A 54,218-nucleotide genomic window follows, 5' to 3' on the forward strand; every position below is an offset into this window, starting at 1 on the left:
AGAGCATTGGCTGCGACGATCGACCGACACGAGATTTCGAAAAGAGAAAGTGTGAAAATTAACATGAATAATAATAATAATAATAATAATAATAATTCATAAAAAGAAAGAGAAAGAAAAAGAAGGAAAAATTTCGAGCAAGGCGATCAGCATCAAACCTATCCGCGCATCTAGCTAGCTTCGCTAAAATATACATGAAGCTAACATAAAACACTCATTTTAAGTGGTATATACAAATTTAAGAAAAAACCCAAAAAATTATAAACAAAAAAAAAAAGTATTATACAATTTCAAATAAAACAATAATGTATGTTATGCGCATTGTATCCGATGGTGGATGTAAACGTACTGATGTATATCACATGGAAATATAATATATATTATATATGTATATGAATTATTTGTATTCGAAACAACACACGTATCTCATTTTTTATATTATGTTTTACTATTTTTCTCCTTATATATATATATATATTTTTTTTTACAATAGAATGATATAAGATTAGATGATATATGAGTTTTGATAAAATAGGACACGAATCTTATTGTTAGAATCTAGCACGTTCGTGCACTTTATTGGTCCAGACTTATGGCAATTGTTTTTTCAGGTCATCTTATGCGTGCACGTTTTTCACTATCTCTATCTCTCTTCTTTTTTCTTGTTTTCTTTTTCTCTCTTTCTGTACGGTTATTATCAGCACGTACTAACGTTCTAATCTAATTTAGGATAGTAAGTAAGTAAGTATCTCGAGGACACACTTGCACATAATCATAATATATATATATATACATATGTATATATAATATTATATATATATATAATATTAATATATATATATATATAATTATATTTTATATTATTATATTATTATATTATTATATATTAATAATATATAATAATTATATATATAATGGTAATAATATATATATATGGTATATTATTATGTATAATCATATATATATATAAGGAAAGCTTAGTGAGTCATTTTTCTATTCTTCTTATTTCCTTCAAACTTTTTCCTTATTCTTTCACGTTTTATACGAGATGGAATTTTATTTTCATTTTCACGAGCATACTTTATTCTCATTTTTATGAGAAATAAAATGAAGTGTTAAATGGGTTCGTTAAGATTTCACCTCGCAAATTCACTTATATACCTTTTCTTTTCTTTTTATATAAATGATGATTAAATAACTTCAGATAAATATTACAATAAGAAAGAGAGAGAGAGAGAGGAAGACTTGAATCTACCAAAATAAAATCCATACTAACATAAGTTGTACGAGTAGTATGCTAGAAGAATGTCTCTGTCGACGATTACGAAATCTACCTATACCTATACCTACTTTCTTACGTATGTCAAGACTAAAAGACTAGAAAAAGAAAAGAAATCGTGGTAGAGGAGAGTTTAGAACGGGAAAAGGAAAAAAGAGGACGCGTTGGTGTAACCCATGGAATCAACTGTTAGAGAGTTCGACGACATGAAACGAAGAGAAGGAACCATGATCCACGGATCACGTACTGCACGAGCCGGTTCGATCAGATTTACAGATAGAAATATATACTCTTACATCGTCTGCTGTTGTATTTTTTACAGTATGTACTTTCTTTTTTTTTTTTTATATAGAAATCCAATAATTTTCAAGGTCAACAATAATCAAAATTCTCCGTAATAATTCTTAACTCTCCTTCTCCAATTTTGATTCGATCGTTAACGACCATTACGATTATTTTTAATAAAATATTATTCATTATTTCTTCAAAGTTAAATAATTTAGTTTTTCTTCTTATTCATATAAGAATAAATAATTATTTTGAATAAAATATACGCAGGTTTAGAAGTCCCACCTTCTGTTTAGAGTAGGTATATATTATATGTTAATTAAACTTAATAAGATAAAAGGATAATGAGAAAATATTAATTAACTGCATGCTAATTATTCTTTTATTGGAGACCGTTATCTATTATATTTTAAGTAGCATACCTTTCCACTACGTCTCCTATGCAAAACACTAAAGTATAATACATATATATAGTATAACGAGGCATCCTGTGTGTTCTCTCTATCGAATTATTCTCTTCGATGATGATTATTATTCTATTAATTACCGATGCGTTAAAAAATTCGTTATTTCGTGCATTAGTTACTCGTTAATATTCTATAAAATACGTATTTATAATTTTAAACGTAATTACAGACCGCAATTTCCGTTAAGACGATGCAACATCACTCGCGATTCTCTTTTTCTACGTTAAAACAGTGACGATGTGAACTTACAAAAACAACTTAAAATTACAAACATTTGCGAAAGAGTTACGTAAATATTTGATCTTTAACGAAGAGAGAAAGAGAAAGAGAGAGAGAGAAAGAGAGAGTGAGAAATCGATTTCGACGAGAAAATCAAACACAAATTTAATGGTTAAACCGAATAAAAGTAGATTAGAAACGAATATTTTGAAAGTAGAACAATTTAATTGAGTTTTCTTTTGTCTCGAGACAAACCGTACTTCCTTGATCGTGCACGAATAATCCCCCGACCTTTGGAGTTCGTTGACTCCAAAGAAGAATCGGACCACAATGGCGTTCACCATGAAACTAACAACCAACTAGTAAAATGTTATAACGATAATTTCGAACGATCAATATCGTTTCTTAAACTTGTATCGAAGATCGAGTGAAATATAATAAATAAAAAATAAAATGAGTGACACGGAGTGTGCAGTAGAGAAGCGCGGGAAATGGAAGAGCTTGTCGATAGAGAGGTTAACTTTCTACTTCGTTTAACGGCTCTTCGTGTGGACGTGATCTCCGAGATAATAAATACGCTTTCCATCTGCCAGCGTGAAACGCGTTGTCTTTCGAGGATAATGGACGACATTAAAAGTACGATCGAGTTTCGATTCGCCATGGAAAAAAAAAAACACTTTCCGTTCGCTCGATATCCTTTATTTTTTATTTTCCGTCTCTTTATCGCTGTCCTTGAACATACCGAACGACATTTTCCTTGGAAATCTTTTGCTTCTAACTATTTTTCATCAATTTTGAGATTCTTTATTATTATTATTATTATTATTATAATTAAAATAAAATTCCTATAACCTTTTTTATAACAATTATTTTTAACTCGTCGATCCTAACCAATAATAAATAATGTATGTTAAATTAATACTCGTTTTCTATCCACACTGCAATGGTTTCTCTCTCTCTCTCTCTCTCTTCCTCTCTCTTTCTTTCTAATGCTTGTAACTCAGTTTGATATACCGGGTGTTCAGTATGAACTCGCAAACAATGTGCATTATTGACCGATCAAATATGGCGATTAACGATCGATCATATCGATCAACTATTTTTTTTCTTTTTCTCTTTTTATCTCACGTAAAAAATAGCGAAACGGTAGAACGATTTTATTAGACTCGTAAAGTGGCTCGTAAAGAAGCTCGTTTCTTCAGATAAAACCGACACCTAACGTTTTCTCTACGTGCTACACGAAAGTACGATATTCACGCGTAGAACATGCTCGTTTCGCTAGATCCTAGATCGTTGCTCGTACCGAGTTACCTACCTTTGCAATGCCGACTACGACTACGACTACGACTACGACGACTACGACGACTACGACGATGCGTAAAACGTCTGCTACTATCGCAATAGTATGTAATATATATTCGTTGCGTAAGCATGATCACTAATGCGATGCTATGCAATGAGTAACCTTGAGGAACGAGTCATAAAAACGACCAATGGTATGCTTCCTACGATACGATGACGTCATAAATGCACCGAACATTCTATTTTATTAGTCAATTTTTTTACCTAACTATCTTTAAAATAGTACGTCATTGTAATCGCGATTACAAATAATGAGATACATTTTTGATAGACAATTTTGATAATTCTGACAAAATTTCATTTGATATAAGTGCGATTTAAAGTTTATATATAACTTTGATCCATAAATTACGTGACCCCGACCATGACCTCTGCATTGCATCGAACAAATGCACCGAAACTTGTCTGTTAAGTAAGACTTTGAAAGTTTCTACGCATTTAAAGCACAAAATATATATATTTTAATATGAAAATAATCATTATTTTGTTCGTAAACGTTGAATGATCGGATCGATTAACCGATCTGCTTCATTTTTTTCTTTTTCTTTTTTATAACCGACGATTATTAAGAATGTTCTTCGAAAAATTTAACTTAGAAACACAGGTGTCCAAATCAAACAGACGAAACTTTTACGACGAGATAAGGAATTTTTCAGAAAAATTCTTTTCGATCGACGCTATCGGAATACAAAACGAATTTATGTTAGTCCTTCGCGTTGGCTCACCAACCGAATTTGCATTTGCATACTATGGTAATTTCGATCATCGTTTGAAAGAGACACAAAGGAAATTCCATCGTGCGAATATGGGGAGGTGTACTGATGGATCGGAAAGACGAGTAGAAGGGGGAATAAAAAAAAAAAAGAGAAAGAATGAGAGAGAGAGAGAGAGAGTTGATATCGCTGACGCGAGAAAATATTTAAGTATGTTAAATAGTGACGATGACTAACACGTTAATAAGGTCAGCAAAGAAATCATTTTAATTATCGACACGAACGACCGCGAGCAACCTTCGAATATTTTTTATTCGGTTTGATGATCTCTCTCTCTCTCTCTCTCTCTTTCTATTTTTTTTTCTTTTCGCGCATCCATTTTTTATGTACAGTCTCGTTATTACTTACATAAGAGTATTTATGTAAAAGATCGTCTCTCTCTACTCTCGCTAATTTATCTTACTCTCAACACGTCAGCTCGATTTCTTTTTGCGTTATTTTTTTTCTTGACAAATTCCACAGAATTTATTATTTTTCCTCAAACTGTTTTCCTCTCCTTGTTATCAGAAATAAAACGAGCAATGAAACGAGCAATGCTTTGCATCGATATTATTGATAATTCTTCTGACATATGATCGAAGTTGAACAATATTATCGATTGTATATTATGTTGTAAATAGAAAATGTACTAATTGTTTTTTAAATTAAATTATTTAAACTATGCGATTCAAAAAGTTTGGAATAGTATTACTATTTTTATATGTTCTTTAATTATTAATACAAAATTATTCAGAAAATGTAATCACAAACTATATACGTATTAGTTTTTATATTATAAAAATATATTAGGTTTATATTGATTATTCGATTTGAATTATTGAGAAAAAATTATTAAATATATCTCAAATTTTCGATAAACCTAACAACAATACATATACATATACATATTTACATATTAAAAAACATCATTGAGAAATCATAATATTTATTATTTTTTTATAGTAATTAAATAAATTATATTTTACTTGTGAAAAAAAAATACGCCAAAGCAAATAATTTGTAAAGTAATTATTTATTAGCAATATAAAATGTGCATTCGCGATATCCCATAAAAATGATTGCAGAAATAAGGTTCAATCATAAAAATCACGCGATCAATTTTGATGTTTATTTTATTTGGGTTTTATATTCCGTTAAATTCGATTCTCTTATTATTATGCTTGTAAAACAGTTTTTCAATCATTCTTATCAATAACATTATTGCACGTTTCGTGTCGCATTTTAAAACCCGCCAATCAAATAACGTAAAATTGTCGGTATCCTCCTCCCTTCAAAAATAAATCCCATGTCAAAAAACGGGAACTCGATTCTTGAAAAATCGAATATCAAATAAGATCAGTATATAAACGTATTAAAAACGGTAAAAAAAAAAAAAAAAAAGTAAATTATTTCTGAAGAGTTTTGCGACGAAGGATGCGCGAGATATGCAAGGAGTATGACATGGCCAGTAAGTTTGTTCGGCAGCGATGCAAATCCGATGTGAAGGAGAAAAAAAGAGAACGAGAAAAGAAAAAGAGAATTATAAAGAAACTCTGAAACATATATATATATATATATATATAGAAAGAGAGAGAGAGAGAGAGAGAGAAATAAAGAGAGAAATAAATAGTCGGTGAATGAGGAAAACGTTGTACGTAAAGATAGAGAAAGAGCTATTGAATAAAATAAAAGTTATAAGTAAGAGAGAAAGAGAAAGAAAGAAAGAGAGAGAGAGAGAGAGAGAAGAGAACAATAGTAAGTTTATAAGAGAAAGAAAGAGAGAGAAATATATAGGAGCGAAAGGAGTGTCCATAAGTGCGAGCGTAAGTGTAGTACGCGAACGAAGGAAAGAGAGAGAGAGAGTGAGAGAGTGAGAGAGAGAGAGAGATAGAAGGAGAAAGAACGCAAAGGAAAAGGGTGGGGGAAGCATTCGAAACGGCTCGTTCGCGGAGGTAAGCGCAGTATGCCGCGCAACGCGCAGGCTCGCGTACGCGTATCGTCTCTTTTGTTTCATTCCTTTGGATGTCGTGGAAAATCCTCGCGTGATATACGCAGGTACAAACACGAAGAGTTTTCAAAAGATAGGGAAAGAGAGAGAAAGAGATAGGACGAGTAAGAAGTTCGTAACTCGTTCGGATATCATTCGGCTATTTCCGCGTATAAACGTGAAATCCTCCTCCTTGACCGATGTGATACTTGCCAAAGGATCGACGCTACTGAGTGGATTATTCGACTGAAAAATGTTTGCATGTATTTGAATAAAACTCGAATATCGCACAATAGGGGCTGGTGATATAGTGTATACGTGCGTGGATGTGTATGTGTACGCGCGTGCCTGTGTATGTGTGTTCGTGCGGGTGAATGCGAAGAAGAGAGAAAAAAAAAGAAAGAAAAATAAAAAAGGTGTATTTTTTAGTGGGAAGGAAAAAGGAATGGGAGGGCGGCAAATTTGAATTCGAAGACAAAAATTAATCGATCGCATCCAAACGAGGAAATAGTAATAATAATAATCGATAGAAATTATATACGTAGGAGTTTAAATTGAAACGACGACGATGGTTTTGAAGAGAATAACGAAGAGAAATGTTAGTGGAATGAAAGGAAACAACAACGTTGGGAGACCGTCGTGCGACCGCGTTCCCTTGCGATCGATGAGGAATACTAACACCAATATCAACACCAACACCAACACTAACGCGTTTAATAGCGTTGTACCTCGGTGAAGCGCGAGTACCTGACAACGTATACGCGTACGTTTTCTTGTACCTTTTGCCCGTGGATAGACATTCAAGAATATAAAAAGAAAATAATTAAGTATATTAAAAAAAAAAAGAAGAAAAAAAAACAACACGAAAAAGAAGAAAAAGAAAGATGTCAGCGATCAATAGAGGGAGTAATGATCGAGATCGATCTTGTCCAATCGAGAGGCGACTTGGACGATGAGGAAAAATCGACGAACATTCATTAAAATTATTCACCTAACTACTACTACTCCTACTTCCATAACTACTATTACTATTACTAAGAGAAGAAGGACGAATAGGAGGAAGATAACAAGAAGAAGGACGAGGTGGGAGCTCGAGGGAAGTTTGCGAGCGCCATCTTGACGAAATAGAGAAGAGAGGCGAGGCGCGATGGCGGTACTCGATCGTTGATCGACGAGAGCCGCGGGCGATTCGATCTTCCTTCTCGTCGATCGAACGTCCCCCGTCCTCTCTCTCTCTCTTTCTTTTTTTCTTTTTTAATCATCATCCCGGAAGAGAAGAAGAGAGTCAAAGATTATATCTGCAACAACAATCCATACTACAACGACAATAAAGAAGACAACGGCGTACCAACATATTTTAACCGGATACGTCGATCTCGCTTTATTTTTTCTTTCCTACCTTCATTTTATATTTTTATTTTATTTTTTTTACTTCGAGAGAGAGAGAGAGAGAGAGAGAGAGAAAGAACCTCGAGGAGTGGGCACTTTTATTTTTAGCAGTTCGCCGGTTCTCTCTCAAGCATCGTCGCAAAAACCGGTTCCTCTCGGGCACCACTGCTCTCCGAGAAAGCACGAGGAACTGCAAGTAAGAGGGAGAGAGAAAGAGAGATACGAGTCCAGTATATTTCAAGAGTCTAAAGAAAAAGAGAGAGAGAGAGAGAGAGAACGTGGAATTTGCTCGTGTCCCAATACACATAGTCGCCAACATCGTTTTCACGTTGCTTCGTGCGAATATATATATATATATAAATATATGTGCACACGATTGTGCGACTATCAGTCTTTCTCTCTTTGTAGCTTCTATTATCACTTATCAATCGTTTCTCTCTCTCTCTGTTGCATACACACATGCGCGCATACACCTCTAATCTTCTACGTTATCGATCGCTTATGCACATGACGGATTTATAATCTACCAGGTTATGTCTATGTAGACGCACAATTAATTTTGATTATTTAAAATAAGAAATAAATAAGAGAGGGAGAGAGATCGGATAAAGGAAAAAGGATGATATGAAGAATGGCAACCGATTCGAGCAACAACGAGAACAACAATCGTCATCAAGGGGTCAGAGCTGTCGCCACGACGACGACCGATCCAAGACGTAGCGAAAAGCGCGCCGTGGCTGCTCGAGGTGCTGCTGGAGCACTTGCTCTCAGTGTATTGGCTGTCGTACTCCAATCAGCTGCCACTGCCACCCCCCATTGGGGATACTTCAACAATCCGGATGGTACGTAATTTTCAAATTTCAATCTACAAACGAAATATAATATGAGAAGAGAATTGACAAAAGTTCGGTTAAACTTCTTGGAAATTCACAAATCGCATGAAATTCTCCGGCAATCGTGAATTCGGCGTTGCCGATGTATACCTGCGTATTTGGAAAATGGCGTGTGGGATAGAATGAACGATGCGTTGTGCATTCGCGACTCACCGTTAGCGTTCCAAGTTATATGGTGCGTTCACTGCAATTTCCCACATCGCGGAACGAACAATTTCGTCTCAACTCAACCCACGCGAAAAATCGTACTTATGCGACCTGCCTCCTCCGAGGTCAAGGTTAACTTCTTTCTGTCTCTCTATCTCCTTGTCTATCGTGCCAGTCCGTACAATATCATTTCGTTCATTATGAAAGAGAACACGCAAGAATCGCGATTTCGATAGCTATGTTGACATTGATTAGTCGACAGTCATTCCAATTTATAATCATCCAATATCCCGTCCACAACGTTGATTCTAATTTCAATTAGAAATTGAAAGCGTGATAAAGAAAATAAAAATAGATTTTATTTTCATGAAAATTTTAACTTTAAACTCTACTTTCCTATCAGTTATCAAACTATTATCTGCACGAATGCTTACCTGCCAGCATTATTTTTTTGAATACTTTGGACGTAGAAAGAACATTGAGTTCATGTATTCGAATGGTGAATTTTTTAAAGAGCATTTCTCGACCTCAATAGGGTTAATGACCGCAGCACGGCCAAGGACACTGTTCGATAAAACATTTGAGGCATTCTCCGAGCTTTATTATCGATCTCATGCTTGCAAAAACATATATATATATATATATGTTTATACGAGTTGCATAAAATGGCCAAGCACGCATGTGTATTAAAAGTGTGGTTCATTCATATATCGCAATAGAGAGAAGATTAGAATCAAAACCACAAGTGTCCCCCTATATTCTTGCTCCCCTTCATGAAAGCTTTGACCTAATTTTGAACACGGCTTCCCGTATATGTCCAGTCAATTAATTCCACTGACTTGTTTTTACAGCTGTTGCGCATATGTACGTACGTGTACTTATATACATGAATGCACATAGGTATCTACGACGTGTAGCCACGTGTTTATGAGCTGATTATTACAACATTTTCATTCTTCGTCATTTCTCATCCTTCTTTCATTAATTTTATAAAACAAAATATAATGCTAAAATAAAATAAATATAATTACATATAGATCATTTTTCAATGGTCTCTCTTCCTCTTCTTTTTTTTCATGTTTAGAATTTTCAATCGCAGCAGGAATCTAGTTACACGTTTCTAACGTAAGCTCTCGATCGTTTTTTACTTTCACTCGAGCGTACGCTCTCAGTGAACCTTGATTTTACATATATGTATACATAAGATACATGAATACGTTCTCATAGATATGTATTATACAAATTTTTAAAATGAAGTAATCCTTTTCGGAAAAGAGTAATCGATTTTTAAAAATATCTGTCAATTTGTATATAATATTTGCATAATGAATAATTAAATAATAAAAAACTAGGTAGAATATTTAAATGTTTACAAATGTAAACATTATTCATAGCTATAACAACTCGTTTTCGCGTAATATTTATTATAATACTTCACATGCTTCTATATTTTCCGTTTGGTTATTATGCAACGCGTAGATGTTCACCATACGTATATACACATGCATATTTACGCATACATTAAAAGAAAATTGCCTAATCACGTAATTCTAACTTGTTTGCTCGAACTCTACCTGAACATATAAACTCGTACGCATGTACATGCATTCACACGCATCTTCGTGTAAACGTTCTTTTCTAAATAAAAAAAAAAAAAAACAACAAAATAGAAAGAGATAGAAATGATTAATATAATTGATCTTATTAATACTTACAGTGTTCTACGAGTATTTTCCCGTGTAATTTTATTTTTTTTCAATCCTTGTACGAGCAAAGAAGAGAAAAACAAAGAAAAAGGAAGGAGAGACGAAAAGGTAAATAAAGGAAAAATAAAGGAAAAATAAACACGTGTGTATGTATGTATGTGTATGCACGTGTACGTGTATATGTATTCAAGGAAATAAGAATAAAGGTAGTATTCTTATCATCGGTGGTATCACACATTGAACATTTTTAGCGACACGCAGCATACATTTCTCAGACCGTAATTAACATTTCTACTTTCTCACTCATTCATTCTTTAATTATCTATACGTGTGAAACCTAACTGTATACATATATTACATATGAATAAAAGCTGTATCTACAATATATTCAGAAGCTTCTCGAACTTTCAAAGATATCAAAAAGGAGGGGTATTAAAAATTCAATGGAATAAAACTTCTTGAAGGATTCAAACTATCTTTCTTGAATGTTGTTTGAAACTCTTTTGAAGGTATATATGTATACAGTGTACCTACGCATCGATCGATCGAAAGAAAGAGAAAGAGAGAGAGAGAGAGAGAGAGAAAGAGAGAGAGAGAGAGAGAAAGAGAGAGATGCTGCAGCTAACGGACTGCTGGAAGTTCTTTTAAAAAAAAAAAAAAGTAAAAGAAAAAGTATACCACAGAGGAACGTGTCTCCTCTCCATATAAAGTATCTACTCCGAGAGATTTAAAGTGTAGGTACACTACTACTAATACTTCTACGTGATACTTTACATTGTTACGCCTTGTAACTTTGTTATTTCTTCGTAATACTTTCGCGATTTAATAAAATTTCCATTGCCCATATTTTTAAGGGAAAATTAATATTCATTTTTTTTTCTTCTTTTTTTTTTTTATGGCAATATTATAATCAAATTACTTGAAATCTTTCATAACGATTATGCTTAATCGAGTAGTCAAATAATATTATTTATTTCGTGTTTCTGCACAAAAACTGCACAAAAAATTATTAGGGTAACAAATATTATCTATTTTTTGTTGTAACTTTGTTGTAATTTCCATTGACAATATTTTTAAAGGAAAATTAATATTCATTTCTTTTTTTTTTTTAATGGTAACATTATAATCAAAATACTTGAAATCTTTCATAACGATTATGCTTAATTGAGTAGTCAAATAATATTATTTTATTTCGTGTTTCTGCACAAAAACTGCACAAAAAATTATTAGGGTAACAAATATTTATCTATTTTTTGTTGTAATTTCCATTGACCATATTTTTAAAGGAAAATTAATATTCATTTTTGTTTTCTTTGTTTTCAATGGCAACAATATAATAAAATTACTTGAAATCTTTCATAACGATTATGCTTAATCGAGTAATCAAATAATATTATTTCATTTCAACGTGTTTCATTTCACTGCACAATAAATTATAAAGGGAACAAATATTTATCTATTTTTTATTGTAACTTTGTTGTAATTTCCATTGACCATATTTTTAAAGGAAAATTAATATTCATTTTTGTTTTCTTTGTTTTCAATGGCAACAATATAATCAAATTACTTGAAATCTTTCATAACGATTATGCTTAATCGAGTAATCCAATAATATTATTTCATTTCAACTGCACAATAAATTATTATGGTAACAAATATTTATCTATTTTTGTTGTAACTTTGTTGTAATTTCCATTGACCATATTTTTAAAGGAAAATTAATATTCATTTTTGTTTTCTTTGTTTTCAATGGCAACAATATAATCAAATTACTTAAAATCTTTCATAACTTTCGTTACGCTTAATTCAGTAATCAAATAATATTATTTCATTTCAACTGCACAATAAATTATTATGGGTAACAAATATTTATCTATTTTTTGTTGTAATTTTGTTATAATTTCCATTGACCATATTTTTAAAGGAAAATTAATATTCATTTTGGTTTCCTTTCTTTTCAATGGCAAGAATATAATCAAATTACTTGAAACCTTTCATAACGATTATGCTTAATCGAGTAATCCAATAATATTATTTCATTTCAACGTGTTTCATTTCAACTGCACGATAAATTATTAAGGGAAACAAATATTTATCTATTTTTTGTTGTAACTTGAAGAAAATAAAAATAAATTAACAGAAAGGTTCTTGACTTTGTAACACCATATCTTGTTCCGTTACAAGTAGCAGTCCTTCTCTTCACGCTCGTAAACGAGACTTTCGAGTAGAAAGAGATAGAGATTAACCAACAGAGAGAAAGAGAGAGACGGATAGAGAGATTGTAAGTTTTAGCGAGTATATAAAGTATAGTTCAACCAAGCCACGTTGCATTCACTAACCAAGAGAGGAAAAGAGAGAGAGAGAGAGAGAAATTTTCTGGCCCTGCGTAACGGTACTTCTACTCCTCTTTCCCCATACCATAAACACACACATGCATATACATAAACGTATATACGTGAGTTTTTTGATAGTATCAAAAGGTATGCGAATCGTTATCTCTGTATTCAACATTCAGAATATGTCAGAGATCAAAGTTCATTCTTGCAGACCAACTTTTATACAAAAGAAGCTTTTTCCAATTTGTAATTTGTACAAAATGAAATTTATACAATTTCTGAATACTTATTAACTATTACCATTATCAAATAAACGATGTTAAATATATACAATTATTTTTATCTATCTTAAAAAAGAGTTTGATTTGTAATCATGACTGATACTATGTTCACCACTCAATAGACTAAACAAGAAGGAAACTTAAAAACAACTTTTATCTATTGCGACATACAATAATAATAGCGGAAGTGAGTTTCGTGTTACCAGTTATACGTCAAATATGTATATACATAGTAAATACATTCGCATGCTCGCTGTACACGCATATGTACACGCATATGTACACGCAAACAGATATACACACGCAATATATCTATTCGAGATTATGGTCTTAACAGCAGGTGACTAGGAAAGTAATATATGTAAGATTACATACGTTTGGTATATATGTGTGTGTGTGTACATATGTACTCACATATATATTAAGCTAAACGCAGTTCATAGTGATTCCCTTCGCATGCATGCTTTCCGTACCAATTACAGATTGTTGTTGTTTCCTTCTCTAATAACCCTTGGGATTTAATAGAAATGACGAGAGGTTAGCGGAACAACGTTAGACGACGTCCCACGAGCTTCACGGGCTAAATAAGGGTTGGATTTCGTGAGAAAATTCATCTATCAACGATATATTAATAAAATCCAATCAGATATAATTTAATCATTCGGTGGTCAATGTGTCTTTTTTGAAGTTTTTGTCATTTGTAAAATATTGCATAAAAAAAACAAACAAAGAAAACACGAATTCATATAAAAAGGGATATGAAGATTTGAAAATGAAGAAGAAAAGATGATTGGAAAATGGAGAAGAATTCGAAGTGAAAATTAATGGTAATTCAAGGTAATTTCAAGGAGAAAAGATACTTGTTACTTTGAAATGTAGATCGATTGATATTAAATTCTTATGAAGTAAGAATTTTATAGGTTAGGTACGTATTATAATTTGTACTTTTAACGATAATTATGATATCATTTAAATAAGAAACTTAGATTGCTTTTTAGCGCACAATTTAATACATTATTATTAAGAAATTATTCATAAGGCTTTAATTTCAATTTGTAAATGAAAATTGTTCGAAAGTGAAGAAAAATTGTTGGATATTGAAATGATTTTGAAACGAGATATTTGTTATATCTCACGAATCACAGTCAGACTGGTATTTCTTGAAAAAAAATAAGAAAGAAGAGACACAGGACTATGACTCTTCGTTATCCCAATTACCTTCTTTGTCTCTCACGCTTTCCCTTGTGGTCTTTAAAACTTTTACGAGCCTTAACTCAAATTACCACGAGCCGTATATTTCTAAGTAAATGTTCATTTGCACTATTTCTTTTTTTATCGATTCCTATTTCATTGGCAACAAAAAAAGAAGAAAAAACTAAATGAAAATGCAATTGGAGAAGAATATTCGATTGATTTCATATTCCATATTATGTTTGTTCATTTAAACGATCATTCAATAATAAAAAAAGAAAAACATTTTTAAAAGATTAACTTGTTTTTGTTTCTAATGAAATTAATGACGTCACATAATCGTAATATATAGCGTGGGGTCAACATTTCTTTATAAAAAGAAATTTGATTGAGGAAGTCGTCCATGTTTTTCTTACGTCTACGTGAAAATAATGCAATAGTTTTTATGAGTGAATTGTAAAGAGCGTTCTTCTCGTATAAACACACACAGACACATTCTCGCATATTGTTCGTTCAAGGTTCCGCAGCTAGTTAATTCAAATTACGTAAAAGCTAGAATATACGTATATCCATAGAAACTTTCCCATCCGTCTGGATGCATTGCCTTCTCTCTGAATGGATAGAAATGGTGCGATACTATGGAAACCTGTTTTTACCATTCATGCAATCTACCTAACGGTCATCGACTCGGTCATTAAATGGACTCTACTGTAGTACTTGACTTTCGATCATCGAAATTCATTTATCTAATTCTTTAGTACTATTTTAATCTAGTTTATACGTTCAATGTGATTAGGACATATATATATAGTATATTATTATTATTACTATATATATATTACTTATTATTATTACTACTATATATATTATGTATGTATTACTTGTAGTATGTGTTACTACTAGTATTAGTATTTACTCTATTACTACTATGTATATAGTATATTATTATTATTACTATATATATAGTAATATATAAATTGTAATGTACAGGTCTTCGTGGCTCAAGTGGTAGAGCGTTCTTTTGGTATGCAAAAGATCCTGGGTTCGAATCCCGGGCCCTCTCGAATTGTTAAACAATTGAAGCTCGAATTTATTGGGGAGAGTTCTTCGAACGAATAAAATGCATCAGGGTTGTGTCACTAAATAATATATATATAGTAATAATTATAATATAGTATATATATATTACTTATTCTATTACTACTATATATATTATGTATGTATTAATTGTAGTATGTATTACTACTAGTATTAGTATTTACTTTATTACTACTATATATATATTTATTTTAGAATAAGTAATGCAATTAAGTGAATGAGAAAAATTATATTTAGAGATATTATAATGATTAATAATTTTATATACTAAATAATGAAGAATAATATAATAAAAAGAAACTTTTTCTTTGTATTGTATATATTGAATATTTTTCTCTATTATTTAAATAATATTTTCATTGAATATTACTTGAATTTATTTTGCAAGAGAGACACAGTCATGGCTCTCGTGTTCGATTAGAATGTAAGTACTTATGTAGGATGTCATGTAGATAATGGTTAGTGTTTAGCATAGTTCGGTACCATTAGGTTGGTTAATCGTTAGAACGGTTCATCGTGAAGTTAATGTCCTCTCGAGTTACTTCGAATCTAGCTTTGAAGTTACTAAGCCCTGTGTCCATGTTCGATAAAGAAAAATGTTAAAAGATAATGATTATGAAAAAAAATCAAAGATTACTTAAATATTTTCTACATCGTTTTTTGATGATAAAGTATACAAGAAAAATGTATATAAGAACGATTAGATTAAATCGAAGAACTTTTTATTGATTCTCAAAAATAATTATTATATCAATATCTAATACGCATTAAGCGTTACTATAATTTTCTACGGACACGATAATCACTTCGGAGAGAATATAGGAAGCATTTTAAAAGCCGATCGATACGCGATAAGTCATGACTTTATAAACACGTTGCATTCAACAGAAATACATGAATAACTTCGTTGTTAGGTGAACGTTAAATTATAATTAGTAGAATATTACTATTGTAATAAATCATTAATTAAATAGGTAATTATCTTTTTATTATTTAGTATCATAAAATATGTATAATAATATATTGTTTAGCTTATATATTAAATGTATATGAGATTAAATATAAAACAGATAAAACATGGGGTTGAGTGTACCTGAAAAATATAATGTGGGACGTTCGAAGTTCTTTTCCATACTTCTGTCTATTATTTCTAATGCAAAACCGGATCGATGAGAGACGAGACAGAGGAGTAGAAAGTGGATCGACTTAAAATGGAGTAGAATGATTAAAAGGAAGAAGATCGTGAGAATTGGATTACGACATACTAAAATAATTTAAATAGAAATTAATTTGAATTATTGTTTAATAGTAAAATATATTTTCTATAAATATATATTCATATTTTGTGTGCTATAGGAATACATTTGTGTGGAATGAAAGAGATAAAACTTACAGGTAGATACTATTTCAAACAAAATGGTGGTTAACATGCGAACGAACCACAACCGTTATAAGTCTCTTCAAAACGTTGAGGATTTCATCTTCTTTCCTTTCTTTTCTTTTTTCTTTTTTTTTTATTTTATTTTATTTCATTTCATTTCATTTCGCTAAGAGCGTATAAAAGAGTTGACGCGCAAAAGCTTTCATAAAAATATGTTGAAAAAAGTTTCAAGTGCCAAACGATCGAGAGAAGTCAGTATTTCTTATTTCGTAAACGTCTTTCACAGGCACGAGGACAATGACAGAGATTTTTCTATCATTTCTTTCAAGAGTTTTACAAATTTCTTTATTATTGATTTAACAAATAGATTGACCACTTTATATACTGAATATAAATATATATATATATTTATAAAATCTTTTTGTTCTATCATTCAACAATTGATTAATATACAAATTATATATAAATATATATAAAATCCTTTTGTTCTATTATTCAACAATTAATTAATATATAAATTATATATAATTTTATAAAATCCTATTGTTCTATCATTCAACAATTGATTAATATATAAATTATATATAATTATAATATATATAAATACATTTATATATATTTATAAAATCCTTTTATTCTATCATTCAACAATTGATTAATATATAATTATATATAATTATAATATATATAAATACATTTATATATTTATAAAATCTTTTTGTTCTATCATTCAACAATTGGTTTACATATAAATTATATATAAATATATATAAAATCCTTCTGTTCTATTATTCAACAATTAATTAATATATAAATTATATATAATTTTATTAAATCCTTTTGTTCCATCATTCAACAATTGATTAATATATAAATTATATATATAATTATAATATATATAAATACATTTATATATATTTATAAAATCCTATTGTTCTATCATTCAACAATTGATTAATATATAAATTATATATATAATTATAATATATATAAATACATTTATATATATTTATAAAATCCTTTTGTTCTATCATTCAACAATAGATTAATATATAAATTATATATATATTATAATATATATAAATACATTTATATATTTATAAAATCCTATTGTTCTATCATTCAACAATTGATTAATATATTAATTTATCATATATTATTTAATATGATTTATATTAATATATATATAAATATATTAATATATATCATATATATTATATATATTTATATCAAATTCTTTTGTTCTATCACATTCTCTTTTGAAATTGACAAAGATTGAAGGTTTTCTTTCTTTCTCACTCCTATTCTCGGTCGAGTGAATTTCGTGTTCCGGGTGGTGGCCACCGGAAGTTCTTTCGACTCAAGCCCTCTCTTCTTCTTCTTCTTCTTCTTTTCTTCTTGCACGCCCCCCCCCTTGCCTCACCCTTGCCTTGTTTTTCTTTCTACCCTCCAATTGGTCGTTCGTTTCTTCGCACTTCCTTACGCACGCGTGATTTCTTGCGTCAGGATTTTAATCTCTGGAGAAGGTAATTCGATTTTATGGACCGTCGCTTGATATCAAGAAAACCCATTAGGAAAGTCTTCAAGGGAATATGTACTAGCTTTTTTTTTTTATTAATTTTCTTTTCAATATTTATATATCTTCAAGATTAGAATTCGTCTTGTTTATAAGAGTCAGCTTGTGACAATGATCATAATACTTCTTCAAATCTATTTATCTTTCTGTCTTTCTGAAGAGGATGCTTTCTGAATATTCCATTACGTTACAGAGAAAAGAAAAATATTCCAACCTATCTAGTGTTCTTATATTTTCATTTATCTTCTATTAATCTTCTAATTTTCTTTCCTCCAATTATTTCTGAAAATTGGCTTCAAACGTTAAGATAAAAAAACTAACTTAAGATGATATGTACATTCGAGATGATTTATTTAATACATAATAATTTATCTATAGTAAGTGTTACGTTATAAAACGTACAGTCAATGTAAATTATTATTTAGTGTCTCTTTAGAAAAATTATTTCGTATTATTCGGATTATAAATAAATCAATATAGCAGATGAAGAATAAGGTTAGTTATATTTGATATAAATATTAATATGTGTTAGTATTAGTAAAAAAAATTCAGAAATACGTGAGAATATATATTGATTTGTAATAAAAATTGAAACAAAAATAAATGATAATCCGATAAATAATCAATTTAGTATTTAACACCAGAGCAACGTATGATCTACGACACATGCGGTTTAATATCGTTATCACGAGGGTAGGTAACATCGTTTTCTTCTCTGTGTGCGTGTATATACACATATACATCCTAATATATACTAATGCAGAAGCTATGAGCGCACATGTACACGTTAAAAAGAGATTACTATGTATCTGGGTCGCTCGGTCGTAGTCGAGTTAACGTGAGAAAATCTTGATATAACATTAATACAGTATTCGAAAAATACAATCTAATTTTTGTTTTGTTTTATTTTGAACAATTCTATATTTAAGAATGAACAAGAATATATCATTGAAAAAAAAATAGCATAATTATAATATTATTAAATCAAATAAACGATTACGGACACTTAAATTCAACGAGATTGTTCTACGAACATAATGGATATTATAAAAAGTAGGAAATAAAGTAGAGAAAGCAAATGACATAAAAGAATTATTACTGGACCAAATGAAATATATTAAACCGTAACTATCTCTTATCTCCGACAATTTAAAAGCCGTTTCACCGGCTAAGGCCATTGTTCTCAATCGTTCTACTATAACTACAGGTGCATTGCGTAATGCTATTGCAAGTTAATCTAGACTATTACTAAGCGATGCAATTCTAAAGAAAATCGTTGCCACATTCCAACGATGATTGAACGATTATCTGGGATGCAATCAAATCTTATCTTTAATTAGGATTCTTAATAATCTTTTGGAAAGTTAAGCGACAAGTCGAGTAGTCAAAGTTTGATCGGACAGGGGTGACACCACCGTCTAACTGGGTGTGTTTTTTTTTTATAAATTCGAACAGGAGGTTGAAAAGTGTAAGCTTGAATATAAATAATAAATATCGATAGTTGATACTGTAGGATTCGTGAAAAAAATTGGGCCGTTGAGAACCGACTGGACCGGGACTCGAACCCAGATTTTCATTTTCCGCTTTTTCCAAGCGACTGCTCTTTAACCATTGAGCTATCCAGGGCCCACCGTTCAATCTCCTCACGAATGCCTATTTAAGTGTTTGACTTGGAGGTGCTCGCATCTCACAATACTTGTGATTAATTTCTTAATTCTATTCTACTTTTGTATTTCATGTCATTTTCGTAAAATCCGTTCTTCTTTCTCTTTTCGACGAATAGAACAGTAGTATTAGATTAGATCGTACGTGTCCACCCACGCGCAACGCACGTTCTAGGCAAATTCTCAGTGGCAAAGGTCAAGCTCGTTATCGTACTTCAGATTCGTCATAACTGACGTCACATTCCTGTACCCGTTATTACGCTCGTCATAAAAAAGCTGATTTCGTTGAATCTTTACGAAAGAAAGATAACGTATGATACATATTCCTGTCACGTTTCCATCGTTGAAAGAATCCTAATCAAAAACAAAACCTAATTACGTGCTACTTGTTAAGACGAGGAGAGAGAAACAAATACTTACTTATATTTTCTGAATTATTTAGAAAACTGGTAGACGTTTTCTTTTTGTTTTTTTTTTTTTTTCAAATCATAAGAATCATCGGATAAAACGAAATAAGGAAAAATAGTTCAGATTAATCAAACACAAATTGGATTATATCATTAATTAGTTGTAAATTAACCGGAAGAATTTATTAACCGTAAAAAATGGTTAATCCTACCAACAAGAAACTCGGCAAACTAATTTTCTCGGCTCGAATGTGAAAACGAGCTACGGAACAATGCGTTTTAACGTAATTAATGATGAATACTGAGTTCGCCTAAGCAAGTAAAAAAGATTAAATGCTCATTTCGAATAACGTTACTCGCTACTTTTTTATCGTTTCATTTTGAATCTTGTTTAAACAAGCAGTAAAAATCGTTAGTCTATCAATATTTTGCAATTAATAATTTTATCTAATTAAAAATAGTATTTTAACAAGAAAAAAGATTCTCTCTCTCTCTCTTTCTTTTTCACTCTTTTAAATTCTTGTAGTTTATTTAATAGCCAATATTTCTGTGAATTAAAAAGTCTGTACATTTCGTCGAGAAATACGAAATGTAATTAAACAATAATTGCATCCCGGTCGTAGAAAATTTGCAGATACGCAAATAATACGAATAAAATGAACAAAAAAAAAAAGAAAAAAAGAAAGGAAACTTCCCTACGATAATTAAATTAATAATAACAATGATTCTCGCAATGTTTATAATCATAAACTAAGATATCTTATCGCGATAGTAAAGAATGGAAAACACTGATAATAGAAACCGTCACTAACACGAGTGAAACTTTAACGCAACCGAGTCAATTCGAGATATCGGTCTATACTCACGAACGTGTATTATAATAACCGAGATATCAGCCATGAGAAAACCATTGTTAGAATTTCATTTGTACTACTACTACGTAGATTAAAATAATTTTCTCTTTTTATGATTCTTTATACTTGACCGAATATACGGGTCACTTAGATAATATCTATAATTATATAATAATATCTATAATTATAAACATTTTTATATAAAAAGGTATATATATATTATAATTATATATATAATTTATATATTAATCAATTGTTGAATGATAGAACAAAAGGATTTTATAAATATATATAAATGTATTTATATAATTACTTATATAACATTATAATTTATAATATTAAAATTTATAATATTATAATTATATAATATTATTAATATATATTATATAATATATTACTTTATATAATTAAAATAATATATATTATTTTATAAATATATATATAATTTATATATTAATCAATTGTTGAATGATAGAACAATAGGATTTTATAAATATATATAAATGTATTTATAATTACTTATATAACATTATAATTTATAATATTAAAATTTATAATATTATAATTATATATATATTAATCAATTGTTTAATGATAGAACAAAAGAATTTTATAAATATATATATAAATGTATTTATATATATTATAATTATATATATGTATAATAATTATCCAATAAGATAATTATTTATTATACATATCAGATAGTATAAGAAACCGGCAAGTTGATGAATCATTTTCTTACATGCATACGTATACCTTCCGTTCATTTTTATCGACACACCTGCGCCTTTCGATCTCCTCCTCTTAATTAAGTAAACAGTCGTCCCTTCTCGGTACGAGTCGCAAAGGAACCGGAAGTACAGTAGCGAAGAATTAATCCTTGCTATTTAATATTCCTTCGACGTTACGAGTGAGTGTGGTATTTTACAACATATCCTATTCCCTTACAATACATACTTATGATCTATTATTCGTATATTTATATGCAATTCTCTATCAAACAAACAAATTTTTCTAGTTTTGTTAACAATTAAACCCTTTGACTTCTATTAACGCATATATGCGTTTAATAAAAGTTGCCAACGTGTTCTATCGACGCATATAGGTGTTCGTCAATATTAATATTGGTTTGCGTATTGATTATTGTTTCAATTCTTGTCGCATGAAAATAATATATAAAAAACAAAAAGTTTAATTATTAAAAATACAATCTATTATTTCAAATGTAATATGATTACATTAATGGTGATATGTATCACCATTATTAATAAGTATTTAATTTATTAAACTATTATATATGTATTATTAAATAATATATATTATTATAATAGTAATGTAGTAATACATATGTATTATAATTAATAATATATTTATATTGCAATATCACCATTATTAATAAGTATTTAATTAATTAAACTATTATATATGTATTATTAAATAATATATATTATTATAATAGTAATGTAGTAATACATATGTATTATAATATATGTATTTATAATGTAGTAATACATATGTATTATAATTAATAATATATTTATATTGTAATATAAATATATTATTAAACTATTTGTATACTTTAACACCATTATATGTAATTATGTAATATGATTACTGGTGATAGTTGATTAATAACTATCAATCAACGTAAACATTCGTGCTAATAATAAACTATTCCATTCGTACAAAACACTTCAGTTGAAACTATTCAACGAGTAAAGTGTTAAAGACGTGCGAGTCAAATGATTGAATAAAAATTGTATAATTGATATTTTATTTTGTTTTTTTATTTACAGCTGGTTCAGCTGCGGAGAGTGGTTATTTCGGACCTTGGCGGCAATGCAAGATTCTTTTATATCAACGAGAAAGATGTGGCCAAGGTGTATCGAGGTTTCAACCAGTCCGTAAGTTTTTCTACGAAAATAAATCCCCAATTATCCACAGCTATGGATAAATATATTTAATATAGAATATTATACTATTGTTTTGATCAGTGGCTGTGTGGGTAGCTGGATTGGCTGCCGCTGCTGCCTCCACGTTACTCGCTCTATTGGTTGGCCTTGCCGTACTTCAACTCGCCATGGCCTCATCAGCGAAGAAGGTTGTCATTTCGTATAGCACTGCCCTTATCGGCAAGGTCGCCTTAGCAACCTTGGCAAGTGAGTATAAAAAAAGACAACACTAAACCTACCACGCACGATCAAAACGGACCGCGCCCTGTAATTTCTAAAGAATAAACTAATTTTGTGTAAATTCTCTAATTTGTCTCCAAAAATATGATCAAAATGTCTAAAAGGTACATTATTTATTACTAAGTAAAAGAAAATATTTTCTTCGCGATATATCCAATTAAGCTAAAATCTCATATATGTTTTTTTTTTTATTTAAAAACGATCATTTGACCGTTCACGATAGGAATAGATATATGTGAAAGGTATCGGTACGTTTAAAATGTTAAATAAATAAATAAATTTAGATATAATATCATTTATAATTTTATTTGAAAAAATGTGTTTAAATTTTGAAAATAAATAAAACAGTATACTTAGAGTAACGGTATAGGTATGTACTTTGTACTTTTTTATACGAGATACAAGATTTATAACAATAGATTAGACGAGATATATTTCCGGTGTTTAAGATAGAGATGAAATGTAAATTTATCGTTTAAGAAGATTTAAGAAGCGAGAACCTTGATAGTAGAATAAAGGAAGAGGAACATCATGAATTCCAGAATGCGCATTCGAGTAGAGAAATCCCTTTTTCCGTTCTTACTTCTTCGAGAATCGTTTCATAATCCACCGGATACGCTAGAATTACTAGTCGCTTGTGCTGCTTAGTGGCCTACTTACCCGTACTCCAAGAATCGAATGTCTATGATAGATCTTATTACGGTAATATGATATTTTCTAATGTCATAGAATCAACTACGTTCTTGCTATTATATTTTAGATCTTCTCAACTATCAATGATTAATCATTGAAATATCCAAAATATGGATAGACTTAATTGGTAATTGTTTTCTTTTCCAGCTTCATTGGCCATCGTAGCTGCGAGTTTATTTGCATTGCAAACGGATGACACGGCAAACAGTTTTGTTATTACGAGAGGAGAGGCTTTTTATATGCAGGTAAGATATTATTCGGTAAAGCCCTTTTTCTTTTTTTCTTCAAACAAACGAGACAACAATTTTTCATCAAGAAAAACAAATGTTTCAAAGTGATTGAAAGCAAAAGAAAAATCGAAGTGTCCAAGTACTGTTTTTTTTGTTTTCTTTTATCGAACCCACATACCCACACGTATACTTAGATAGGTAGACATAGGAATTACCGTTATTTCGAAGTCGTTTGCTCATAACACGCAACAAGGAAGAGAGAACGCGAGTAGTAATGCAACGAGTAGTAATGTAGTAGTCCCGCATAGGAGCTTCTCGTTTTGTCATTTCTCTCGGCTTTAATAGAACCTGTTGCGCCTATCGGACGGAAGAAAACCGTTCGTTGATCTATCCTCTCCTCGTCCCGTCGATCTCTCTTTCTCTTCCTTCTACAGGTGTAACGAAAAGAGAAAAAGAGAATGAATAAAATGTGGGATGTGCTCCTGCTGCTGCTGCTGCATCGTTTGTATCTATCGTATATACCTGTTGCAAGACTGATGCTTCCGCTAGGATATGCTAAATCATTCGTCACAACTATTTCTTCAACGTTACCACCTGTTAATACATAATAAGATTCTTCCTTTTCACTGTTCAATCAATCCTTTGTTCTATTTTCGACAATTAAAAAGTACGTTCCTTGATTAGATACTTATATTAATAGATTATATATATATTCGATTAGTCAAAGATTAGGAAAGGAAAACATCGATTTTAAATCGTTTACACTTTATCGACCGCTAGCCTATTAATCGGCTTTTCGATTGCCAGCACTTCTCGACCGCTAGCCTATTAATCGGCTTTTCGATTGCCAGCGCTTCTCGACCGCTAGCCTATTAATCGGCTTTTAGGCTATAGACGGTTTTCGTACAGTGGGAAAATTAGCCGTACTGGGAATAAATGCGCGCGCGACTAAAACGGTACTTGGTGAGTGGCAACCTCAACCACGAGCGGTCGATAAAGTGTTTATAGTCAAAAATCATACTCCGTGTCAGTGAAACGAATTTCTTATGAATTATATCGATAAGAATAGGAATATCCCACGAAATGCGTTATCGCACGAGTTAGGATTTTGAAAAGTGTGTTAAAGTTAGGCTTGTATACACAATCGAAACATTAAATACTTAAAAGCCACCTAATCGTGACCGAGACAACGAAGATTGCAACGAAGACGACGACGACGACGACGACGATTCGTTCGCAGGTGTTTCTTTAAGCCTGTCCTCGAAGGGGGCAGCAGGAGGATTGGGGGATAGGGGGGAGGTAGCAAAGAACGTTTAGTATGTGTGAGAGCACCCACGAGTCGTGAACACTTTAAAAACAATGAGACGACATTGGCGGACCGGCAGTGAACGTTTCGATTTCGAACAGTCGACAAGCTTCTCCTTAATTTTTTCTTTCATTTCGATATTATTAATTGCGAGGTGTGAAATTTCTTTGCTTTTTTTCTTTTTTTTTTTTCTTTTTTCACGAAAAGTGCAGCGATTTTGCGTCGTCGATTAACAAATCTACAGAAAACCGAGGGGAAGGAAGAAGAAATTAAGTGAGAAATCAATTATTTTTTCGTTTTTTTTTTGTTTACATTTTGTTGTTAAAACTTTGTTTCTGATTATGAGATTAATATAGAAAAAAGATTTGATAATTAATTTTGCGAAGGGGATAAAATAGGAGAGGAAAACTCGTTTGAAAAATCATACGTAACTATCTTTAAACATCAAACTTATGATCGTGATGTTGGAGTTACATCACGGTGTTGGTGTTGGTAGTGGCGGTGGTGGTGGTGGTGGTGGTGGTTTTGTCAGTATGACGGGAAGGAGAAGACGTAGTCTTTTGAAAGGTGCCAAGGACGAGATCGAATTGGATAGAAGGAACAAGCAAAAACAGGGCAAGGTAAAGGTCATTTTGTACATCTCGTGCTTGAAACGTGAACCAAACGAAGAGTATGAAAATTGGTCATGGCCTTGAACGTAGTCTCGACGAGATATCACAAGAGACGTAGAAATCAACTAAAGAGAAAGACAGTACGTCGTCTATAGTTTTATTTCAAGCAAATAGAAGGATTGTTCATGCACGATGAATCACTGTAGAGATTCGTGTCTTCGTCTTTAGAAATAAAATGGTGTTTTTTCGAATTTGAACACGCGTCTGTGCGTTCCGTGAGAAAACATTTTTTTTTCTTCTCGAGTATAATATATACGCGTATACATCTACTAGAATATTTATATTTTTCAAATATTTTCCGAAACAATATCCATCGAATATATTTCAATTGCTTTTCTAGAGGGAAAAAAACAACAAAATCTTTTATTCCTTTTCCCTGTCCTTTATATTTTTTCTTCTTCCTTTTATTCTTTTTTTTTTATTATTTTCTCGTTATATTTCTCGAAAACCTCGTCAAGATCATCCATTCGGTTTTTATCGCGCTATACCCGGAGTTGTGTAAAAAGTTAGGTAAAAAGGAATGTGGTAATTGTTTCCCTTGGTTTCTTTATTATTTACGCAAAGATGATTTTAATATAAAGGAGAAAGTATAACATTGAATTATTAATTATTACGTAAATGCAACAATAGTTAAACATTTTCTTTGTTAATAGTTAATTAAATTTCATCATCTCATTCCTGGCCTCTCCGTCACTCGTTCTATCCTTTTCTCATTCAAGACTATTTATTGTATATGCGCGTATATATGTCATATCAAATTATTCGTTCGATCAGTTAGGAAATTTAAACGTGCAAACGATGCGTTTGAGCAATACCTAACAAACGGAGAATCAGATTTTGTATTTGACACGCGAGAGATATGTGAAAAGAACGTTTCAATGGAAACTTTAACGCGAGAATAAATTCGAACGAGTTAAATAATTATTCGTTAAATCAATTTTTTTTCTATACATTTTCTTTTTTTTTTTTATATAACATTATACACGTATATATATTTTTTTTTTACAATATATTTTCAATAGGAAAACTTCTTGTATAGAGATGAGAGAGAGAGAGAGATAACAGATATTTTATAGAAAACAGACAAAAATAATGATTAAAAAAATAAAAATCGATTGATGTCAGAAAAATGATTTCACGTTATAGTTAGCTGCCATTGCCTTGAACTTTGGCGTACTCGTCTCTGCCGTTTACGAGGGAATTTACGCCAGAAGGGGTGGCGACCCTACAAAGATAAGGACCATCCCTGATCCTCGGGCAGCTACCATAAATAATCCAGGATATCGAGAACACCATCGACCGACAAATGGTATGTGTTTTATTTAACCATTCTCATAACTTTATATACGAGATATATCCTACACAACTTTGACTGTCATTTTTATTATTATTATTATTATTATTACATTTAAATATACTTTTCGGAATACAAAAATATATGGACCTTATAACGTTGCTTACTTTTTTTTTTTAAATTAAAAATTAAGTAATTACGTAACTAAAAAGAATGTGGAAAAGGAAAGACACATTTTCCGAATACCAATTAAGAATAACAAAAAGAAAAAGAGTTCTTGAAGCTTATGAAAGTAAAAAAAAAAAAAAAACGGAAAGAAAATTCTCCGATGGAAAGTAATAAAGATGACGAGAAAAAGAGAGAGAGAGAGAAAAAATTAGGAAAATGCCCCTACGGCAGGCAACCCTTCGTACGCAACTGCGCGAACCTTCAGCATATGCACCTACGTATGTTATACTCGTGGAATACAAAAAAATAGGGAGAAAAAGAAAGAAACTCTGAAAATACCCTTGCAGCATGGCAACCCTTCGTACAGTACGAAAATTGAACACATGTACCGTACACTTACATGCATGTACATGCTCGTATAATAAATTACGATGTCTCTAGAAATTTACGTGTGTGTAAAGAGAAACGTCGAGTTACGGGTACTCTTAACCACACAACTACAACTGTTGTTTTGTGGAAACAAAACATCACCCACAGAGTAAACAAGGAATATATTCATTTATCTCTTAGGAAATGCAGCATATTTTGTAATGATTCAACAATGCACTTTTTATTTCTTATCTCTCTTTCTCTCTCTCTCTCTCTTTTAATTTGTTTACAGGATTGCAATTACATAGAAATAAAATAAAGTTAAAATTATAAAGAAATTTGGAATGTACGACTATGAAAATTATTTTAACGATATACCGATGATAATAATTGAATCGCATAATGAATTAACCAATCAATTTTTCGTAGACGATCTTGTTTAAAATCAATGAACGATTATTCCAAATATATTTACGATTTTCGTAGGTGGAAGTATTTCAATGACGGATGCAAGTGGCAAACCGTATGTTGGTGATGCCGGAAATGGTTCAATGGCATCAGTCGCAACGTCGGGAAGCGCAACTAGTGCTGCATCTCCTTTGAGAAGTTCATTGAAGAAGCCAAAACCTCTTGGAATTCACAATCCAGGATTTTCAGCGCATAGTCCGACATTGTCGAGGAATGGCTCGCAAAAGAAGGTTCGTATTCAAACGCATTCAACGGAAGTCTAAATAAAGAAGAAAACATCACATTTAGTTTTCTTCTTAATAAGAACAAAATAATTCGTCCATGAAAAAGAAAATGAAATAAAAAGAAAAACAAAAACAAAAAGAAATAAAAAAAAATAAATAAAACTGTGATGGACTAAGAAAAAAAATCATGGAAATTATTTTTTATTTTATTTACATAACCGAACGTGTAAAATAATATATTTAACGATATTATTGCATTTTAATTGTTAATGTAAATGTAGATTCGTCCAAAATTTCCGATCAAACGTCGGTAAGGTAGGTTTCTTTTGCTTTGGTTGTGAAAATGAACGCGTGGTGATATAAAACGAATACATTCATATATATATATATACATAATTCTATATTATTCCGAATTAAATTAGTTCATTAAGAAAAATAGTAATTATTGTAATTTAATTACGTAGAAATACGAAATTTGTTTCTCCGTTAATTGCACGCGAGTCGTAAAAATACATTAATGTATTTAGCACGAAAACAATTATTATTTGTTAATTAAATTGGTTAAACTATTAAGAGTAAAATTGATCGTTAATTCTATTTACATATATACATGTATATGTATATACTCATATATGTATATATGTGTATAGCTTTATTATTTTTTATTTACAAATAGGAACGAAAATGATACAGACAAAAGGGAAAAAAAAGAGATCGTAGAAAAAAAATTAGAAAATTATTTTAAAAGCGATTTTAATGAAGAAACGTAGTCTTTCGATTGAATTATTTTTAAATGTAATTATATTCAATGAATTAGCACGACTTTTAAGGTTCATTAAAAATGACTTATTGTATCACATCCGTCCAGCCCTAAAAAGGCAGCTAAGTACACGCAGCGAGATATGTAGTATATTGTATACACACATAACAATATAAATATATATATACTTATATTGTTTAGTGATTGTTTGAATACAGAATGGGTCAAAAGTTCCTGACGTGACCCAAAAGTTTTTTGGTAATCTTTCAAATCAATTACTATTTTTTCGAGACATTTCGGACTTGTAATTTGACTTGTAGTTTAAAATAAACTAGACTGGTATTTTTACGGTTCGTAAAAAAAATGATTAGTTAAACAATTTCTGGAAAAAGAGAAATTGATTTTCAAATTTACCGATCAACTTTTGACTTAGCTAGGAATTTTTTGTCTACCTTCTATATATACACATGTAGATATATATAGATACGTATGTACTCAGTTGGATTTTTATGAAAATATCCTCCAGAGTTTATTATTATTATTATTATTATTATTAACAGAGATATATCATAGATGATGATGATGATGATTTTAAGTTACCCTTCTCCCTTCATCTCTTTAAAAACATTAAATATAAGTATTATGACTTATTATTCTTTATTATATTTTTTTTAGTCGTCATTATAGATATATATGATATACTATTATAATTATTATTATAATATAATTATTGTTATTATTTTTGTTCTGTTTTCTTTCGAGCATGTACCTTCAATTAAAAAAATTAATTTTTCTTTTTTTAAGTCTTTTTCGTTTGTATTAATTTTAAATTCTTTTATTCGAAAATTAAATATCAAATAAAAGAGAGAGAGAGAAAGAGAGAGCAGGTCTCACGAAAAATATCCTCATCGCAAAAACGTTCGATTATTATTATTATTATTATTATTATTATTATTATTATTATTATTATTACTAATATTATTTTTTATTATTTTAAGAGTATTATTATTATTATTATTATTATTATTATTATTATTATTGTCACGTTTTCTTCGAAACTACAATTTTTCTTCACTTTTGTTTACGCTCTTCCACGACATACTCTCGCGTCGTATTTATCGACGTAGATATTTAAAAAATGGAAGAAAAATTAGAAATAAATTAAATTAGAAATGAAGTCGATTGTATGAAAGTAAAAGAAAAAAAAAAGAAAAATCAAATTTTGCCGCACACACTTTGCTAATTATTATTAACCCGAATAATGAGCATCCTTTTTCAAATAATTGATATTAATTCGATGTATACTTATACATATACATACGTATAATATTTTTACATTTGCACACTAAAAACTGTGGCAAATAACAAAGAGAAAGGACCAGAGAAGAGAATTAAATAAATAAATGAATTTCAGACAAAATTTGTTGGTTTAAAAAGTTTCTTTAAAAAAAAAAAATGTATAATTCCTCTTTTTTCCTTTCCAAATATAATATGTAGTATAATTAATATATTCGTATAATTAATTATAATTATTATTATAATTATTATTATTATAATTATTATAATTATTATATTATATTTATTATATTATATTATATTATATTTATATAATTATAAATTATTATTATTATTATTATAATTATTATAATAATTAATTATACGAATATATTAATTATACTACACGCCTGACGATATGTGATACTCCATACGTCTTGTGCGAAAATGTTAGCCTATATACAGGGGTTGCTGAAAATTTCTTACCTTCCCGACATTTCCAAACTGTATTACCGACGTATAAAGAGTTGCCTATCCGAAGGTGCATTCTGATAATTTATAATTCTTACCATATATTTTTCTTTCATAAAAAATAACTATGAAACACATAAACGCTTGAAAATGATGAGAAAATCATTAAGTGTTGTTCATTTACTTATTTTTCTTTTGTTAACTCCAAAAAATATTATATATATATATATATATATATATAAATTTATTAGATGTAATAATTAAACTATATTTAAAGAAATAGATTATATATATGTTTAGAAAAAAGAAACAAAAAAAAATATATATATATACAACATATAAAAAATAACGTAATTATCTTAAAAGATAAAAAAAATCTAAAAAAAATAATTGTTTAAATATTATCTTTAATCCGTAAACAAATTTCCCTTATCTTAATCGGACAGGATTTATATATATATTCTCATGGATTATTATTATTATTAATTTATAGACAATGTAGTAAAAAAATTAATCTTCATTTATTAGCTTAAAGATTGAAAAAAGAAAAAAAGAGAAGAGAAAGATATATATATATATATAAAGAAAAGCTACCAGACGTCGACATCGTCGATCGAAGAACATTTCGATTAAATCAACGTTCAGAGAATTTCTCGATTTGTTTCATGCCTCGGCCACGCTTAAACCAGAGACATTATATTTATTATTTTGCTATTTTCCACAATTCCATGATAATTATCTAAGACGAATCTATTCAATATCTTAATAAATAAATAAAAATAACGAAAAAGTAAAATAGAGAGGAAGAGAAGATAATAATCCTTTTCGTTAATCTCATACGTCTCAATCAAAATCACGCGACGACGATCGATTGAAACAAAATTAAAACAAAAGGACAATTCTTATATCTTTTTACAAATGATTAATTCAAGTAAAAAGCAAGGAAATAAGAAATAGACATAGAGAAAGAAAGAAAGAAAGAGAGAAGAAAGAGAGAGAGACAGACAGAGAATTTGAGCATAGTCAACATAGTTGCGGAGATCTTTGTTTAGGAACCAGCTGACACCTCATTGTCCATATACATCATATTTCATAAAAAAAAAAAAAGAATGAATTAATGAGACATAACATTAGGGGATTCGAGGAACACTTAGCCAGGCCAGACCTGATATAGGCAGTAAAACAGAGTCTTAGCGTGTATCTACTTAATCGAATAAAAGACGATAAGAAATCTAATTATTAACATATTTTTCATTCCTCCTCCCCGCAGCTTCCTCCTATAATCGTTCGTATCAAAAGTATCGACTTTGATAAAAGATTAGGATCGCGATTATAAAATGAGGACGAGGATGAGAATTTCAAAAGTAATTTTCACGTCCCTTGGGTGCACTCGAGATCAATTCTCGTCGTTTCCAAACAGGTTGGACGACACCTGTCGAGCCACGTGGATTTTGCGTCGTCGCGATGACCGAACTCGATGCCGCCGTAGATGACATCGTCATCGATGACGTAACCGTCATAGTCGTTGTCTTCCCAGCAAGCGTGTCCAAATCCGGTATGTGACGAGTTTGATGCCTAGAGTCGGTGTAACGTCTTTTGGTATATTTCTTGCTCTCGGACGAACTGGTCGTAGACATTGAAGTGGTTACCACGCTCGATTTACTATGTTGAAGGTTTGCCGAACCTGAATCCGACCTATTAATGTGTAGCATCCTTTCGATATCTGCCGTTTTAGACCTGCAATACGTGGTATGATTTGAAATGTAATCTATTTTATGATTGATTTTAGTTTGAGGTTATGTTGATAAGTTTACCTCAAAACAGCACCACCTATACTCGTGATGCTAGGCGTGTAAGGGGTAGCGCTACTTCTACTAACTTCTTGATTGCTACCCCTAGAAACTTGCCTAACCTCGCTCGACGTGGTAAAGGAGACCCTCTGCAAGACAGCTTGTTGATCAGGAATATACGAGACAGCCGTGACAGCACTGTCAGGGCTAGCAGGAGGGGTAGAAGCCCAAGAGGGTGGGGAACTCGGTACTTGATCGCCCGACAAGGTTGCCGATGAACCAACCGCGCTATCGCTACCATGTCGACCACCTGGTTAGCGTGAGAGAACATTATGGAATATGAAACAGCTTCTACATATTATAGCAATTTGATATACAGATACGAAGAAGAATTTGTAAGTGTTTTGAACGAACCTTCGCTACAACCAGATATCGAACGTTGTCTTTGTCTTCTCGGTGGTGCACTAGGTTGTTTAGGTGTTTCCTCGATATAAGGAATGTCTGGATCATCGAGGTTCAACGTGAACGCTCCAGACATCGGTATAGTTAAGCTAGCTGTGATCACCATCGGAGAGGATCTTCTACGAGGATCGGTTGGATCCTCGCTAGATCCGCTGTCGACGCTGTTACTTCTTCCTTCTTCTTTTCTACGAGTTCCTGGCCTTTTCGGACGACGCGGCCTTGGACCGATATCACCACCCACGCCAGCCGTTTGATGCAAACATTCTTCTCGCGTCCAAACCTTTTAAGAAAAACATATGAAAAATGATTTTCTTATCGTTATAGACATTACAATTTTTCAATTCGAAATCAATTTGTACTTTTCTCGTTGTCGTTGTAGCCGGCATTGACGTATTCCCAGATGTCGCAACGGTTTCTTCGACTGAAAAATTTTCTGCTTCGCTACATGGATCAACCTCGTCTCCGCATTGTCTGGGAAAAAGAACACGATACACATATACATATATATAAAATGATAATTGAAAGAAGCAGACACATTGATATCAAATTAAGGGAATAAGAGTATAAGATCCATCATAATAATTGATAACTTACTCCTCGGCACGTCGAGAAAGAGCCAAATCTAATTCGGCTGGATGAGTATCCATCATGTGCAGGTACAATTCGTCTAACAATGCTGCTGGCACTGTGAACAACGTCGAAGCGTGTTCAAGGAGAGCTCGTACCACGTTTATCACGTCTATTCTCTCTTCGGCTCTCTCTGCCGAAACTTCTGGTCGAGTTTGGCCAGGTTTCACGCAGTGAAGTATATTAGGTGCAAAAACCTACAGCAACATATATATTGTATATTTTATACATATGTATGTATGTGTGTAATAATAATTATTATTATCTAACTGATATTATCAAAAATGTCTGTCTAATAATTACAAAAATAATGATACTAACAGTAGCTAGATTATTAGTATCCATTTTGTTTCCCGGTATCCATTCGCCAGTTTCATTCTTTTGATCCTCGCTATTGGATGCAACGATACTAAGGAAATGGAGTAATGCCCAAAGTGTCTCTCGATTTGGCGTTGGCAGTAATTGAATAAGATGCTGAAGGGCTTCTTGTTGCAATCGCCTGTTCCTAATCTCTGGAAAAAATTATCAGTGCTCGAATGTTACCTCGAATGATTGATGAAATACATCATCGTGGAAGCGGGAGAGATTTTTCGTTTTCTTTTCAATCACATGTCACGGATTTATCCAGAAATAAAGGAGAGAAAAGCAAATGAACAAAAATGAACAAAAAATTGTTTTCTTTCTCTCTATGTAGAGACAGGGTTCTATTAACATATTTTTCATAATTTTACAATTATTTCTTGATGTTCTTTTTCTTGCATTCTATATTATTAAAAACAGTTGAAATGATGGATGACTTTCTTACTTTGAGTATGCACGAAAGCTTGATAGAGATCCCTGCAAAGCAGAGGATCGGGCAGGTCTCGAAAAAACTCCTTTAGTAAGGCAGCCACATCGTGAGGACACTGATCGGGACCGATTTTCGTCTCACGACCACAATCGAAGTCTTCTCTCAACTGCAATTTTGATAATTCGTCGATTTATCTCTCATTTCTGCTAACATTTGTCGTTTTAATGTTTCGATCGCAATATTTAATATATTCAATAAATAAATTTTTTGTAATATATAATATAAATAATAATAAAAATAATAAAAAATAATAAAAATTTTATTTAATATATTCATAAATATACAATGAATGTAACAATTTTCCATAGAAGGATAAAATAAGGGGCGGAGGTACGTGGTTACGCATAAGTGTTATACAAACGAGAACTAACCTGTCTAACTCTTTTTTTCGAAGGTGAAACTCGAAAAATACCCAAGGTACGAAGCCCAGTAGCTTCGAGATGTCTAATGCATTGTCTAACTACCCCTGGTACTGCATCCCATTCGCCTGTTGTTCCTCCCCCGCCACTATCGCTCAATTCGAGGACACCAGAATCACTTCCAGTTAATACTCCTCCACCTTTCGACGGTAATGATTCACAGGAACCACCCTATTGTTGACAAAAATAAAACAAAAGAGACAATCAATCTTTGTATCTCTTCTATAATCAAATTATAGAATAAATAATATGTATTTGTTATAACGTAACTTATCGGAGGATAAGAATAAATGTTGAAGACGAAAACAATGGAAGATATTCAAAGATAGAACAGAAATAATATGCTATTTGCAGGAAAATGGTTGGATTCTAATTAATTCATTGGTTAAAATTAGCGATCTTCGATGATCTTGTGTGTGTGTGTGTGTGTGTTCTATTTACATCGTCGATCTCTGTGACGTCACGGCACCGGTTCGAGACACACGTAACGTCTTTGTCGACACAATAATTGCATTTATTCATTCTTCTATTTTCTTGTAGCCTATTCATTACGTAGCCCTATTTTAAAGATGACAAGACAGAATACAGAATGGACTAGCCATAACCAAAGAATAGTCATCTCCTTTTGATTATTATACCCGTCAAGTACAGTAACCAGGTTAAACATTTACGAGAATTTCTTTGATAGAAGAACATTCCAGTTAATACATACTAATTAATTAATTTTAATCATTAAAAAAAGAATCGATAAGATTTTCTATAGATACAAATTTGTCATTATAATCTAAATAATCGATGAAAGTAACGTTTTATTCAAATTATCAATGGTAATATTAATTTTATTAAATGCGACGCCTGTGGATATGCAATCTTCCATACATCGTCGATAATGTTGCATGCGAGCGCCATCTATCAGGATGAAAATTCCTCTCGGAATATGTAACCACGATTTTCAGACGCGTAAGATGGAGTTGCATACTCCGAGGGGCAGTTTCATACTGACAGATGACGCTGGCAAGCAACAATACGACATTGTATGGAGTGTTGCATGCATTCAGGCGTATTAATTAATATCACAATTTAATTATTATATATTATATGATAATAAAACAAATGAAATATTACTCTTATGAAACATAAGGGACACGCGCTTGTGTAAAATATTTTTCAATTATTAAATATAATCATCGTTCGAATGTCACACAATTTTTGGCAAAATATATTATGATCGCTCGTTCATGTTGATCTCGTCATCGTTTTTCTTTCTCTCTCTCGTTTTCTCTTCGAAAATTTGGTGAATGCATTAGAACGAAACAAAATATAGATTAAATGTCGACGCGATGCAGAATTGAACGTGACGTATTTGATCGAAAAATAGATCCCTAGTCGAAGAGCTAGCTCGGCAAGTAGCCATCCGATAATCGTCGGACGATTCGTCGAACGATTCGTCGTCGATTGATTCGATGACGAGGAGACGACGATGACGATAAGAATACGATGACGAGATCATTTGGGCGGAGTCGAGACGACTTTGACCGTGGCACTTTACATCGTCAATTGCGACCGATCGATTTCGAACATTTCTCTCCCGTGTAATTCTTTTTTTATCATTACTACGAATCTTTCTTTAAATAGATCCTCTCGATCATTGGGAATAATAATAATAATAATAATAACAATGATCTACCGCATACGCATAGTGTTTTTTTAAATCATTCAAGGAAAATTCTTGAAAGATTTCTTGAATTTTTAACAATATCACTATACATCTTTGCGACAAAATGACAAAGCAAATTTTCACGCGACGTTTCTTTTCCTCATTTAAAAAGGATCATTCTGGACGTGTTTCTAAACGTCTAAACCCGTAAGTCTTATGTCGGAGCGTGGGTGGATCAAAGACGGTTACGCTAGTAGTCGCCTAACACTCTCGTCACCGTTACTACAAACCGTATCCCATTATGAAAATAATTACTCTATCTTATCGAGTTAACTGTTGCTCTTCGCGAGTATCAAATGTTATTTTCTTGCGATTCCCTTGATTTATGTCTGACAATTCGTTGACCCGTACTCCTACTACTATTGCACTATCATTTTCCTTTCAGTTCTATGAATCCCAGTGCTACGAAAAATGACAAGTGATTTTTTTCAAAATCGGCAAACATCTTTTGGCCTACCCTGTAATGGTATATCATATATTCTCACGTATATCATCTTACTCGAATTTCTAAAAGGAATATTGTCGTCGAACAAACAAACAAACAAACAAACAAAATTCGATCTTACATCTTCAGTTTTGGCTGCAACCGTAGGAGCTTCAATCAGGCTGCTAAAACTCGTTCTACTTCCATGTCTACTACTTCTCGTCAAACTACCAACGTCGGCAACTTCCCCAGCTGCGATTCTAGCGATTCTATCGTTCTCGAGACATTGAGAAATTGGTATACCAAAAACTAGACCGCCTGGTGCTGGCTCTAAAAGAAAACAAGAAAAATATCAAAATTAATGAAACTAACTAAAGCGTTAACAAAATAAGCGTTATAACCAATTGTAAGATAAGAAATGTAAATGAAAATCATTATCGTACGGAGAGTGTGTTATCCGATCATTATCATTGCCATCTCTCTCTCTCACTCACTCTCTCTTGCTCTCTTGCTCTCTAGATCAGATTATTCTCATAATCTCGATCACTTGGCTCTACCAAAACGGAGCAAGATCAACGTCGATCTGATCTACGATCCGGCAGCTGCGTTCCACTCGCATACACGCGAGTTCAAGCGTGCATTTTGTGACCATCGAAAATCATTTTACTAATTTTTTCATTACGATAATATATTATATTGTATAATAATTTATTATATATATATATATAATATATTATATTGTATATATAATATATATACAATATATACAATAATATGTATATTGTATTATAATAATGTATATTGTATATATAATATATTATATTGTATTTCGATAAAAACAAATTGAAATTGAAAAATAGAGGGAAAGAGAGAGAAAGAGAGAGAGAGAGAGAAGAAGAAATTTCATCTACGTCATCATCATCGTGCAATTTCCACATTTCCTATCCAGAGACTAGCAACAATCACTTCCTGGCGACGTGAGTTCTCGTTGATAATCATTTCACTTGGCCATGAATGTGCTTCGGCCACTTTATTTTCGGTTCTAAACTTCACTTCCCCGCCATAGTTGCATATACTTCACGGAAACGCGTCTTTCGCGACCTTTTTCTTCCAATACATTCTTCTTTTTTCAATACATTTTTTATCAAAAATCCTTTCATTCCAATAATCATTATATAACCGATGAAAATTATTGCGGATAATAGAAACGTGTCTGTGATCATACGATCGGAAATCATAACTTTATTATATTTCAACGTATTAGAAAAAGCTTTTAGAAACAAAAAACCATTTCAATAGAGATTCTTATCAAAAATGATTATCGCTTTTTGATAATCTACTTTGAAGCATGACTAAAAAAAAAAAAGGTTTTGCTAGGTAAAGTTAGACTTTGAAAGGCAGGGAAAAGCTGAAAGGCAACAAACCATGTCTTTATACTGATCCGCTTATAGACTGCAATCTGGGCCACCCCGGCCTCAACTAACCATTCCCCCCCTCCCTCTCTTTCTCTCTCTCTCTCTTTCTCTCTCTCTCCCGCTATCTCTTCATTTAAAGAAACAACAATGACATACAATCAATTATCTCTAAGATTCACATATAAAAACTATGAAAAATATTTCTAATAATTCACGAACTCTCTGTAAAAAAAAAAACAAAAATTCAATCGTTGTTCTTGTTTTAAAGAAGAAAATTATATAAGAGCAAAAGTTATTGGTTACAACATCGCGTTATACTATAGACTTTTTACGTTACATAATTTCGTTATAATACTCAGTATATCCTAGTACAATTATACTATACTAATTATAACTTATGCTTAACGAAAGCATCAACTTTTCTAAGAATATAATAAAACGTAATGTGCGAAAAGTTTCAAAGTAAACAACAAATCTAATCAAATCGAATGGAACAAATGCGTATAGTGGTATGTATGATAATTGATTGAGCAGATAGTGTTGGCAGTTTCTAATTCACGAAATTAGAAAAAAAAATGATTAAGAAGATAACGGTCTGTATGACGAAGTACGTTCGAACGGTTAAAAGTGGTGTTTAAAGGGGCAAGTATCGAGTGAGCGACCTCAACGAGAGAGAGAGTGAGAGAGAGTGATGGGGTGGGGGTGGGGGTGGGGGGAGAGATAGAAAGAGAGACTCCCGATTGACGTCTGGTGTTCCTACGGCACTTCTACCCGACATGAACCGCAAATAAACCTGGTATATGCGGAAATATGCAACGCCACCGAGCACCCCTTGGCTAATTTTAACCAAGCGAAATTGTGTCTCATTCCAGGCTGTTCTGCCCGTGTGTCTTGCACGCTTATTCTAACGTCTCTCCTTCCTTCCTTCCTTCTCTCTCTTTCTTTCTTTCTTACTCTCTTTTTTGTTTGTCTCTTATTGGAGAGATAATAGAAAATAATAGAAAAATAAACAGATCTTTTTATCTAGTATAATATGGGCATGGCATATAACTCATGTGTGGGCCAAAAATTACTCAAAAAATTATATTAATCTATGTTAATCTATTTTTTTTATAATCAATTTTCTATGCTCGTAATATTAGACTTCTTATTATTGTTTTACAAATGTCAAATGAAAAGAAATAATTTGTGTAACTTTGTAACCTAACACGAACTTTTCAATCTACCTTGTATCTTTTCATACGCGTTTTTCTATACGTTCATGAAAATAATGATTAAATATTTTTTAAATAACTGTTATATTCGAGAGAAAATCTTTTTAATTGGGTCCTAATTTCGACGATCGTGTTAAAATGAATCAATGAACATTCATGTTTTTCTTGCTTTCTCCAAAATGCTTAAAAACAAACAGATCTTTTTATCTAGTATAATATGGGCATGGCATATAACTCATGTGTGGGCCAAAAGTTACTCAAAAAATTATGTTAATCTATGTTAATCTATTTTTTCTATAATAAATTTTCTATGCTCGTAATATTAGACTTCTTATTATTGTTTTACAAATGTCAAATGAAAAGAAATAATTTGTGTAACTTTGTAACACTCACCTAACACGAACTTTTCAATCTACCTTGTATCTTTCCATACGCGTTTTTCTATACGTTCATGAAAACAATGATTAAATATTTCTTAAATATCTGTTATATCCGAGAGAAAATCTTTTTAATTGGGTTCTAACTTCGACGATCGTGTTAAAATGAATCAATGAACATTCATATTTTTCTTGCTTTCTCCCAAATGCTTAAAAACAAACAGATCTTTTTATCTAGTATTTTCATACACGTTTTCTATACGTTCATGAAAACAATGATTAAATATTTCTTAAGTATCTGTTATATTCGAGAAAAAATTTCTTTAACTGGGTCCTAATTTCAACGATCGTGTTAAAATGAATCAATGAATCAATGAAAATATAGTTTTTTTAGAATTGAATTTAATTCAGCTTTAAAATTAAAATTTTATTAAAATTAATTTTTAAATATAATTTATTTCAAAGTAAATATATTCGAGATAAATTGAATATATATTATTTATAAGTTTGAATTAATTTTTTAATTTAAAAGTAGTTATAAAATTATATTTCTTTAAAGAAAATGTTTTAATTTATATTATTAATAAAGTATATAAATTTTAAAATTTAATTTTTATTTTAATTATTTATAATAATTTATTTTTAAATAATTTTTTAATAATAATAATGATTATATTAGTAAAAATTTTTAGTTTAATTAATTTATAATTTGATTTGATGTTTTTCTTTCTTTCTCTCAAATGCTTGTCATCATTTTTAATGATATATCAAAAGCATGAAATATTTTATACATTAGGGGAGGGGGTGGGGAGGGGAGAGAGGGAAGGGGAAGAAAATTAGTAGAAATCTTGGTGAAGGACGCAAGTAAGAATATATTTCTACTATCGATTTTGAAACCAGAGTGATTTTTCCCAAGCATAATATTTCTTTTTTCCTTTGTTGCTTTTATTCTTTCTTTCATTCTTTCTTTCTCGATAAATCAAGATATATGGTGTCCGTAATAGTTCCTTCAAAGTATCGAAACGATACGTCCTTGTAAATGGTTCACGTTCCCGTACAAATAACTCGTATTCTTCGATAGGTACGATCAATCTTTATTCGATTGATTTCATTCGTCGCTTCGTTGGTCGCTCGCTTGAATTTTCTCTACTTTAAAAGGGAATCCACAAGATCCCCATAATTTATTCCATGCTCTTTCCGTGACCGAAGAAATAATTTTATTTCTAATGAAAATCTATCAAATATAAATCTATCGAAGAAATCGAATGAGAATTTTTATGTGATTTTTTCGTATCACCCAAAAGGCGGGACTTTGCGCCCCACTCTACAATTATTTTTTTTCAATATTTCTCGCTTATTTTTGCAGATACGAAGAAAAACCTTACAACACTTTTTATGTATTTTTCAATTCTCCACAACTTTTGTTTGAAACTTTTTTCGATTAAATGCCTAGATTCTAAGATAAGGCTATATTTTACCCTTTTTTACCCTTTTTCCCCTAGAACCCGGTTGCTGATTTTAATAAAATTAGTACCATTTAGTCAACTTACTCTTATATCAAATTTTAAAGCTGTTAGTAAAAAAAGTCGATGTTTGGCCCTTATTGACTGGCCTATTATACGATGTATCAAATATAAATCTGAAAATATGTAGATGTACCTGTATAGATATATAGACATAAGACGATTAGAAACGTATCTCCGATTTCTATGAAGGTTTCTATGAATTCTACGTAAGAATAGATTAATAGAAAGTCGATAGAAATCGATAAAAGTCGACAAATCTATCGATCCTATCGCATAATCCTATTCCCTTAAGATTAAATGGATTATTATGTTCAATCTCGAACGAGATTGCGTAACCAATTATTGTACCATCTTTGATAGATTAAATGTACGCATACATAAGACAAGGAATAAGAGTATTCGTCTCCAATTGCAATTATAACAGATACGTTTCCTTCAAAAAATATATTAAATTAATTACAAATGAAATGAATCCTCGAATTTATTTTCTAATTGAACGAATAAGCACGCATTTGACTTATCTTCCCACGTATATTACCTCGAGCTCTTTCTCTTTCTCTTGAAAAAACACCTAATGAAAAATGTTCCCATTTAAATATCGCGAAACGAAGCTCGAAACAACAGTTTGTTCGAACTGTAACATGGAAAATAAAGTTTCCTGTTTTTTGTTAAATTTTTTTTCTCTTTACCTTCGATGCAATCGTAAGATTTCTCCCTAGCTCCCTATTCTTTCTGACCATATTAAAAGAGAGAGAGAGAGAGAAAGAGAGAGAGAAAACATTTTTCTTCTTTCATTTCACGGACTAACCTTTGTCTTTCTCCTCCTTGCCTTTACTTTCAAAGAATCCTGTCGTGAGCGCCTTCCTCTTGAGCAAATATGCTCTCCTTTTTGGTTTCGTAGCAACCGGCCCACTCCCTAGAGATTCTGAAAATTAACAAGAATAAATATATATTTTATATCAAAAGAAATAACTAGAAAAAGAGAGAAAGAAAAAAAAGAAGTAGAAGAAGAAAAAGAAGAAAAAGAAATTACATTTCATTCGTTTTACTTAATAAACAGATCTGTTGAAAAGTTTGTTAATTAAATAAATAAATAAATGTACAAGAGAAGAGAGAAAGAGAGACAGAGAATGAGAGAGAGAGAGAGAGAATACGTTTGAGAAGCGGGTGTTAAAGCAAGTATCTTCGAAAAGCGAGTATAAGTGTCTTTAAATAGCTAAGCGTTTCGCGTTTCGCGTTTCGGCCAGACGTCTTGTAACTAAATGGCGCTAGAATGGCTTAAGCGTATACTTCGAAACATTTACGCCGAGGAAGAGAGAAGATTTATTTTCATTCGACGTTACCCGGAGAAACGCAACACATCGATGCTATTGAAAAAGAGAGAGAGAGAGAGAGGGAGGGAGAGAGAGAAACAGGGAAAATAGAAAAACACGAGATTAACATCCTATACGCATAAGTGTACGCCAAACCCTGCTACAGATTTACCATTTTCCAACCCACACAAATGAAATAAGACTTTTAATAAGTTTATCACGAATATAACATTGATTTTATATCATCCAGAGAAATGAATTTCATTGATAAAACAAAATATGAACATCTCGTGTAAACGTTGCTAACATTTTTCTTTCGAATAACGAAGCAGATGATGATGAAGATGAAGAAGAAGAAGGGAAGTATGGAAAGTACCCTATTTACCATTTTCCAACCCACACAAATGAAATAAGTTTTTTGAAGTTATACTTCTTTTGGCGCGTTGGGGAAAATGTAATGGGGAGTGATTTTGTTCCGAGCGTCTGGAAAAACGACACCATGAAGTTTGTCGGTATTTACGACGCGCGGCAAAGCGATTTCAAGTATACGGCATGAAGTTGTCTTCTTTTCTTCTTCCCCCCTTTTTTTCAAGCGGGTCACCCATCCAAGTACTAATCGTACTCAGCGCTGCTTTACTTAAATGATCGAGCAGGAACTAATACTATCACCGCGCCATGGCTGTTGACGCGTCAAGTAATTCGATATATCTCTCTTATATTTAGTGTGGACTGTTATCTATATTTTGATATTTTCTTTTTCTTTTATTTATTCTTTCTTATATATATAATAATAATTATTTTTTTTTTAAGTTATTTTTTGAAGTTATTTTTGAGGTTATTGAGGTTATGTTCGTTTTGGTACGGCAAAGAAGTATAACTTCTTACGTGCGTACATAAGTACACACACCAGTTTTTTTTTATATGTTTATCACAAAAATAACATTGATTTCATATCATCCAGAGAAATGAATTTCATTGATAAAACAAAATATGAACATCTCGTGTAAACGTTGCTAACATTTTTCTTCCGAATAACGAAGCAGATGATGATGAAGATAAGAAGAAGAAGAAGAAGAAAAAGCGAAGTATTGGAAGTACCCTATTTACCATTTTCCAACCCACACAAATGAAATAAGTTTTTTTATATGTTTATCACAAAAATATATTGATTTTATATCATCCAGAGAAATGAATTTTATTGATAAAACAAAATATGAACATCTCGTGTAAACGTTGCTAACATTTTTCTTCCGAATAACGAAACATATGATGATGAAGAAGATGAAGAAGAAAAGAAGGGAAGTATGGGAAGTACCCTATTTACCATTTTCCAACCCACACAAATGAAATAAGACTTTTAATAAGTTTATCACAAAAATAACATTGATTTTATATCATCCAGAAAAATGAATTTCATTGATAAAACAAAATATGAACATCTCGTGTAAACATTGCTAACATTTTTCTTCCGAATAACGAAGCAGATGATGATGAAGAAGAAGAATAAGAAGAAGAAGAAGAAGAAGAAAAGAAGTATGGGAAGTATGCGAATTGAAAACAACAAGTCTGCGTATATATAACGTGTATTTCGTGAAATATCGGTTCTCGGGATAAAAGAATACGAAGGAGAAGAAAGAAAGTAAAGAAATGTCGCGTTGACATCGGAGATAAAGAGGGTTACTTCGACGTTAAACCGGAGATAGGGTTGTCAACGAGTAGAGAGAAAGAGAGGGAGAGAAAACGAACCCTTGCGAGACCATAAATACGTCAATCATTTGAATATCGCAAGACAAGTCGTGCCTCGTTTCTAATTATTGTCAATCCAACAAAAAACACAACAAATTGCTTGTTCGTTTCACGCTGTTTTATATCGTCTTCTCATATATTTTCTATTTTTCTATTATTTGTTGAAAATAATAAAAGATTATTCTTATCTTATCTCTGCCTTTCATATTTTGTATTATTTTATTAAGAATAATATGACAATAAGATGAAAAATATTACGTATATTTTTAAATATTATTAAATATTTATATATATAATTATATTTTTTTTTTTAACCATATGTTTATTGCTTTGAACCAATACTACTATACTACTATTATAGAACCATTATACTTTTTTTATTATTTACTATTTTCTTTTTACATTTATCTACTTACTGTGCGTTACTACTAATATAATGATAAGTTTAATAATAATTACATAATTTTCATTTCCGTTTTGTTTTATCTATACATTACATTGTACTATACTGTAATTAATGGCCTTTAGAGAGCCTAGGCTCTAGGGTCAATAAAATATTATTAAATAAAAAAAAAAAATAAAAAATATATAAATATATAATTATTATATTTTTAAATATTATGTTTGCTATTATTCGCGTAATCGATAATATCGTATTAATATGCATAACACGAGATCTATCGTGATATCGCACTTTTCTGGTTACTTTCTTCTTCCTTTGCTTGGGGATAAAGTAATCTCAAACAATCTTATTTCTCTCTCTCTCTCTCTCTCTCTCTCTCTCCTCTCGTCTTCTTTATTAATAATAAAATATAACAAAAAAAAATTAAGAAACAAACAATGCATAATAATATTATGCATATATATTATCATTAATTAATATTATCATTAATTTAGAAATTATTTTCCCAGAATTTTTGATAATATCTGTAATTTATTATCTGGAAAAAGTAGAGAAAAATGTGGCTAAGAGAAACAGCGGAGAAAATGTTGCTGAGACCTTTTTCTTTTGCTCTCGTATAAAATGAATAATTAAACAAAAGAGATATAATACACACCACGCGCACGTAGAATAAATGAATTTGTTTTGTGAAACTCACCGCTCGGTGGCCTTATGTGAACACCTAAATTGAGAGCTTGCAGCTTTGCAACGGCAACTCTGCATAAAACTTTTCTTTCTATTTCTGATAGAGAACGCAACGAAGTATCCTGGAGAGTCACTCGTCGTCCACCTGTGCCAGCCCACGTGCATTTTCCCTAGAAAATATATATGCATTCTATATAAACAACCTCTGATAAACATAACTAATGATGAAATCGAAACAACTCGAAATGAAAATGTTTCAAAACAATTTTTACAACTCGAGACGATTTCGGCCAAATTAAGTAGACATTTTACGGGTACTTTAAAAACATTTATAAACAAACAAGCGTATAGAAATAATCAAATATCATCAGTTTATTCATTTATATGTCGAAATAAATAAACTTTGATAAATACTACACTCTGTAATCAGTTTCGTTGTGATATTTAATGAAACTTGAAATCAGCCGGGTGCCGTATCGGCGCCGCTCGAGTGCAAAGGGTTAACATCTCGCGATCAGTTTAATTTAAAGTTAATGACTGTGTAATAATTATAGATATGATAAATATATATTACATCGACAAATAATATTTTCCTTTTTTTTATTTGGAATATTAACCCTTTGCACTCGTGGCCTTTTTCGCTTGCGCGAACCAGCAACTCGAGACGATTTCGGCCAAATTAAGTAGACATTTTACAGCGACTTTAAAAACATTTATTAAACAAACAAGCGTATAGAAATAATCAAATATCATCGGTTTATTCATTTATATGTCGAAAAAAAAAACAAACTTTGATAAATACTACGCTCTGTAATTAGTTTTGTTGTGATATTTAATGAAACATGAAATCAGCCGGGTGCCGTATCGGCGCCGCTCGAGTGCAAAGGGTTAACATCTCGCGATCAGTTTAATTTAAAGATAATGACTGTGTAATAATTATAGATATGATAAATATATATTATTACATCGACAAATAATATTTTCCTTTTTTTTATTTGGAATATTAACCCTTTGCACTCGAGGCCTTTTTCGCTTGCGCGAACCAGCAACTCGAGACGATTTCGGCCAAATTAAGTAGACATTTTACGGGTACCTTAAAAACATTTATAAACAAACAAGCGTATAGAAATAATCAAATATCATCAGTTTATTCATTTATATGTCGAAAAAAAAACAAACTTTGATAAATACTACGCTCTGTAATTAGTTTTGTTGCGATATTTAATGAAACTTGAAATCAGCCGGGTGCCGTATCGGCGCCGCTCGAGTGCAAAGGGTTAACATCTCGCGATCAGTTTAATTTAAAGTTAATGACTGTGTAATAATTATAGATATGATAATATATATTATTATATCGACAAATAATATTTTCCTTTCTTTTATTTGGAATATTAACCCTTTGCACTCGAGGCCTTTTTCGCTTGCGCGAACCAGCAACTCGAGACGATTTCGGCCAGATTAAGTAGACATTTTACGGGTACTTTAAAAACATTTATAAACAAACAAGCGTATAGAAATAATCAAATATCATCAGTTTATTCATTTATATGTCAAAAAAAACAAACTTTGATAAATACTACGCTCTGTAATTAGTTTTGTTGCGATATTTAATGAAACTTGAAATCAGCCGGGTGCCGTATCGGCGCCGCTCGAGTGCAAAGGGTTAACATCTCGCGATCAGTTTAATTTAAAGTTAATGACTGTGTAATAATTATAGATATGATAAATATATATTATTACATCGACAAATAATATTTTCCTTTCTTTTATTTGGAATATTAACCCTTTGCACTCGAGGCCTTTTTCGCTTGCGCGAACCAGCAACTCGAGACGATTTCGGCCAGATTAAGTAGACATTTTACGGGTACTTTAAAAACATTTATAAACAAACAAGCGTATAGAAATAATCAAATATCATCAGTTTATTCATTTATATGTCAAAAAAAACAAACTTTGATAAATACTACGCTCTGTAATTAGTTTTGGTTGAGCTGACACTTGAAATCCGGCCGGGCGCCCTATCGGCGCCGCTCGAGTGCAAAGGGTTAATCATTTTAAACTAACAAGGAAAACACACACACACACACACACGGAAAAACGGGTTCAAAAGTTTTAGGCTTAAAAACACGAAGGTGAATTGAAAAGTTTCGAATTTTATGATTTTCCACAGCATGTTAGGCTCAAAACTTTTCTGCCCTTTCTTCGTGAATTCAAAAAATCTGTCAACTCATCGATGAATAAAAAATAATAAATAAATTGAAACTTTCTCTCGACTTCGAGTGAGTTAATCGTTCCAGGACGCTTCGAAACTTTTCTTTTCGAACTGCAGAATAAAAAGTAAGCAAAATTTTGGAAAGGAAAGAAAGATATAGATAAACATACAATAAGGAGAGAAAAAAGGACACGTGGAAAAGTTTCTGTAAAATTCCGTAACACGTGAGATATTGTCGGTAAATGTTACTTAGATCGAAACATTACTCACAAAATGAGTCATTGCCAAAATCCATTTTGCATCGGACAATCTATCAAACTACTTCGTTACATTCCTGTCGTCGAATTTATATTTGTATATGGTTATATGCGTGTATGTTTACCGTTACATTGATACGAATTACAAAATAATAAGAAATGGATTGCTGATTTTTTAAAATAAATTATACCGAATAAAAATAAATTTAATATTAATTCTTTGCGCACAAAAATAATTCATATGAAATAAATAACTAATTCTATATATATTTGTATATGGGTATATGCGTGTATTTGTACCGTTCCATTGATACGAATTACAAATAATAAGAAATGGATTTCTGAATTTTCAAAATAAATTATACCGAATAAAAATAAATTTAATATTAATTTTTTGCGCACAAAAAAATTCATATGAAATAAATAACTAATTCTATATATATTTGTATATGGTAATATGCGTGTATGTTTACCGTTCCATTGATACGAATTACAAAATAACAAGAAATGGATTGCTGAATTTTCAAAATAAATTATACCGAATAAAAATAAATGTAATATTAATTTTTTGCGCACAAAAAAATTCATATGAAATAAATAACTTATTCTATATATATTTGTATATGGTTATATGCGTGTATTTGTACCGTTCCATTGATACGAATTACAAAATAATAAGAAATGGATTGCTGAATTTTCAAAATAAATTATACCGAATAAAAATAAATTTAATATTAATTCTTTGCGCACAAAAAAAATTCATATGAAATAAATAACTAATTCTATATATATTTGTATATGGGTATATGCGTGTATGTTTACCGTTCCATTGATACGAATTACAAAATAATAAGAAATGGATTGGTGAATTTTCAAAATAAATTATACCGAATAAAAATAAATTTAATATTAATTCTTGCGCACAAAAAAAATTCATATGAAATAAATAACTAATTCTATATATTTGTATATGGGTATATGCGTGTATGTTTACCGTTCCATTGATACGAATTACAAAATAATAAGAAATGGATTGCTGAATTTTCAAAATAAATTATACCGAATAAAAATAAATTTAATATTAATTCTTTGCGCACACAAAAAAAATTCATATATAAAATAAATAACTATATATATTTCTATATATTCCATATATATTTTTCTAATTATTTTATATATTTTCTATATATATTTTTTCTATATATATTCTATTATAATATATATAGAATATATAATATTAATATCTATATATATAATATAATATTTATATAATATAATATAATATAAAAAAAAAGGAAAAAAATATCTATATAATATAATAATATAATATATATAAAAAAAATATATATCTATATATATAATACCTATATATTCTATATTTTCTATATATTCTATTATAATATATATTCTCTATATATTTTTTCTAATCGTAACATTTCTCAGAGATGCAGACGTGTACAAACGAAATTATATCTTATAACAATATTTTGATCGTGTTTGAGATGAATTTAAAAATTGATTATGTTTAAATGATAAATCCTGGAATAAGTAATAATCGACTAACACTATAGGTGTACCAAGGACGTAGCGAATAAGTAAGGAAACGGTAGGGGTAGCGCACTAGTAGTAATAGTAATAGTTGTAGTAGTAGTAGTAGTAGTAGTAGTGGTAGCAGAGGTTAAGTATAGTTTATACACATCGCCGTTGGCTGACTATTTCGAGCGGCGCCGACAAAATTCCGAGGCCCTAAATTGGTTATCGCGCTAACCGCTTAACAAGATCGTCTGCGGCAAGGTCAACCTTTTTTTCTTTTCTTTTTCCTCATTGGTCATTACACCGTTTACTTGCTCGCGAGAAAGAGAAAATATAAAGGAGGAGATCGGACGATACGTAAAGGTGCCACCAATACCAGAAAAATGCTTTTGATAAATGTCCTGTCCGATAAGAATTCGAATGTCCTGTCTGCGAATGATTTATAATCCGTAGATAGAGAAAAAAAAAAGAAACAAATTTCTACGCTATTCTAATATTTTATCAATTTATTCTTGAAACATTTGAGAAAGTTACTACGACACCCGTACACACACGTTTCATACTAACCGTCATTTCTTTTTATAAATTGCTATGCAAATATGATACATTGGTTTGACAGATTGTTCGTAGGATCTATTCCATATGCGGATTGTTAATAGCGTTAGATTATTCATCGGTTATCTCTTTGATAAAGTAAAAAGCTGGAAATTAGTCTGTTTGGCAGTTGTTAGAATCTAAAGATATACAAATTTCGTAGGTAATATTAATGAAAAAGAAAACTCATTGATCGATATGAATGAAAACTGACCTGGGGGGTCCAGATGGACGGTTGGTTGGATGCCCTCGAAGTACTTTTACTCCTGGACCGCCAAATTTTCTTAGCGACCAGCCTGCTACCGTGATGTACCACGCTGCTGGAAGACTTGCTCTTCTGCATCGCTGTGCCACCTGAAGAATTTTTCGACGAAGATGTGAGTGCGGGCGAACCCGGGGCCGAATGCGGTTTATCCTTGTGAGTATTGGAGCCATGAAGGAGATGGGAAAGAAAGGATTGATGATGATGTTTGGGAGTTAGGGGCTCTTCCGAGCCAAGGCCAGCATCGATGCTGCTACGCGAGCTCGCGTTTCTACTAGCTGGCGAGGTCGTATCACCGTCCGAGAGATTCTCCGATGGATTCTCAACGGATGACATTTCACGATAATTGACAACCCAATCGTCCGAGGTTTGGCAACCTTTGTTATTGCCATCGTCGTCGCCCGGCTTTGTAATTTCCCCTTTCGCCCTGATATTACGAAGATTTCTATCATAATTAACGCGTTTGAACCTATCGACCTTATCAGCGTCCATAGATTTTTTCCTAGCCATCCTGAGATACCTTTTGATGGTATCGCTGACCGAGGGTGACACGTCGTCGTTGTCAACGCTACTTCGTCTACGAGCACTGGCTTTTGGTACACTCGTTTCACTTTTACTATTCTCCTCCTTTTCTCTCTCGAGAAGTATAGCATCCAAAACTTCCCGGGGAACCGGATCCGTTTGCACGCCATCGTCCAGTGGTCCGCGATCGATGCTAGGTTCTTGAACAGCTATCAAAGGAGGCGGAGAAATAGGATCCCGTTTGTTCGAGTACCAATCTTCTTCGTTCTCTTTACCCGTGTTTCGAGTTCTCTGATGAGCCCACCATCTGCTGGACGGTGAAGTGTAAGCACCGGTTGCCCTTGGTCCTCTAAAGCCTCTGGTACATCTGAGATCGAAGTAAAGCTTTTCCAAAAGCTTACGATCGGTCAGAATATCCGATATCACGCGTTCTCTAGTCGGAGACTTGCTGTAATAACGACTGAGAGTCTCCATCAAAGATTTATGAACGTAATCACTTTGATAAGGTTGATTTAGGGATGATTTAGGTACATTGTCTCTGTTAATCGACATCGTTTCGTTACTACCAACCACATCATCTCTTTTCGCTTGAGCTACGATTAAATCCAAATGTTGCTGCAACTTATCGATCAGACTCTGATAATCAAAATGTTCTTTACCCTCGATATGATCGAGCACGCTAGTTCTATCGAAAGCTTTGGCCGTATCACCGATATCGCCTTGCATGTTCAGGTACTTTTGCAACATATCAGCTAAAACTTTAACCTCCGCGTCTTCCTTAGGCGTCCTCCTACGATTAAAAACTGGACTGGAAGGCGCGCTACCGCCGCTGTCGGATGCCAAAAAGAAGTCTCTCTTAGCTTTGGCCAAATCGAACTTGCCAACGGTGGTGGTCTGAAGGACGAATCCTTTAGGAAGATTCCTAATATCGTCAGCCTCGTCGGCCGAGCTAGCCTTGGCCCTACAACTGCCACCCTTGACGCGTCTGCGTCGTCTCTGCGAGCGAAAACCTAAAGTGCCGGGATAAGAAGATTTCCTCCATAGTAGGAACCGGGGTTCCTTTTGACAAACTTCTTGAAAATATTGTTCGATCTTTGGTATATCCTCGGTACGATTGTGAACACCGTCGGGTATCAAACGTCTCCCAGCATCAGCCATATATCTCCAAGTTTTCCTAGTCAAGAGCCATCTCTCTTTGGACGGCTTGCTTGAACGTTTAGTCCTACGATCCTTGGAGGCCGGTGGTGTACCACGCAAAGAACTTCCGGCCTCCATGCTGTCGCGACGCGAGCGTCTCCTACCGCCAGGACGCTCGGCCATCGTCGCGTCAGGGTTAGTCTCCTTTTTCGCCACGCGAACCACTTTCGCGAATATATTTTATCAATGCCAATCAGATATAGGATCTAGACGACCAGTTTCCAGTCGTCGAACTTCCACCCTACAATTTACACTAAATCATTGCGACGCACGGCACTCGAACATTTACTTCAGCATATTCAGACCAAAAAATAGAACAAGAGAACACTCCTCACTCGCTCACTCGTTCTTCCGTCGTTTCACTTGTGCTCCACTTATTAACTAAACGATTATATTCAGCCTACCCAACTTTCAACAATCTAAGTTTTTCTTTATTATTATTATACTTTTTCCTACCGACGAACGTTTGATCGATCGTCCAAAACGGAATGATTCATTTGAAATAAAATACACCACCATATGACCGAAGTTACGAACGAATCTAAGACAAGGAGAATAACATATTCGATCAGGATTTCCAAGTTGAATTTAATCAGCTATTTGGACGTAAATATTTCGTCGAATATAATATTTCCTCGGTCTGTTTAACGTGGCTCGACCCAAATTTAACTTTTATCGTTGAGAATCGCGAGTGTCTTGACCTGGAATCACTCGACACATCCCAGAAAAGATGTATCTAATTCGTTAAAGGGGTTCCATTGATAAATCTTGCTCTGACGGCTTTTCCAAGGGGGAGGAAGTCTTTAGCTTTCGGCAAAGAATTTGAAGAATAAATTGGTAAGAAACGAAGTTAAGAGAATCGCGAGCCGGCAAGGTGGAAGCTGCCCAAGGTACGCGACTACTGCTCCTCAGGGCGTCGCGACGTTCGTGGACGCTCCGTGTCTAAAAACGTATCTGGCCGGCCCTCTTTGCTCTCTTCCTCCACCGACTCTCGCGCAATAAAACGAACGAGAGCGAGAGCGAGAGCGAGACAGCGAGAGAAGAAGAGAAAGAGAGAGAGAGAGAGAGATAGAAAGAGAGAGACAAACTGAGAGAAAGAGAACAAGCTAGTCGAAAAAGAGGTAGGGGGATGCAAAGACGACGGCTGATGAAGCAGACCGAGGAAGAGGCTTCTTGAGTGGCTAGAGTAGTCTAGAAAAACCTGGGACGCGCGGACACGGTAGACTAACCGGAGATGATGCCGTCTGTAGTTGTCATCCTTTGGCAAAAATAC

At 31.9% G+C, this 54,218-nt stretch overlaps 2 protein-coding genes across 3 annotated transcripts; one reads left to right on the forward strand and one right to left on the reverse strand.

Annotated features, from left to right (window-relative positions):
• The first annotated feature begins 6,307 nt into the window (after positions 1-6,307).
• LOC122513744 lies at positions 6,308-28,976 on the forward strand. The gene is made up of 6 exons (XM_043630213.1): positions 6,308-8,585; positions 23,077-23,184; positions 23,275-23,439; positions 24,313-24,410; positions 27,519-27,681; positions 28,690-28,976. The coding sequence occupies exons 1-6, from the start codon at positions 8,375-8,377 to the stop codon at positions 28,932-28,934; spliced, it is 990 nt and encodes a 329-aa protein (XP_043486148.1). The 5' UTR covers positions 6,308-8,374; the 3' UTR covers positions 28,935-28,976.
• Positions 28,977-32,413: 3,437 nt separating this feature from the next.
• On the reverse strand, positions 32,414-53,906 carry LOC122513798. Of its 2 annotated transcripts, XM_043630268.1 has the most exons (13): positions 51,747-53,906; positions 51,179-51,653; positions 46,382-46,538; positions 43,031-43,147; positions 37,833-38,020; positions 35,502-35,720; positions 35,086-35,236; positions 34,602-34,792; positions 34,248-34,477; positions 34,013-34,124; positions 33,606-33,933; positions 33,216-33,501; positions 32,414-33,138 (listed from the first exon to the last, which is right to left on the reverse strand). In XM_043630268.1, exons 1-13 carry the CDS (start codon positions 53,066-53,068, stop codon positions 32,760-32,762), a joined length of 4,155 nt encoding a protein of 1,384 aa, XP_043486203.1. In that variant the 5' UTR covers positions 53,069-53,906; the 3' UTR covers positions 32,414-32,759. The 2 variants fall into 2 exon arrangements, with proteins under 2 accessions (XP_043486203.1, XP_043486202.1); XM_043630267.1 differs by having other exon boundaries at positions 51,179-53,906.
• Between the last annotated feature and the right edge of the window lie 312 nt (positions 53,907-54,218).

The sequence above is a fragment of the Polistes fuscatus genome, unplaced genomic scaffold, assembly GCF_010416935.1.
Source record: "Polistes fuscatus isolate 324 unplaced genomic scaffold, CU_Pfus_HIC Scaffold13, whole genome shotgun sequence".
Classification (NCBI taxonomy): Eukaryota; Metazoa; Arthropoda; class Insecta; order Hymenoptera; family Vespidae; genus Polistes; species Polistes fuscatus.

What these genes read in the sequence shown, in the direction of transcription:
- LOC122513744 (XM_043630213.1), top strand. Translation starts at nt 8,375, where the DNA reads ATGGCAACCGATTCGAGCAACAACGAGAACAACAATCGTCATCAAGGG. An exon ending in ATACTTCAACAATCCGGATG is followed by an intron (nt 8,586 to 23,076) that starts GTACGTAATTTT and finishes TTTTATTTACAG; the next exon opens with CTGGTTCAGCTGCGGAGAGT. An exon ending in ACACCATCGACCGACAAATG is followed by an intron (nt 27,682 to 28,689) that starts GTATGTGTTTTA and finishes CGATTTTCGTAG; the next exon opens with GTGGAAGTATTTCAATGACG.
- LOC122513798 (XM_043630267.1), bottom strand. Translation starts at nt 53,068, where the DNA reads ATGGCCGAGCGTCCTGGCGGTAGGAGACGCTCGCGTCGCGACAGCATG. An exon ending in CAAGGAGGAGAAAGACAAAG is followed by an intron (nt 38,021 to 43,030) that starts GTTAGTCCGTGA and finishes GTTTTCTTTTAG; the next exon opens with AGCCAGCACCAGGCGGTCTA. An exon ending in TTGCAGCCAAAACTGAAGAT is followed by an intron (nt 35,721 to 37,832) that starts GTAAGATCGAAT and finishes TGTCAACAATAG; the next exon opens with GGTGGTTCCTGTGAATCATT.